The sequence below is a fragment of the Cupressus sempervirens genome, chromosome 6 (assembly GCF_028749045.1).
Source record: "Cupressus sempervirens isolate cs-2001-9-10 chromosome 6, ASM2874904v1, whole genome shotgun sequence".
NCBI classification, from domain to species: Eukaryota; Viridiplantae; Streptophyta; class Pinopsida; order Cupressales; family Cupressaceae; genus Cupressus; species Cupressus sempervirens.
The window spans coordinates 444,841,000-444,913,088 of NC_143123.1; the positions used below are offsets into that span (position 1 = coordinate 444,841,000).

General features: G+C 34.8%; 1 protein-coding gene and 1 pseudogene across 1 annotated transcript; one reads left to right on the plus strand and one right to left on the minus strand.

The window, feature by feature from the left end:
• Window positions 1-18,254: 18,254 nt before the first annotated feature.
• On the plus strand, window positions 18,255-18,989 carry LOC149552988 (ethylene-responsive transcription factor 11-like). The gene has a single exon (XM_089788511.1). The coding sequence runs from the start codon at window positions 18,348-18,350 to the stop codon at window positions 18,873-18,875; it is 528 nt and encodes a 175-aa protein (XP_089644637.1). The 5' UTR covers window positions 18,255-18,347; the 3' UTR covers window positions 18,876-18,989.
• Window positions 18,990-19,374: 385 nt separating this feature from the next.
• Window positions 19,375-51,450, minus strand: LOC149552989 (hypothetical protein At1g04090-like; annotated as a pseudogene).
• Window positions 51,451-72,089: the final 20,639 nt, after the last annotated feature.

The window sequence follows — 72,089 nt, forward strand, 5'->3', positions numbered from 1 at the left end:
CAATGTAAACAAATTTCCTATAGTCTTCAGGTTCCCTTTTGCTTTCTTCTTCAGTTCTTTCTGCAAACTCATCAACTTTCACAAGTGCACTTTCTATGACTTTGTGAGTAGACAAATTCAAACATCTATATGCTTTACTTTTGCAAGAATAACCCAAAAATATTCCTTCATCACCCTTTACATCAAAATTACCTTTTCTAGATTCTTTCAAAATGTAACATTTGCTTCCAAATACTTTTAGGTAACTTACATTGGGTTCGTAGCCATACCATAACTCATAGCGGGTCTTGAATGAGTCCTTTTTCAGCTATACTTAGTTCAAGTTATGAATTGTAGTGCTGATAACTTCCTTCTAGTATTTGATAGCAATGTTTTTCTCAATCATTAAGGTTCTTGCATAGTCCATGATAGATCTGTTCCTTCTTTCAGCTATTCCATTTTGTTCAGGAGTTCCTGGTGCTGAAACCTGTCTTTTGATTCCCCTTTCAATGCAAAAGTTATTCAATTCATGTGAGATAAATTCACCACCTCTGTCAGACCTTAAATATTTCAGTCTTTTGTCTATTTCCTTTTCCACTCTGGCCAAATACCATATGAACTTTTCAAATGCTTCTGATTTCTCTCTTAGGTACATGACAGTCATCATTCTTGAATAATCATCAACAAAAAGAATGAAGAATTTTTCACTAGTATAACTTTCGATGCTAAGAGATCCACATAAATTAGTATGCACAATTTCTAAAATTTCTTTAGTCTGATAGTTCTTGCTTTTAAAACTAGTTTTTCCCATCTGGCCAATTTGACAATTCTTGCATAGACCAACCTCAAATTTCTTTATGTTGGGAATGCCTCTTACTTTCTTGAATTTACTTATTTTTACCAAGTTGTCAAAGTTTACATGACACAACCTCCTATGCCATAACCATCTTTCTTCAACTTGAGCAATAAAACATGAACATTCACCAAGTTCAAGATAAAACAAGTTACCTTTAGTTTGAGCGGTTGATCCAATTAGATTTCCTTTTCCATCCAACAGTCTTGCCTTTCCATGCATAAATTCCACTTTGAATCCATTATTGAGTAGTTGTGCCACACTCAACAGATTATGCTTTAGTCCTTCTACCCAATATGGATTATCAGATACAACTTCCTTGGTCAGTGATATTCTTCCTTTTCCTCTTATACAACAAGGTTCATTGTTACCAAATCTTACATTGCCACCATCATAGTCTTCAAAGTGTTCAAACTTAGTTTTATCACCAGTCATGTGATGAGACCAACCACTATCTAAAATGCATGTATCATTTTTGCTCAAGTGAGAAATGAGTGCCATTTCTGCATCATTATCAAATTCATCCTTTATAGCTATGTAAAAAATTTCATCTTTTTCATCATCATTAGAATCATTAGAATCTTGAGCCATGAAACATGTTTTCTTACCTTTATCCTTGAATGATTTGAAGTCTTTCTTGCCATTGCACTTGTGACCTTTCTTATCATCCTTGCTTTACTTATTTGGGCACCTAGCAACAATATGTCCAATTTCTTCACAAGAAAAATAGATTAGGGGAACCATACCTTTGTATTTTCCTTTGCCTCTTGATTATTTCCTTGCTAGCAGAGTTTCAACCACTTCAAGATCACTATCTGGTTGAGGATCCTTTAACTTTTTGCCTTTTTCTTTGAGTGAAAGCTTGGCTTCAAATGCTCATTCAATGTTCTTGGTAGCTGGAACATAATTATCATAGTTGTCTAGCTCAAATGTAGTCAATCTTCCAACTATGGCCTCTAGATTTATCTTATGATTTGCTTCACATCTTCTTTCTTGAATTGCAGAGACTTTGATTGAATAAATGGGAAGTAGAGTTCTAAGAACTTTACTTATAATTGTCTCCTCCTTGATATCTCCTCCATGATATCTCCTCCAGATGCTTTGATTGCACTAACACATGCTTTAACTCTTTCAACATATTTTGCAATATTTTCATCCTCTCTCATCCTCATTTGATCAAATTGTCCTCTCAAACTTTTTGCTTTGGCTCTTCTCACATTATCATCTCCTCCATAGATCTCTTTCAGCTTGTTCCAAATTTCAAAGGTAGTTTTGCAATCCTTGATGTTATCAAATTCTTCATAACTCAGAGCAGATGTTATATCTATCATCATGTTGTTGTGAGTCTTCTTTTTAGCAATATCATTGACAGATAATGTACCAAAAGGTTTTGCATATTTTTCATCAAGGTAATTCAACCTTGTATCACCAATGGAAGCCAGATGAAGTCTCATCAACCTTTGCCATGTTGAGAAGTTGTCCCTGTTAAGTCTTGGAATTTCTCTCTTATAAGACATCCTGACCTTTAGCTTAGATCCTTGAAATATTTTCCTACAAGCACCAAAAGCTTTGATACCAATTGTTGGAATTATAGATTGAGTAACTGCGAGGGGGGGGGGGGGGGGTGGGTGTGAATAAATTACCACAAAAAAAAATCCACAGATCCCTTAGATGTCTTAAATATCTATTTATTGCTGATACTCAGTAAACACTATTAGAATGTTGTAACTCGATAAATTAACTAGTTACTGATCATCTAGCATTCATTATTATTAATATGCATACAAGAGTTAAATAAAATGAACACAAGAGACACCAGATTTAACATGGAAACCCAATATGGAAAAAACCACCAAGTAACTAGCTACCAATTTTTCACTCTTCTGAAGTGAGCCATGTTAGGAGCCAACCCTATTAAAGGTTACAATACACACTGTTAGGTGTGACCCTATTAGAGAATTTAATCACCCTGTTAGGAGTGGCCTTGCTAGAGGTCTTTAGAACAATTTAATTGAACTGTCACCTTGTTAGAGGATTTACAAAATGGCTGTTAAACCAACTCTATTAAGAGCTTTGAAATCACTGCTACAATGGTTAGAAAGTAACAATGAATTAACCTGAATAAGATGCAACTAAATTTTCTGATAACAAATCTCCATTCTACACTATTAGACCCTTCATTCTACACTATTAGACCCTTCACGATCAAATATAGCTTTGCTACTCCTTAATTAACTCTAATCATCCTTCAAAATTTTCTCTTAGTCCTTCTTTCTCATTCACATCCATCACACTTAGAATTTTCAACTTAACCTCTTGTATATACCATTCAAATTATCAAGTCGGCTCATTCACAAGTTACATTTACCAATAAACCATATATCAATTGGCTACAAATATTACATTAAACAAATGGACTTTATTTCACAAAATACTAGAATCCTTCTTTGGCTGACCCTGCTCGGTAAATACTGCTTCTAGAAATAATTTCCTAAGTTAACCGTCTTAACTCGATTAACACTGCAAAAGTCGCAGAATCCTTTGGTTGCCGAGTTAACTCGATAAGAACTATATTTCCTTCACTGTCCATGAAAGCTCGGTTAGAACTGTTTCCTACACTATTTTCTCTTGATGATCGAGTGAGCTCGGTAACACCTGTTTCCTACATTATTTTATCTTGATGACCAAGTGAGCTCGGTAACAACTAAATTTCCTTTTCTAAACCTTGAAAGCTCGGTAGCAACTACCTCTGCAAGGTAAAGCCTGAGAATGCTTTGTAGACAATGTAAACCTTCTTTGCTAACCTTCTGAACTCGGTAACCTTTGTCTTTTTCCTTGCTGACCATCTGAGCTCGGTAGACTCTGACTAATAACTCATATGACGTTTTTGTAACATCAAAGACAACACACAATTGAACAATTGTATCCAACATACCCTTCATAGGATTACTAATTTGGGCTTCATCTATATTTTTATTCTAAGATCTAAAATTCTTTTTTATGGCTCTAATGAAACTTTGACCCACAACCCACTCCAAAGTTTCTTTATTTCTAAATTTTTTATATTTTCTTTCTTTCCAGATACCCCAACAAAGATGGGGAAGAGATACTTTCCAAAGAAAACCAATTTTATCTCCCTTAATCAGACTTATCCATTTATTTAAACAATTGCCAATATTAGCAGGCTGAACCAACAAAGTATTCCAATATTTAAGGAGGTATCCCCAAATGTTCTAATTGTATCTACAGTTCAAGAAAAGGTGTTTCCTCTCCTCCAATTCCATCTTGCAAAGACAACACTTATTCACCAAATTGATACCTACTTTTTCCAAATTATCTAGGGTTAAAATTTTATTTTGAAACAGAGTCCAAAAGAAAATGTTAATTTTAGGAGTAAGGCCCTTGATCCAAGCTTTAGCCAATATAGAGGCGATAACCTTATCCTCTATTTTAAAAACTAATGAGATCTTAAAGAAACTGCTAGGTTAAATCCCCCACATAGTTAAGTCTTCTTGATTAGGATAAATGCTACAAGTATTTAGAGAAATTTAGATACTAGAAAGACTTTGATGAATCTCCACAAAATTCATCCAATCATTATTGGACCAATAATTCTCCACAAATTCTCCATAAACTTTTTTACATCTATCTATAGGACTCAAATCCACAAAATCATCTACCAAAGGGTGATCCAAAAGCCATGCATCTTACCAAAACCTGATTTTACTACCATTACCAACTGTCCACTTACAACCTTTATTAAAAGTATGTATAGCACCTTGGATAGCACCCTGGATTGTAGAGGAACTTTGGATAAAAGGGTAGGACAGAAAGTCAGAAATAGAGGGGGCATTATAAAGATACTTTTGATTCCAAATAGAACTCCATTCCTTATCATCACGATACACTTTCATTCCTTGTTTGGCTAATAAATCTTTATTCATACTCTATCATAAGCTTTTAGCAATATCCACTTTCATAATAAAACCTTATTTATTGGATAAAGATAAAGAATAAATATTTTCATGAACTGAAATAATAGAATTCAAGATTCGCCTTCTAGGAATAAAACCATTCTATTGTTCAGAGATAAGGTTAGGAAGGATGCTCAATAACCTCAAAGTTAGAACTTTATAAATGATTTTATAATAGAATTACAAAGGCTAGTAGGCCTAAACTAATTACGGGAATCAACTCCATGCTTCTTAGGAATAAGACAAAGAAAAGTAGAATTAATCTCCTTCAGCATTCTTTTAGATTTAAAGAATTCTTTAACAACATCACAAACATCTTTACTAACCAACTTTCCACTCTTTTTGAAAGAAGAACATAGGAAACCCATGCGGGCCTAGGGATTTGTCTCCTTCAAAAGAAAAAACAACTTTATAAAATTTCTCTCCATTAGGAATTGCTATCAACATTTTGTTCTCCTCACTTAACACAACATGAGGAATATCTTCAAGAAGCTCGCACTGCCTAGTTCCATCCATATTACAATCATAAGAGAAAAGAGAAGAGAAACAAGATAACATTTCATTAGAAATATCAATATCATTAGTTATTTTCTCTCTTCCATTAATGAGGCTAGAAATTCAATTCTTTGCTCTATGTTTCATAGTTGTTAAATGAAAAAAATTAGTATTTTTATCACCTTTTTCCAACCGAATGGATCTAGACCTCTGCCTCCAAAAAGTTTCCTCTTTGGAAATGATATCATGGTATTCAACCAACTTTTCATTCTCTTCTTTAATTAGATCCTCCAAATAACCTACCTATTGAATTATATCTTGGATAAAATATCATCCTTTAGATTCAACATATTCTCAAAGGTATTCCCAAAAGATTTCTTATTCCATTCTCTTACTCTTCTTTTAACATACTATAGTTTGGATGCAACTCGAAATCGAGTTATTCCTTCAACATTAATATTCCACCAATTTGCCAACAAAACCTAAAAATTAGGATGTTGCATCCACATTTTCTCAAATCTAAAAGGGACTTCTTTTTTGAATAGCTTCAACCTTAACAAAAAGTGAAAAATGATCAGAAGAAATCTTCTATAATGCATTAAGAGTACATACAAAATCTTTAGTCCACTCTAGAGAAATAAGAATTCTATCTAAACGAGCTTGAATACAATCATTACCAATTCTTTTATTACTCCAAGTAAAATCAATCCCTTGGAGCTCCAATTCCATCGAACCTTCTTTGCTTGTAAAATCCATAAGATCCAGTCTACCTTCCAATTGACTAGAATTTCCCCCTTTTTCTTCATGTTCATAGAGAGAAACATTGAAATGCCCCAAGAATAACTATTTTCCATAATAAGCTATACTTTTCAACTTAGAAAGAGATTCCCTATTTTTTTTCTAGAGTTTTTATTATTAGGAGCATACACATTAACAACATACCAAATTTTATCCTGGGATAAATTCTTGATCTTCGCTGCAATGAAAACATCTTTGTGCCAAAAAACATGGAGTTCTTCCACATTATTAGAGTACCTCCTAAAGCTCCTTTAGAATGACTAGCCATAATCCTATAATTCTTGAAAGACTTCAAATTCTCAACTTTACCTTTTTCCATTTTAGTTTCCTGAATCACCATTAAATCAGGTTTATGCTCTCTGACAAAATTTTGAACATTATCCAATTTGTGAATACTATTCATCCCTCTAATATTCCATGTAATGAATTTCATTATAATCTTTTAGAGGTAAAATTCAAAATATTTTCTTGCTTCCCATCAACAATATTCTGCATACTTTCAACTTCTCTCCTTTTTTTGGTAGTTTTTGTTCAAGATTAATCTGGAGTTCCAACATCCAGTTTCATTTTTATAAAATTTTCTACCTTACATCTTCGAGTTGCAACTCCTATTGGCAAAGGATTAGATTTTTTATCTATTTTTTTCCTTTGAGCTTTTTTTTGTTTCGGTTCTTCCTTCTCATATAAGAGATCCAAATGCTTAGAATCTAAATCACTTTCAATCTGAGGAATTTCTTGACATAGAGGTTTAAGAAGCATTGGAATTTCTTCATACTATAATTCCTCCAAGATATTATTCTCATCTAGCTATCCACTCCTCTCCTCAAGGATTTCTCCTTCCTCAATTTCCTCTAACTCCTCAACATCTTCCACTTCCTCTTCCTTTTCCTAATATATAACTATCTAGTTTTTAGAATTTATAGAGACCTTAAATGCTAGTTGGTTGACCTCATTTTTCCTGGTCTTCTTATCTTCATCCTTTGATATTTCCTTACTTTGATCCACCTTAGATTTTAGATTTACTTCCCCTTTTGTGCCTTGAGATTTAGGACTAATTTTAGGTTTCCACACCCTTTCCAGAACCTTCTTTTCCACATTCATCATTTTTTATTTGTTTTTAAGTTTGAATGGACAATATTTAGCCCAGTGTCTCATCTTTTTAGAAATAAAGAAGGCATTAGGAAGATCTTCAAAGGAAACCTCTTGATTCTATTTTCCTAATTTTGAGTTTATTTCCACCTTTTGAGGGAGGTCCTTCAAATGTGCCATTTTCACATATATTCTCACACAATGAAGTTTAGATCTAGAGGTAGTCATATTATCAATAGCCATAAGTTCTCCAAATGATCCAACTATCCCCATAAAGATATCTTCATGCTAGAACTCAAGAGGGAACTCTAGTAGTCTTACCCACACCAAAATAGTTAGGAAAAAAAAATGGTGGATCCATATTTGGTTCCTATTTTTTAATTGTTAAAGTACTATTCCCAAAAGGCCATGGTCCACCACATAAGACCATATCTAGAGCTTCCTTACAAGTAAATAAAAAGGAAAAGAATCATTTCATCATAAGAGCAATATCCACTTGACCATGGAGAGCCCATTTCCTTTTAATCATTTTTCTCAGGGTTTCAATATCTGGTTGAGCCCCCAAAAACTTCCCAACTAGGGTTAAATCAATAGTAGAGATAAAATAATCTACTATCAAATCCAAGATAAAAATTTAAAACTCACCTTTTACCCAGGAGGACTTAGAAGTAATAGGAGGAAAAGATGATTTGCCTCCTGGCCTTTTACCAAATAATGAAGACCAATTTCTTTGACCTACTTCATTGTCCTCCTTTTTTTGCTCCTCAACATGTACTTCTTTAGAGTTCTTACATACCCCCAAAGAAGATTCCCCTTTCAAAATATTCTTAAGTGGGTCCCCTTTAAGAGATGGGATCTCGAGAAAAGGATCAGACTGAATACATTCAAAAACCCCATATCTTCTAGCACCAAAACCCAACAAAATTTTTTCTTCTTCCTACTCTTGAAACCCATCTAATTCAATGCCAGAATCCACTTTCTCACTCCCTGCAACATCCTCTAAACACCCTGAATCTAGATTCCTTGGATACCCAGATGCAATCTCCACAGCTAAATTCCCTTGTACCAAATTCCTGCCTACCAAGTTCCCACCTACCATCCCAGAGAATGTTATTCTTCATAAATATGATTTCATAATTGCAATGTTGGTGTGATTATTGAAAAAAATAATATCATTCCCCATTTGTTATGATCAATTGTGGAGCTACGCATGAAAGAGGTGGAGAGCTCTAAAGAAGGGTGGAGAGCTTTGAATGTTGTCATGCCCTTATGATCGGTGTTTTCTATTGTCATTATTGACATTGATAATAGCTAAAAATTCATTGTTGATAATAGCAATTTATATATTATAGCTTGTTTGGTTTTTGGAGAAAAGGGAGAACAAGGGTTTGACAGATAAGATTTGATATTTTTTGGGTATTTTTTGTGAAAACAAAGGGGTGCATGTTTTTTTTCAATTCCTAGCTAGATCTATAGCTGTAGAAAATTGTACCTCAAGAAGTGTGTCAATTCATTGCTGAAATTATCTCAATTTGCATGCCAAAAAAATTTAGATTGTCATGTAAAATTACAAAATCACCACCATGAAAAATTGTAAAATCTCAATTTTTGAAAAATCATGATTTGTGTATCGAAATTTAGAAAATCTCTACATCAAGAATCATGCCAAAAATCTTGATTTTTGAAACAAAATCTCAATTTGAGTGCCAAATATCTGAAAATCATTGCCTCGGGAAACATGCCCAATCTAGGAGCAAAATTTGTTTGCCTCAAATTCCAACTGTGTCCAAATTTGACCAATTTTATATGAAAATAGGGGTTTTTGGGCACTCTAAGCTCAATGATGATGTCTGTTTGGGCTCAAAGTGCACCAAAAATTAGTGACCCCTAGATTCAATACATAATAACTCTAAAAAATGAAACCCTCTGAAAGAAAAAACATAGATTTGAAAGCAAGGCCAGACCTCTCATAAATAGAACAAGGGCATGAAGTTTGGTGTTTTGCATTGTGGGGGGTGTTTTGTCATATTGTTTCTGTTATTTACTTATGTAAACCAAAACTGCATTCAAAAATAACTCAACACCTTCTAAAACAATAGTCGAGACCTCTTCTTTTTGAGAACTTTTGACCCCTCATATTTATCACTCATGGAAGACCTTGATGAAATGGCTTCTCCAATCAAAAGTGTTGTGGTCTTCTTTAGATGCAGTATAGCCAAATTTACAGAAGCCTTTTGAGGTCATGCAATATAGGAACAAGATGATGAGGCAATAGGATTTATAGCTTTGCAGGTCTTTGATAGTCTACAGTTTCATCTTGATGGGTGCAATACCCCTCTTGCTATGTGAACCCAGCTTGAAGGCTTGTTTGGTACAGTGGATGAGTTCAGAGCACTTCAGATTGAGGCAGAGCTTACCTCTCTTATACCAGATTATTTTCCCTCCATTGAGGACTTATTGATGAAATTCAAACAACTAAGATCTTTATTGTAGGGTTATGGGAAAACCAAGACTGACATTGAGTGTATCTATCTAATTCTTTCTAAGCTTCATAGAAACTTTTAGATTGTTTCTTCTACCTTTTATTCCACCAAAGATGCTAGGCAACATATTTACCATTCCATCCTTTAAGGTTTTTTGTGATAGTTTATATCGAGAGTAGGCTAAGCTCTCTTATTTGGATTCTCTCACAAGCTCATAGAATTATGTATTGGTTTCTCAACCATCTTCAGGGATGAAGGAGAAGACATAGAAATCTCATTCTATAAAGTATCAGATTGATTCCAGTGCTCATAGTTCATTAGGGCCACCTCCTCCTAATGGGGGTAAATCAAAGGCATAAAGACCAAAGTGTGCTTATTGTAATAAGCCTAATCATGATGAGTCACATTGCTATGAGAAGAAGTTAGATGGCTATGCCAAACAAGTTTCAGATCTAATAGCTCTCCTTTAGAAGAACAACATTGATATTCCTTCTACTTCTCACAGAGCTTCATCATTTTAGTTTGATGGTAAAGATATCAAAAAGGGTCATGCAATATGTGTAACTACTATTCCTCATTCTTCTAGATGGTTACTGGTTTTAGGTGCTTCACACCATATGTCATCTTCTCAGGATTTGTTATCTTCTTTCGAGACTTCTCCTACTCCACACATTTTGATGGAGAACAACACTATTATGACTGTATATGGGAAAGGCTCTATTGACATTGATGATGGCACATTTCATGATGTACTTTGTGTTCCATCTTTGTCCTCTAACCCTCTCTCTATTTATCAGATTACACACAGTGGGGCAGGGAAGATAGTTGAGTTTGCACAAGATTAAGTGCACATCAGAGATAGTGAGACATGTAATATTATTACTACATGGACTATTGATCATGCTTCCTACCCATATTCCTTCTCACATTTTGGTCCACCATCTCCACTATTAGAGACTCGCTCTCTTACTGAGGTAAAGTTAGGTCGCTTAAACTTATGTGTTGTTCTTAAGACTAGTGTTGTGACTTCTACACCTCCACCTCCTATTCAAATTCCATCTCTTGCACTAGATTACTATTAAAAATTTCCTACTATTTCAACTCTAGTCATCAATCCACCTACTGCAATTGTTGAGGATATATCAAAGGACACACATCTCCTCTCAGATGATAGATTCAACACACCTATTAATCCATCTCCATTGCAGATTCCATTTCAAGATTCTCACATTTTCTCCTTTGAACATCATCTAGGACTTCTACCTACACCTTACATACATGGGTTTTATCATCCTTGTCCATTTCCTTTGTTTCCTTTAGATTGGAGCCACACTGGTATGTTCATCGACACAAGAGTTCTGCCATCCTAGGGGGGGGGGGGGGGGGGCTATGGAGTCTCAAGCTTCTATCATGGAAGGTTTCATTATACTTATGGTCTTGAGAGATTCTCTTGAGATGTTTCATTTATGCATCCTTTTCTATCTCTTTTTATTTTTGGAAAAAAACACATCATAATGTGTGCAGAGGTCATACAACCCTACTAGGTAAAACAAATTTGCCTCTCGAATCAACATTGTCCAAAATCAACAAACTTTATATGAAAATGAGAGTTTTGACACCTTCTGAATCCATCTATGAGGTCTGTTTGGCCTCAAAGTGCTCCAAAAATTTGAGACCCCCTTGTTTTCAAAAAATGTACCTAAAAAAAAAAACTAGATTTGATCTATCAAACCCTCATTCTCCTTTTTCTCCAAATACTAAATAAGTTACAACAGATTTGGCTCTAATACCATGTTGAAGTTGATGAAAGATCAACCCCATAGCTCCTAGGAATCAGTTGCATGCAAACACCTATTACATAATAGAGAAGCAAAAAGCTATAGAGGTGGGAACTGCCAGATCCATAGATGAGACATTCTTGATGAGAAAAAAGATGGATTGCTATTATCAACAATGAAGAATCTCAATTACAAAGAGAGATTATCCTTATAAAGGAGATCAAAATTCTGATAGGGTAAAACCTAGGTTTCATGATAATAATTAATAAAAGAATTAATTATTCTATGCCTAAAGTTTAGCTTAAGTAAACTAGAGATAATAAGTGACTTAATAATTAAATCGAAATTATTTAATTAATAAGAAAATATCTTATTACTCCAATATTCATGCCCTTGTGATCTCATTATTGTGCCCTTATGATCTTCATGCCCTTGCAACTCTGACAATTTTCTTCAAGGGGAGAAGAGGCATGTAAATTTTTCTTTTCTTTTGCTTCTAAAAGAGTTAATCTTTGGTCCATTAAAAGCAACACCTAGTGGTGTATTTGCTTCCAGTTTTGGAATCTCTAGAATGGTGTCAACGTTTGATATGTTGCTTGGCATTTCCTATAAAATTGAGCAAAGTTGAAACCGTCCACTTGTTTGTTTGTGCTTCTATGCAAACTGGAAGAAGAATAAAATGATGCCCTACAAATTTAGAATTAAAAAATACTTCTTGAAGTATAAGATGGCACTCCCTTCAAAAATCAATCCCCTCCATCTCCATTTGACTAGTCCAACAATAAGATTCACTCGTATTTTCTTTGATATGCAAGTCTCTGTGAATGTCACTTCTTAAGGCATTGATTTCCATACAAATAATTTATAGGTCACACTAGAATCATTCTAAAATAATTTCAAGTAATGACCAACTCGACATTTCATATCAATGTGAAAGATCTACCACAATATGTAATCACTCTTTGCAATAAGAGATATCAACCATGTCAAGAAATATAGGCCCAATTTGATCAGACTATGATAACCCTATTCATTTAGCATACATATTCTAGAATCCAAATAATAAAACAATAAAACTCACTGAACCTATGCTAAGTGACTTACCTCAAGATCCTGCACAAAATAAATGCAGACAAGGAAAAATGAGTAGAGTTCGCAATAAATTTTACAAAAACATATCATAGCAGATATTTTTAGAAAGAAACAAGTCATAACCTAGGTAAATTATTCTAGTTTCTAATTAGCTGGGTTGACTAAAAATTCCTATAGAACTATCATCAAATTAGGTACAATAAAATGAACAATCAACTATTCCCAGCTAGTAGGACCAAATACAATTTTCCAAGGTGATAAAATTGCATACACAATGCATCACTTGCATGTTAGGCATGGATCACGTTCCCCAATTTATAACAAATGGTTCTAGATATAAAGGATCCATACACTAGCCCAACAATGAAAGCCAAGGATGTAACCATGCATGTATTGCAACAATCTCCTTGGGAAGATCCCAGGTATCTATTGTTGTTGTTAATTTGGGCATCACTATATGATCCAGAATGTTATGAAGTACTAAAGCATGTAGTAACATCTCCCATGTCTCTAGAAAATGTAGCATAGGTTTAGGGTCCCTTGGCTCTTAGGAATTTGTAGCATCTATTCTCATTGCTGAAAGAATAACGTTAGTGAAGAGTTGAGTGTAAGGAGTTGAAGAAGAAAGTTTTGCTTCTGTGTAAATGCCATAATCACGAGACTCATTCCCTTGTAGAAGCCTCTACCACAATGGCATTACCTCCATGTTAGATTGTGGTGACTGATCAGGAAAGTACTGTACATACTTCATAAATAGTGGGGTTCGGGGCATCGCCCCGAAAAAAAATTTTTTTGGAAGTAGCCGACATCGACATGGTAGCCGACATATTATGGCCGACATATGGCCGACATGTTATAACCCTAAAGCGGTTTAATACTTGTATAAAAAGGGCTTAGGGTTGGGTATTTTTGATGTGTGGTGATACGAAATTGGTTCTTGCGGCGGTATTGAGCTGTAAGGGATTACGGATTGTAATCAGGTTGTAATCACTGGATTGTAATAAGATCGGACTTGCTGTTTGGTGGACGTAGCCCAGGGATTGGGTGAACCACGTTAAATCTTGGTGCCTTGTGTTCATTTCTGTGTGTTCTATTATTTTCTGTTATTGGTTATATTTGCATGTAATTTTTATTTCTGTCCGTGGTTTATCCTAACACTCCAAACCATGCAAAGGATGTTGAAGTGGTTCCCAACCTTGAAATACTCTTATGAGAAATGGCAAAGCTGAACATTATGCATAATAGAGAACATCTTATCTAGTGTAGTACAAGATTGAGTAATTGTACTTATAAAATTTTATCTTCTATAAGTTACATCATTGACCAATTGGGCATATAAGGCAATATATGCATTGGAATACATGTGAGTGCCCATTGCAATTGATTTTCTATGATGGAAGATCTAACATATGGCAAAGCTCTCTCTTTATATGCTTCAATCTTTGCTCAATTAATGTTTCATTCATCTAGTCCTATAATTTATGTTGACCCGAGTGAGTGAGCTTTTCTGCTTCATATTGTTTAATATTTTCTTTATAAATATTTCATATGCCTTAATCTTCACTTCATGAATATTTTGTTGGACACATTATCTAGGGTCCTCTTTGATTTGGGAGCAAGCTAGAATGTTATTTGGGGTCCCAAATCCCTTCTTAACAAGGGTCTGGATAAAGATTGATTGATATCTCATTTTTTCACCATCCAAAATTTATTAATCTTTAGAGTCTAGTAGTGTTTTGAATATTTATTTTTTTCGAATGGAATACTTCTCATACCTAGGAGTTATGTCCATGAATAATAAATGGAGGCTTTAGCATGACTATTGAATCAATTTTTATTAAGTGCACTGTGTTGTTAACTGCAAATATATGGGAAGAGTTCCAATAAAATCTGAAGTTAATAAAGGTTTTAGAGGATCTAATTCATTTTGTAGTGCATGACAAAGATTTTATTTTGCTTTAAACATCTGATTTTGAGAATATTGTCTAATTGTCGTTAAATAGTGACTGCTACAACTAAAAAGTTTTCATTTTTTATTGAAGTTATCTCTCAAATTATAATCATTCTTAAAGACATGCAATTTATGTCTCAAATTTTCATTTCTACCCTTTAAAAAATATGGATTCTTTACACATGTTAATAATCATCAATAAAATAGATCTTGTAAAACTATTTTTTCACAGTAAATCATAAAAGTCCAATTTTTCTTTAATAACAACTTGTTCAAAACTTATTCTTTTCAATGTTTTGGGTCCAATACTTGTAAGGGATTTTGTAACTATTGTCTGTAATATGTTGGGAGTTCTATTGTAATTGATGTTGTAGATGACCAAAGAAAAGTGAACCTATAAAGCATTTGCAAGTCTGATCATTACAATGACTTAAGATCTGATTTGGTATGGTATTGTTACCAAACAAAAGTCTAATAAAGAATATGCAATTAAACTGATTCACAGGATTGGATGTCTTTTTACTTGTTATGAGTTCCCATGATAAAGTTGGTGAACCAAGCCAAGGCACATAAGGCTTGTTATGCCCATGTGTTAGCAGTGTCATATGTATGTATTAGATTGCTGATATGAAAAATAGTTGGAATATTCCCTACTGATATAAAGTAGATTGACCTTTTGAGGCCATCACTTCTTTGGTCAAGCCTTGTGAACAATAATGCAAACATGAAGTTGGCCAGTGTGATGTATTAAGCCTTGATAAAACATTGTGCCTATAAGATCAATTGAGTGGGTTGTTTATTTGATCCTCAAGGCTCTACATCATAGCTAAACCTTGAGAATCCTATTACATACACCCTATTTTGCAAAGTGCTAGGATCCACATAAGTGTAGCATTAAAAATATTTATCAAATTTTAGGGTGGAAGTCAGGGAATCTTGTGGGAGCATGTTTGTCCAAATCTCATCAAAATTTGTAATGTCATATTTTCACTCACATTAGGCCTGAAGGTGGGTTGTATTTAGCATAGGTGGAACACCAAGATAATCTAGATTCAAATAACTAGAAACTAGTTGCATCATAATTGTCTCAACAAGATGCCATAAAAGTATTCCTCTTCAGCGTTCTTCTCCTCATTAATTGCCACACATATGAGTCCATAATTTATTATGGGATGGAACATATTGTTGTTTCTAGGATAATATTTTGATATGCCCAAACATAATGAATCAATGATAATAGCTCTTTGTGTTTAGAGAGGGAATTAGAAGTTAAATTTATCTGTCTTGCCTTTAAGTAGTTTGAAATTGATTTTATTTGTTTCTATTCATTTTGCAACACATCTGAATTGTGATTAACTTTTTCAAAGGTGAGTCTTACCCTTTGGCAACACATATAAATACTTTGCAATGCTCTAAAAAAAAATGGAAAACTATTGATGACTAGCCTACTCAATAAATTTTATATATTAGTTTGTTAACAACAGGGAATTATTTTCTTTACTGTTTCAGCATAAGAAGTCATTTTAGAGATCACATATTGTCGAATTGCTTGCTTTATTATTTATAACATGTTGAACTGCTACAAAAAAGAACTGATAGTCTTCTCAAATCTACCTTTCCTGTGCCTTCATCTTTTTGCAACATGGGCTCTACTTTGCCATTTATTGTGCTGCTAACATTCTCAAATATTCCCATGGGCCACGCATCCTAACCCTATACTCATTGTTTACCTTTTCTAAGAAATCCTCTCTTCCACTATCCATCTCAAATCAAGGTTGCTATTAGTCTAAGATCGTTAATGATAATGTGCAAATCTTAAGTCTTTATACATGAGACTTATGGCATACAATCCTCTATCCCCAACCAACCCATTACCACACCACGTTGACTAGAAAAGTATGGGCTGCTAAAAAAGACAATTTATGGTTTGATAACATCAATGGACTCCACACAAGCAAAGAAAAAACTTCTACAAAAAATGAGTCAATCTCTTGGTGTTTTAGATTCAACAACTGTAAAAGGACCAACATATCCTTTAGAGCTGACAGAGTAACCAAAACTAGTAAAAGGACCTCATTAGACAGGCAACATTTTTTTTTTTCATAATTTAGCTACCTATTGCAATTGTGACAGCCTGTTTCGACAGATAGTTGTTGCTCCCACAACACAGCTGTTGCAACCATGTTGCAATTGAGACGACATGTTTCGACGGATAGTCGTCGCTCCCATAGCACTGTTGTCACAAAATTGTCGCAATTGTGATGACAGACTGAAAGATTAAGACATCATAATTGTGATTATCAACTATCGCAATTGAGATGACATCAAGATGAACTCTTGCCCCTTCCTTCTTCCAAGTTACAATGGAACCCCTTGCCATCGCAATTTGTGATAGCAAAAGTCTGAAAGGAGCCAATTCGTGGTTCTATCGATTGAATGACAAGTGGCCATCACAATTCGGGACCAAATGTAGTAGTGGCCGAGAGAGAAAATCTGAAAACTTTTACTTATTAGTTTTTGTACATAATGAAAAAGGAAAGAAAAATATATTGGAAAATCATAATATCTAATAAAAAAATAAATTCCGCACAATAAACAATATAAAAATAAAATACATTCAAATTACAACAGCCTCTAAGAAGACTGATTTGTCGCAAAACCAGAAAAAAAAACAGGCTATCTAAACGGACGACAAATTCAATCAGTATATATTATATAAATTAAAGGCATTGCAACAGTTATTTCTTATTTTCACTCTATTTAATAAATGTTTTAAAAGTTGAATATGTCTTCTGATAACCTATTCCGAATTTCCAACACAAGAGGTTAAAACGAATGGAACCATTAGAGGCGGTTTTCCAGCATAATAATTCAAATTTTAAATACCATTAGTTTAGGAAATCAAAACACTGAAAGTGATCTGCACATTACTCCCTACGCTTTTACCCCACTATTTACTACAAAATAACTATAGTCGGTAGTGTCTGACTGTGACTGCCAGCCGACATGTCACACTTTACCCCTTGTCTTCATTGTTTGTCCTCTACCGCAGCTGCCATGCCCAAGTCAGGAATGTTTTCTACTCCACCAATACGTGAACGCCACGTCGAAAGAAGCAGCTCGATTGCGGATGACGTGGCAAGAAAGATGAGGTCAAGAAAGATACCGGTTTTCCCCGCCAGCGCGGCGTCCTTTCCCGGCAGGTGTTCGTCATCGCCGGGAGTGGCACGTGAGGTGAGAGAATCAGATTTAGAGAGAGAGGAGATTGAGACGTATAAGACTTTGAATGAATCCTTACTCCGTTGTTAACGGTCTGGGACTTAGCGGAGGCGGGACCCACGCGGAGCGGTTGCTTTTCCCGCCAGAGGGTTACTGCTCCTGCCGGGAATGCCGCCACCGCCACTGGCTCAGCCCGTAGAAAATGTGTCGTGTCTAACGGCGGTTGACCGGCTACCGCTCTATTAATGATTGATATCTACGCTTCGGCCTACCGGTCACTGTCGGGGAACCGGCCTTCACGTCGTATAAATCTGACGATGGGCAGTGGCGACTGACACTCCGTTAGGGCCCGATCTGACGGTCATTAATTGTTGCAATCTCGCACATAATAACGAAACCTCAAGTTCCTACAGTTTCGCACTTAACTCGGATGGATGATCATTCGACCGTGAAATTTAACCCTACGACGCGGCAACGATAACATTCATGGACTCATCCATAGGCATGGATGCATGCATCCATCCGCGGATATAAAAACTTATTAAACGCGAGAGGAAATGCAGAAATGTCCGCCGTCTTCGTTTGGAGAGGAAAGGAAGAGCGAAAGAGAGGAGAGAATATTTTTCTGGAGCGGAAATGTCTGTAGAAACAATGGCTTTAACGAGGGGCGGGCTTGTGAAGGAGGCGCATTTCAGAGGCGTGAGGAAGCGGCCATGGGGGAGATTTGCGGCAGAAATCAGGGATCCATGGAAGAAGAGCAGAGTTTGGCTCGGCACTTTCGACACTGCCGAAGAGGCCGCCAGGGCTTATGATTCTGCCGCTCGAACCCTTCGCGGCCCTAAAGCCAAGACTAATTTCTCTCTGGATGATAATATCATCCCTGCTGCTCACTGTTACGCCTGGAACGCTGCCGGATCGACAAGGCAACAGCACTGGTCTCAACAGTCTTTGCCCCTGCTGCATCTCGACTCCCGCCACGGTCCGAAATTGGAGGTGGAATCCAACAAGAGACGACGAATGTCGTCTGAAAGCTATGGCCGCTTTGTCCGTTTCGATTCGGCTTCCGACGAGCAAAAGCCGTTTCCCCTTCCGCTTGCCCCGAAAAGAGCCCCTCTTCTGCCGGATCTAAATCTGTCCCCCGCAGAAAACGAGGCTGCGGCTTAGGTTTTGCAAATTTTCGTCTTTAAACACTACTTTCCTTCGCTGGCCTTTGTACGCCTCGGGAATTTTAACATGTACAGATTAATGAAATTAAGTAGCGTCTGCTGATTTGTTAAATACTTACGCCTTTCAATTGTGACGTTATTAAATCACTGGATATGTGTTGCATTTTAGATTCAACGCAGAATCCTAGAGGATTATTATTATAAGAGCTTTGGCAGTCCGTCGTTGATGATTTACATGAAGTTTAGGCAAATTGTCCCTTTCTTTGAAATATGAAAGATTCTGTAAATTGCAGGTGATCTTTAGCCTAATCTGGTGAAACGGCAAACCTTTTAACTTCAGATTACTCTCTATTTGCCTGCTGTCCCTTTCCTTATCAAATATGAGTCTGTAATTTGCAGGTGGTCTTTTACATCGTGCGGTGAGAGGGCAAATATTTTAACTCCGATAACTATATTTGCCTGCTGTAAAGATTTAAAAAATGAAAGAGAAATAAAGATTAAAGCAAAATTCGTATAGTTGTACTCGCTCGGGATCCTTCTTCAGTTGGCAGCCGTAACAGTTCCGCCATGATTACGAGCTGCGACATCTTAAACGTTGGATTGAAACGGCTTACGGATGTCTGTTTTTTTGAGTCGTATTTTAATATTTTATTTACGTTTAGTTGTACACAAAGTGTTCATTCTTTCGCGTGCCTCGGACCCTTTGCTTTTCTAAACAGGAGATACACAGTCCAGACACTCCATTAATGGCAGGTCTTCAAAGACCAATCTCGCACTTGAGAAAGCTTTGTCCCAAATTGCAAACCTAGATAAAGATTGTTTAATTATCTGTTTTATTATAGGTTAATTTTTATTTATGTATTATCATATTTAAAAAAACAATAAAATTTCCAGTGTATGATAATAGAGATTTGACAGCAAATTTTTTGTATCAGATTTTCCGATCGGACACCATCGCTTCCCTTTTCACGCTGTCTATTTTTTCATCCTAATATGAAAATCATCTTTATTTTCATCCTAATATTAAAATCATGAAAGTGTCGGCTAAAATGTAAAAACATTCCAAATTACAATTGTCGTGCTATCTTACGAAGTTCGGATCATCACCTGTTCGAATACGTGACATTGTTCTGAACTCACAATTTGCGTGATCTATTCATGAAGAAAAGGTTTCCCAACAGAGTGCTTAGGATTTGTGTGTCAAAGGTTTAGTCGATTTTAGTGGGAGTCATATTTTCCGATCGCAATTGTTAGGAAACATTATCATTCAAAGATAGTGATGGCAGTGGTACGGAGTACGTTTCGTCCGATTGTTATTTTGCTACTGGAGAAGACAAAAAGGGTTAGTAGAGGTCAAGTACTATGCATACGGTAGCTAAGTTGATGGTTTTTATTAGGTCGGTATGAGCAAAAGTAAAGAATTTCTGGAGCCCAAAATTCAAATCGTAGGACTAGAAAAATGGGTAAAAATGCATAACATACTATGAGCAATTCACAAAACTCAATAATTATACGTTAGCACCCACTAGTCTACCATGAAAGTCAAACTAATTAAGAAAGCAATAGAAACTCCTTTTTTCGTTTGTAGCTCCCATGTTCTTCTTTCTTCTCCAAATGATTGTAGCTCTAATTTTTCTATAGTGCACACAAGATTGAAGCAAAAGCCTATGATAGTGATAATGTCATGAGAATACTTGAAGTGTGATTTTATGAGAGAGAGAAAATGCAACATGCAAAGAAGTAGAGACTCCAATATTCAAAGATTTGGATTTTCAAAACTTAAGCATTCTAGATCTCAAGAGCCCCAAAATGAGAGAAAGAGTGTTCATTTTATAATCAACACTCAAAGTGAGGGCATTGGATTTGTCACCCATAGATGTGCGATGTGGCAAGAGATTCATATGACGCATATGACAGAATATGTCAATTGTGAGATTCTATGACACATGCAAGTCAAACTTGGCTAAATGTGGAAGAGAATCTATGACGCGTCATAAGATTCCTCAACCCACTTAAAGCCAAGAATCTATGATGAATAAGCCAAATAGGGACATGCGTAAGAGGTAATAATAATTTCTATGACGCATATGACAGAATATGCCAAAAGTAAGATTCTATGACACATGAGAGTCAAATTTGGCTAAATGTGGAAGAGAATCTATGACGTGTCATAAGATTCCTCAACCCACTTAAAGCCAAAAATCTATGATGAATAAGTCAAATAGGGACGTGTAAGAGATAAGAATATTTGATTATGACAAATCTCAACCAAGTGTCAAAGGAGGATCCACGAGGTGTCATATCCAAGTGTCATGATGACACAATATTTTATGGAATATTTGAATTAAAAATTCTCTTATTCCACAAAATGAGAATTAGTAGAAAATGGATTTAATGATGGAAAATGGAACTTAGGAAATTAAGAATTTTCATGGTTTGCAGATAATGAATCAATTAATTAATAAAATTAATTAATTGAGGATGATAATCAGGAAGAATAATTAGTGAGAATAATAGAATTAAATTATGGGTTATTTAGTCCTATAGAGAAAATTAGTAGATGATTGGCCAAATTGATTAAATGAATGCGACCGTATCCTTTGATGAAAATGTGACGATGATGGATATCGAATAAGATGATGAAAAGGTAGACCAAAGCCATGGTCAAATTAATTGATAGATCAAAATTAATAACATGCCAAGGACACATGACATGAATTAATTGATATGTAACATTTAATCGACGTTGTAAATGCTACAGGATTGAAATTGATTGATAAGGTTTGATCATAATAACACTGACGGACACTGTCAATATTATTAAAATGGTTGATGATGCCATGATCTGACATTGAAAGTCTCAACAATGTCAAAGATTGAATGACATGAATGATATTTTGACCTAGTAGTGAGAGCCATGACAGTACTAAGGTTAGATTGATAAGATTGATAAGTTGATAGGTTTCCAAGGCACTGAAAACCACAACAATGCCTAGGAGTGGATAAATGATGATTGATTTGGGATGTTTGATATGTTTTGGGTTGATTAGGATCAATTTCGAGTGATTCTGAGTTGATTTGGGGTGATTCTGAGTTGATTTGATATGATTCTGAGTTGATTTGATATGATTCTGAGTTGATATGAAATTGATGTGAAAGGGGATACAAATGACAAAATATGGTCAATCTGGCCAAAAGATCAAAGTTAGTAGAATGAGAAAATGGGACAAATTAGTATGAAGAAGTGATGAGGTTGTAGATGCGAACCATTTTTGAGCGTCTACATTTTGCCCCTCTTTGATACAATGTGATTTAGAGCGTTGTATCAAAGAATAACTGATGAGAAAGCCACAACATGCCTCAGTAGGTATGATATATATGGGTGCCCCCTCAAGAAATTGACTAAGATAAGCATATGATAAGTCAATTTATCGACAACAAGAAGACAAAACCATAGCAACTGACGAAATGACCCGAAACTGTGCATGCATGCCCAAAATGATGGAAAGATGTCATAACATGAGGGAAATCATAAAAAATGGTCGTATTTGGTTGAAGATGATGAGACAAATGTTAGACTGAGATTGAACTAGGTGGAAAGCCATAGAAAGGTGATTGACAGCGTAGGATGATGCAAGAATGCATGAATGCAAGATGAAGATGATTTGGTGAATTAGAAGACATGATCATGGTGATGGAGAATGAGATGAAGAAGAAAGATGAGATGAGGAGATGTTAGTATGATGGAAAGACTTTTGCTTCTAAAAAGTGCACTATATGTCAAATGGAGCTTTATTTTGATATGGCAAATGGAATGCAACGCATCATGGCATAAAGGGCCAAAGCGCAAATGCAAGCCTTTTGCGTAAACAAGCACGATGCAAATAGAGAATGACCTTGTCCTTCCTGAGGCATATGTACATGCCCTAGACTCTCAAAAGGTATATTGTAATAGACAGAAATGGAAAAAGATGACCATGAACCATCCTGGCCACTCTCATAGATCAATTTATATCATCGAGTAGCATAGGGACATGATCAAAGAAAAAACAAAGCAAAAATAAATTACTCACTAAACAGCGTGAGCCAATAGCTATTCTTGTCCATTATTATGTTCTTGTTAATGTTTTAGGTGTGTAGATAGTGTTCGACATGTTGATAATGTGATAGTTCTGGTTGTGGATTCAGTTGATAAGTTCATAGTGACATGTTGGATTGATTGTTGATTCACGTTGTTCAGATATTGTGATTGGCATTGAAGTGTAGTGCTTTTGATTTTTAGTCTGCAAAGTGCAAAGGTTTGCTCAAAAGGGGTGGTTATCCATAGTGAGTATGTACAAGGTTTATTGCAAATTTTTGATGGGTTTTGTGATTTTTAGGATTTTTGAGGATATTTGATTTTTTTGTGTAACTGATTTCTTCAAGTCATTTTACAATTTTTAGGGTTTATTTCAGGACATTTTATGATTTTTAGGGATTTTTTTAAGACATTATGTGATTTTTAGTGATTTTTTTTCAGGATCATTTTATGATTTTTAGGGATTTTTTCAAGAAATTTTATGATTTTTAGTGATTTTTTCAGGACATGTTATGATTTTTAGGGATTTTTTCAGAATTGTATAAGCATATACAAGTGTTAGCTCCAATCCGTTATGCGATAGATCCAATTGATAAAAAGCACTTAGGGGTATGCCCCTAGTTCAAATTCAAACTCATGCACCATATAAGTAATATGCCCCCAGACAAGACACAAACTATGTACAAAAGCTAATGATAGAGTGTGTGTGTAGACAGGTGATACTTAAGCAAGGTAACGAAGGACATTAACCAGTTTGTGAGCCATGATAAGGAACCAAGGATGTTTTGCAATATTAAGGGTATGATCAAGGAATGATAGAGGGAAAAAGACTAGATGGAATCCTGATAGATGGAGGAGCAATAACTGATTACACATGGCACCTGTTTGCTAGGTTTTCACCATGGTACTTGCCCAAAGCGCCTGTTTGCCAAGTTTTCACTTTTGGATGGAATTTTTCTCTTGACTCAAATTTTCGTGCCAAGACGCCTGTTTGCTAGGTTTTCATCAAGGCATCCATTTTTTCTGACTTTTTTGACTTTTTTTTCTTTGCTTTTTTCATGACTTTTTACTATTTTTTTGATATATTTTCAGGACTTTTTGCAATTTTTTTGATATTTTTTTATGACTTTTAGATGGAATCAAGAATGTCACTAACAAATGCTGAGAAGATATCTGTTGTTGGTGCTGCTAGTTGATGAGCTCTGGATCCATGACTGACCATAACTACATAGGAGTCATTTTGAGTCTGTAGCTAAAATCAAACAACTAGAAAGGCCTCGAGAGATACCATCATGTACCGTATGTAAGACAATGTCTATCTCTTGCGAATCAAGGCATTTGAGGATAACTGGGTCAATAGATGTATCATGTGGGATGTCATTGATGATGACATATGCAAAGGCTTGTTGGATAAAGGATTGATTTTGGTTATTGGACAAAGTAGGTAGTTGGATTTGGGGATAAACAAATGGATATAAGGGAGGGTTGGTAGGGTTGAGACCAATGACCTTCCGCATGAATGCTGATTGAGAGAGCTCCAAAAGACTTTGTGGTATGTTGAACACTAGAACACTGATATTCATGGCATCATATTTTTCATTTTGTATCCTTGGGAGCTTCTTAGCTTTTGATTTTTTATAGTCTAATGGTGTCTTTCGATTTTCACCAAGAGACCTATGCTTGCTATCTTTTTCTCTTTTTTCTTTGTAGCTAGAAGGTGGAGTAGGCTCCCCAAAGTATGCCAATGTGTTCTCTTTAGGAGAAACTGCTTCTTTATGATCTTCAGTCATAATGCCTTCAAAGTCTATTATGAGAGTGTCATCATCGTCAAATTAATCAAAAATTGGTGGTCCACGTTGGTCCCAATCCAAAGGTTTAGGATAACTTGAGGAGATGTCATCATCAGTGTTGAATGGGCTTTGGTTTAAGGTAGATATATGGGTAACTGATTCAACTGGGTCATTGGGATTATGCTCAGAGGCTAGGGGATTGTTGGTTTCAAGTGGGATATCCTCAGATGCCTTTTCATCGTTCAAAACATCCATAGTCTTACACATAGGTACCATAGTACTAGGAGGACCTATTCGTAATGGTTTAAATCCAAGCCCCAAACTAGGAGGTTGTCCTTCTGTAGTGATAGGTTCAATGATTCCTTGTTTCTGAGATCCAAGACCACTATAGCCATCATAGCCTTGTTTCTGCATGATGGTAAACCCAAGTCCATACTTGCTAGGAGATATCAAAGTGGGTTCTCGTTCTGCTTTTGCTTTCTCAATACATATAGATGTATTCTCATTGATAGAAGTATAATTCTTTATACTGGTGGGAGAAAATGGTGATTCCCTAATGTGAGAGACTTGAGACATAAAGTACTCTCCACACCCATTGTCTTCAATCTTCATCTTTTCCTTGGCTTTACTGAGCAGTATATCGGCATCCACATACTTAGAGGAATTTGTGGGTTGTGTTTCATTATTTGTTGGGATTTGGTAGGCAGTAGCATCTCTTAGATTAGCACAGAACTGAAAAGGATCTGGATCGCCAAGGATGGTAACCTCTATGTTGTGATAGGAAAACCTCAGACATTGATGATATGTAGAAGGGACTGCTTTCATAACATGAAGCCAAGGGCATCCTAGTATCATGTTGCAATTCATTTCGATGTCTAGGACATGGAATAATGTATCTTCAGTAGCTGGACCAACTCTGACAGGTAGTGTGATGATGCCCTTGGAGAAGCGTTCACCATCATCATAAGCTTTTATTGTGATTCTTTAAGAGGGATCTACATCATCTTTAGAATAACCCAAATTGTTGACAACCTTAAGAGTACAGATGTTTAGTCCTGCTCCTCCATCTATTAAGACACGTTTAACTTTGGCATTATGGATGAAGACTTCAAGATAAAGGGGATCATTATGGTTAGGTTTGTCCTTAGGAATATCTCTAAGTGAAAATGTGATATGTTGTGACGCGGATAGGTTCCCAACCATGGCTTGGAACTGGGAAACATCCATGTTATCTGGGACTATTGACTCTTTAAGGGCTTGCTCCAAGATCTTTTGGTGTTGGGGGGATGCACGCAGTAGGTCCAAAATGGATATTTGTGCAGGGATTTTGCCAAGTTGTTCAACAAGGCTATAATCAGCTGAAGTAGGAGCAGTAGGTCTAGATGGGGGTACAGGTCTAGTAGAAGCAATAGGTCTAGATGGGGCTCCAGGTAGGGTGATCTTGCTATGGCATGTAGTGACAGCACAACGAGGCTCTTCAGCCTTTAATGTGAATGTGGATATGTGAAAGTCAGACTCATTAAAGTAATTGATGGTGTAGTCATAGCCAGTGCGTGTGTAATTCACATTACCTTGCGAGTTTGAGTTTGAACTAGAGGGTTTCTCTTTGTCATGATTACCCAAAGGATCTTTGAAAATAGTGTGATTAGAGTTGGATGCTAACAGTGATGGAAAAACTGTGATGAAACCATCATCAATAAGGTCTTGTATTGCATGTTTCAGTTGGAAGCATAATGAAGTCTTGTGTCCTTTGGTGCGATGGTAATCACAATACTTTTTATCGTCCCACCAATCGGCTTTAGTCAGTGGTTCATCTTTGATTGGGGGTAATTGTAGGAAGTTATTACTCAGTAACTGTTGTAATGCAGTCTCAAGTGGTATCCCCAATGTTGTGAATTTCCTGTCTTTGGTTCTAGGATGTCTTTGAGGTTTATCTTGTGTGGGAGTCTCAATTTTCTGTTGTGGAGCTAATGTTTGATTAGAGGTTTGTGAATTTGTAGGGTTTACACCTTTCCAAAGTCAATTGAGGTTGTGTTGTGCTAATTGTGTGAGCATCCACAATACCATCATTAGTCACATTCTTGTTTTTGGAGAAAAATTTTGCCTTGTCATTAGACGAGTTGGTGTTTGTGTTTTCTTTGTTTATCTTGAGGATTCCCTTATGAATAAGAGCATCTTCAATACTAGCCCCTTTTTTCATTAGTTTAGAAATGGTGCTTGGACTCTTGATTTTGAGTTCATACATTAAGTCTGGGACTAAGTTTTCAATGCACAGGTTTACTTGTTGTTCTTCAGGAATGTCTAGTGAGCATTGACTAACTAGGCTTCTCCAACGTAGTAAGAATGTGATGAATGATTCTCTTGCCTTTTGTTTAGTTGAGCACAAATCAGAAAGTGTCACCTCATTTGTAATGTTAAAGGCAAAGTGGGAGATAAACTTTTCTGCTAGTTCTGACCAAGATTTGATATTACCACGAAGTTTGGAGTACCATTCAAGTGCAGGCCCACCTAGAGAATGAGGGAACAATCTCATAAGGTACGTGGGCTCATCACTGAGTTCGGTGCATGAAGCACAAAATTCTCGGATGTGATCAATAGGGTTGCCTTTTCCTCGGTATTTTTCAAACCTTGGAGCCTCAAAGTGTTTTGGGAATGGAGGCATATACAGACTTTTATCGAATGGATTAGGATGTAGGTCCCTTTCTGTATATAGAGCCTGTTTCTTTTGGACTCCCAATGCCTCGACTTGTTTGGAAAGTTGTTTGAATTGTTGTAATAGTTCTTCATTGGGGTTTTTCATGATAAGTCTTTTGTGTCTATGAGTAGACCGTTTGCTGTGGCGAGAACTATGTCTACTTGGTTCTGATATTTCTGTGTTTGATGAGTCTAATGAAGTGTAGCTAGGTGGTGGAGGTATGTTGGCACCTCGAAGACAGAAAGGTCCTTGTTGTTGGGGAACTCATTGTGGTATTTGATGTGGCACTTGTTGTGTGATTGACTGCGATTGTTGTACCATGTGTTGTTGTTGTGCCATGTGTTGTGGTTTTTGTTGGGATAGCTCTATTGGTTGTATGTGAGACCATGTGCGTGCTTGTTGTTGTAGAGGTATTTGTTGAAGTTGTGGTACATGTTGTTGTTGTAACAAATGTTGTTGGTATGCAATTTGTTGCTCAAGGCATCTTTGGTATTCCATTTGTTGCTTGAGTTGCTCTTGTTGTTTAGCAAACACCATTTGTTGTTGTTGGAATTGTTTTTGATAAATTGTGTGTAAGTCAAGTGGGTCCACATGGGATTTCATGTTAGGAATGTTGGATGTTTGCCTCACTTGTGGTTGTTGTTGTTGTGTTTGATGTTGTTGTTGATATGTGGGATGTGTGTCAAGCAGATGTAGACTTGGTTGTGCCTTGGAAGTGTTGAGTCCTTGTACCATTGTAGGTTGTTGTTGTCGTTGGGGTTGACTAAGTCCTTGAGAATTGAATGTCATATTTGTATTGTTGTTTTGGTACCTTTGTGTTTTAGATGTTCCTGCTTGCGACATCATATTGACTTGACTATGAGATACATTTCTATTGGGAATGGGTGTAATGTCAATAAGACTTTTCCTTTGTGTGTCCATAGGGATGGTTGCGCTTGATGTTTCACATTTTGTATTTATGAGAGGCTCCATAGTGTTTGATGTCGTAGCACTGGGTAAAGTTAGGAGCAAAGGTGTACTTTGTTGATTTGCCTCCAAAGAAGGTATGTCTGGCATCCCTAGAGCACGGGTCCCTTTAGGTGCATCTTGTTGTTGCATCATGTGACTAAAATCAAGTCTTAATGTCCTTTTGGGGTGTTTAGGGATTGGTAGTATTTCATCAAACAAGGGGTTGACATTGATGTGTTCAAATGTACTTTGGAGGATTTCAATTGTTGGTTCTTGATGGGATCTTATAGGTGCCATTATTGCATTTGAAAACTCCAAAGGTTGATTTCCCTTATCTAAGTCCAAATTTATCATGGGTTGGATGTTTTCAATTGTTGTGTTGGTTTGATTTTTGGACTTAGGACCTTCCAAGTTTGGGTTAAATTTGACAATTTCTTGAACTGCCAAACGTTTGAAGTTCTTGCAAAAACTTTTGTCTTGACATGCCCTAGCCATTTCTTCATTAGTGATGCCATAATCAGTGTCAGAGTCATCACTTAGGTGTACAATACCTTGTTGTATGTTTGATGTGTTAGGTTGGCTGAATTCAAATGAATGTGATTATTCATCTTCAGGTGAGGTTGGTACACTTCCTTCTCCTGGTGGCATTGGCATGAATATAGGTTCAAAGTCAGGACTCCATTGAACCATCCCATGTGTGGGGGAAGTATTTGGAGGAAATCTCATGATAGGTGCATTGTTCAAGGTTTGTTGTGCCATAGCTTGAGGATCTTGTGGATACATGTTCAAGGGGTCTGTTAGTAATGTTGTGATGCCTTGATTTGGTCTTCGTCAAAGGTTTGTTGGATTTTCTTGCTCTTTCTTTGTCTTGGATGAGGTTTTGGTTGTGCTTGTGCCTCATAAAACAAAGGTTGATAGAGTTCCTCGGGTCTCTGAGCTGCTTGTCTCCTAGTAAGTGCTGGCATGATACCTAAGAGTGCAAAGAGTGGTGGATATGCAAGATATGAGTGTTTTTGGGATTTTTAAGTATTTAGGAATGTTATGCAATGTGAGGAAATGTTGGATGAATTATGGTTTTGATGTGCAAAGTGAAAATTTCCTAGGGATGTTATGCAAATGCAAATGCAAGGTGATGTTTTGAGGTTTGACTAGAGGGAATGAAAATGACTCTAAAGTATGCAAAATGACAATTAGGGTTATGTTTTGGAGTTCCTAAGAATGCTGAAGGTTGATGTATGCAAGGTATATCATGTAAAGGATGATGTTCTAGGGTTTGCAATGACGTTTGGGACATGCAAAATGAGGATAAATGCTCAAGAAGGTAATTTGGTTGATGGACAATTTGATAGGGTTTGATAGTGAAAATGATGCTAAGGATTTTGATCAATGCAATATGAAGGGGATATACCACTAGGGTAAGTCAAAATGATGTTTGGGGATGCTATGACAAGGGTATATGGAAAGTTTTGAACTTAGATAAAACCTTTTGAATGTATTTTGTCTAAGAGTTTAACCTTGTGATAAAGGACTTTGGATCTTGACGAAAAATTGATAAAAGATGAAAAGATCAAATTGATAAAAGATGAAAAGGTCAAATATATCAAGACATAGATAAATTTTGACCAAAGAAAATGATAAGCAAAGATAAAAGGACTAGTCAAGATCCATTATCCGTCAACACTAGGAGATACTCTAAGACTTATACTTTTTCTAGATTTTTGACTAAATTCAAAGGTTTTGGGGGTTCAAAATGACGTTTTGATGACTCAAAATGATGGTGATGCTAAGCGGGATGTCACAGAGAGGTAAATGGTAGACGATAGGGTTAGGGCCAGTTTGGATGCTCAAAATGATGATTAGGACACCCAGAATGATGGATAAAGTGGTCAAGATGATGAATAGGTATGTAAAGATGCAAGGTGGTAAATGCAAAGTGTTGATTCTGAGATGGGAATGCAAAAACTAAGGAAAGTAAAACTGAACCTAAATGGATGCAATATGAAAAGTAATGAGGACTAAAAGGTGCAATATGAAGTCTATATGATGTAAGAATGAAGCTTGGACTAGGGTGAATGCAAGTGAAATCTATGCAAGTGTGAGATCTACATTTTACCAAGCACATTTAAGAGCACAAGTCGCCATGTTTTCCAAGGTTCGAGTGTGTTGAATCAATGTTTGCAAAGTTTGATAAAGGTTGAAATGTTTTGGCAATGTGTGAGGTTTTGACAAGTTCAAATGATATCCAAGGTGTAAATTTAAAAGTTTGGCTTTTATCTTGATTATGTTTTACACACACGCAAGACACATTAATACAAGAATAGCTGTTGTAAAAGTTAACAAACACACCACAACCTAGGCTTTTAGGACTGTATCCACTGAATTCCTACTTGAACCGAAGTTCAGCCGCGCTTATCCAGAGCAGACAACCTAGGATCTTGATGGGGGACACAACCCAACAACCAGAATAGACACAATAGAAAGGGGAAATTATATTAACTGAGAAAATAAGCTGGTATAAACAGTGCAGAGAAAATAAACTCAAAACATGCCCTGCGGGCTTACAATAGCATAAATCTGGAGAATATTTCTCCTTTTAGCACCTCCTCTCAAGCTCCAATCCGAACTGCCTTTTACAATGCCAGAAATCTCCTTAAATAGACCCCGGAGGGTTAAGGACTAGGAGTACATTCTAGAAAGTGCTAGTAGGCATCCACCGACAAAATAGAAGGTTCCGGAAGCTGCGTTAGAAGTCGGTACAATTCTAGAAGCATCCAGAAATGGTAGCCGAACTTTCGGGAGGCATAACTTTTGAACCGTAACTCCGATTGACGAACCGTTTACATTTTCGGAAAGCTCTCGAAGCGCTCTATAGCCCTATGGACCAGCTTTGCTCGTCCCCCATTTTTCGACCCTTTTCGAGGTCATTTAATGCCCCAAACCTGACTTTGAAGCATTCTTAGGGGGTCTCCAAAACCCGAAAAACTGCAATAACTTTCAAACCGTGGGGCCTTTTGACCTGATTCTTTTTCTGGAATGCTCTAAATCTCGATTACATTCATCTGGCCAAGTCACACCTTCTAGGTCACCAAAATGATGGTCAAATTGCATGCTCCTATTTTTTCGGGATTTTCAAATGCACTGATAGTTGAACTATGAGAGTTGGAACCTTTATTTGAGCCAAATGGGTATCCAAAAATGTAAAGACATAAAATAGAAACTAAGTCTAAGTACATCTTTTTTGGGTGACACAGGATTGCCCTTATACCTCTGGATGCTCCTGCATCAGATCTTGGCACCACAGGCTCCCCCTTACATCACACTCACTTCTCGGGGCTACCAAGATCCACTTCCCAAGGGGCATGACTTCCCAAGGGACTGTTGCCTCTACTAAGGACCACGAGAATGTAGGATGTCTTCACGGGCATGGGTGACCCCTTGAGCCAGTGGATAGAAAGGATTTTGGCCACTAAAACATGGTTTTTAGTAAGGGCATTCCGTTCAGCAAGTGAATGATAAACTTCCACAGAAGGTCTCCCAACCTCGAGAATCGGGGTTTGACGCACCACAAGGGTACTGGAGGAGAGCTATCATGTAGCAATACCGCCGACACAGCTTTCACTGTAATCAAATTTTATATAGCGGTTGGAATGTTGACCTGGCTTTGGCCCGTTACCGCTCTGAGGTCGTCCCCTGGCATACCCAATATCAAGTATCTTGGTCCAAGGCAGGCCTCCTATAGAAGTTACATGGATTTCTCTTACACCCAAGATCCACGAATGGCGAGGGGAGAGGATACGTCCAATGCAACTCTTAGGGATCTAACACCATAGACACACCAGGTAGAAAAGAAAAAGGTTCTTTTTAAGCACCAAATGAAATGTTATCTAATCTAGGAAATCCACACACATAGTTTTGAAAGACACACAAAGTCTTCGACAACGTCCTGCAAATAAAGCATTAGTAGTTTATGATCATGTCTTCATCCCACAATTGCCACATGCTGCAAATAGACCATTAGTAAGACAAAAATCACCTAATCTATGTCCTAGAGAGTGATAGGAACTTGAAATGCAGATTTTGATTGGTGCATGTGCTTACTATGAACCTAGGTGTGCTCTGATAGTACAGATCTAGATGTGAAAAAGAAGAGTAGATAGTCATTATACCCTTCCAAGTGAGCTCCTTCCTTGCACCTACAAGCACAAAACAAGAAAACCCAAGTTAGATATGCATGTTCACGTCGGGTTCTCTCTCTCTCTCTCTCTCTCTCTCTCTCTCTCTCTCTCTCTCTCTCTCTCTCTCTCTCTCTCTCTCTCTCTCTCTCTCTCTACATCATTTCCTACAAACATTAAAACAAAATGTTCTAGCTTTAGTGGTTCTAGACTCTAGTGTTTTTGTTATTGGTTCCTCTATTCTGCTATGGGTAAAATATATCATATCTATACTGATGCTTTTGAGGGTGACTGACTGCCAATATTGACTATTCTTTGCTCCAAGCACATTATATGTGGGTAAGCCTTATTTTGGTTTCTTCAAAATTTTAATATGCTTCATGAAAAGTAGGTTTTTTAGTTTATTTATATTTTTTACCACCTTGATAAGATTTATTGTTTATGGTAGGTTCATAATTATTGGATGGTTTCTTGTGATGGGAACATTTATTCTCAACGGTGTGTTTATTGCACTTAACAAGTAAGTTCCCATTTATTGAATGTGAGTTTATTATAAATGTTGTGATTATTAATCTATATCTACTCTGCCTCTGAGTTTGTTTGGTTGAAACTAGGATTCTAAAATTTGTTGGTGAAAAGAGATTTAGATTTAAAAGGGGTTAGTGTTATTTCTATAAAGATTAGGATCTTAAAATCCTTTTACTAGAGATAAAATTTGAGGCTTGATTATAGGGCTACTCAATTATCTATGGAAGTAACAAATAGCCTAATTAGCTAGAGTTACTTTTGTACCTATGAGGCTTTAAAATGACTAGTGCATGGATTTTTGGACCTTTCTCGAGGGGATCTATAGCCATTGGATTATACTTGTTTATATTGATTTTCTTCCTTCGTAGCTATCTTCATATGAAGATTATTATAGACAGAATAGTATAGTATTCTTTCTCTAGGTCTTCACTTCAAGTGTTATACTTTATTGGGTAGTCTTATACCTCAACCTTGGTCTTATACCTCAATCTTGGTGTTTGTTGTAAATCTAAAAGGATGAAGCTCGAAAACTTGATTTTAGGCCCTAGGGTATAACAAACGTTTCCAAATTTGTAATAGATTTTTTCTAAGATATCTCAATATTTGAAAGTTGAAACATCTCCTTTCATATTCCCCAAATATTTTTTCTTGTTTAATTCTCCTAATCTAACATTCTCTTCATTTCAGGATTCATATTGATCTTGATTTGATTCAACCATACAAGAAACAATAAAATAATGATGGAACTAAGCCTTTTTAGAGATTGGATTTCTGCATTCATTCATACCTTTTTCTTTTTTAATAAACCTTGCTCCACTCACTTTTATCAAGTAATGAAATGGTTATCAGATTTTGGCAAATACTTTTGCTCTTATGCTTTAGTAGCTAAATTATTTTTGGATACAGAGGGAGTGTTATGCTTCACTAGGTGATCACCAGTAAGGGGGTCAGACTTGAGTGAGAGATGAGACTTAAATAGGAATTGTATAAACAAATAACTAAAAAATTTCTATAAAGGGAACCCTTCTTTGGGTTTAGCTTTAACCAAAGATAGAGATAAAGAAGGAAAAATCCAATAGGGAGAAAGAACATAACATCCTATTGATGATGATGATGAGAATTTTGAAGACATGTGATATTGAGGCGTTTTGGGTGCTTATTGACATTATTATTTTTAAATTTTAATAATGAAGTTAGAACATTTGCCTCTGACTATTGGAGAGTCTTCAAATTGACATTGCAGAGCTCATTGGGAAATTTTTCATGACATTTAATTGATTTGCATTACAATATTTTAAATATTTATGGTAGTTTAGTTAATTTTAAGATGATGTGTGGTATTTTGAGTTTAATTAGTACTTATGTGATATTATAAACTTAATATCTGATGCAAATTTGAATAAATTTGTGATTTTAAATGTTTGTGTGTGGATGAACCCAACCCCAAAAGCTTTTGGCAGAGTTATTGAACCTAAATCATAACCATTAATTTTGATGTCATTCATGAGCATAGAAGAGAGGCCTATTTATTAATTTTTCTATAGGATTGCTACCTAGATTGAAATTTTGATGCTAGCCTTTGTTCTTTTTTGGAGTATGCCAAGAAAATTTGTTTGATTTGGCTTGTGTATTTTCAGTGAGGATCCTTGTATGGGATTGGTTTTTGAATTTGTATTTGAATACATGCCCTTTATTGGTTGTAAAACTTTTTGAATCCTCTACTATAAGCTCCCCTTCAAAAACCATGGTAAATTCATTATATTGCCACTTCTAAGGTCTTGAAGTGTTTCCCTGTTTGATTTTTAGAATAATCTTGCCTCGAGGAAAATATTGCTATATAATATGTTTCGATCTGTTAGTCATCTTCATTATTTGATGGATTAATCACATTAGTCATTGCTATCAGGATTAGTCAAGGCATGCTGGTGATAGCACCTAAGTAACTTTCACTTTGTGACATCTCTTTGAGACATTTTTCAAATAATTAAGATACGTTGTCTATAACTCCACATTTTGTAGACATCTAGGCCTTCTAAAAATTATAGGATCATTTTAGTTACCTTTGAAAACATTAATCAACAATTTCCGTATGTGCAGATATAAACATTAACTACAACATGTCCAATTTATTTGTAGATATATTTTCCTATGAAGAAAGACCACGCCTGACAATATGAACCCAGAACAAAATAATGAGACAATGGCTGTATTGTGGGCTCAGTTCTAAAGAAAACCTGATAAATTTTATTGTCCTTGCAAAAAGTGTAAGGGCTTAAAGAATCAAAGAATTCTAATCACAACCCAGAGTCATTGTAGGCAACATGGTCACATTGAAAGGGGCCACAATTTTTGTCCATTGCTGAATGTGGATTTCCTACTGGAGGAACATGGAGGTGTGAATATCCAAGCTAAGGATAACACTTCCATGGAAGAAGATGATAGTGTGCCAGAGGACATGATTGAAGAAGATTATATTGGGGTAGGTGATGAAGAGGCTCATAATGATGGTACTAGGGAATCTGATAATGATGATGAAGATGGTCTTGATATACCTTTACTTGAGAAGGCACATGAGCCTTTATATGAAGGCTCCAAAACAACTCTACTCTCAACTATAGTGTTGTTGGTGAACTTAAAAGTTATGAATGGTATATCGAATGTAGAAATGTCACGTATGCTAAGGTATGTCATTTTTGTCATCTTCAATGTTAGCATACAATTACTATTCATTATATTAATAATGCATATTCGTTATTGTAGGTTGATTAGTGAGTTTTTCTTACCACCATCAAACATTTTTCCTTGTTCATACCAAGAATTATCTAACATTATGAATTCGATTGGAATGAAGTATCAGACAATACATGCATATCTCAATGATCACATTCTATATCATAAACAGCATGAATTTGCAACAGAATGCCCTAATTGTCATATTAGTAGATATCAGTCAGATCAAATAACAAAAAAAGTGACTCACAAAGTTCTTCGGTACATTCCCATTATTCCATGTCTTCAACGATTATTTAGGTGTGCTAGCTTGGCACAATTTATGGATTACAATGCATGCAATAGAAGTTAGGATGACATTATGCAAATGCCTACTGATGGTTTTGCATTTAAAGAGATAAAAGAAACATGGTCACACTTTAAAGAAGAACCTCATACTCTGAAGCTTTCATTGGCAGTGGACGGTGTCAATCCATATGGAGATATGAGATATATTTACTTAGTGTGGCCTATTTTTGTTATTAACAATAACATTCCTCCTTGGATGTCCATAAAGAGGGAGCACATAATGTTGTCAATGATTGTGCTAGGTATTTTTCATTTTATAGTTATCTAAATTAATTTATAAATAGTGCATGAAAATGCTGATAATAATTATGTAATGTTTATGTTCATTCAATTACTAGATAAATACCAAGTTAAAGATATGAACGTGTATATGGAGCCTCTAATTAACGATTTGTTGAAGTTATGGAATGACATCACTATGTATGACATCTCTAGACCGATAGGACATCGACAATTTCAATTCCACATGATGCCCCTGGGCTAACTCATTTTTTCCATATGTTATATTGTTAAGATCACATATTTTTAGTTTGTTATAGTGCTTACACATTACCATCGAATGCTTAGGTTGCACATGATAATTGTACATGATCCAATGATACATGGTTTTTTAGGTCTTCAGACAAAGGGAAAATTCACATGTCCATTCTGTGGTTCGAAGATGAAATCTCATCATTCAAGAAGTTTAGAAAAGCAGGTGTTTGATGAGTTTAAACACTTTCTCCACAATAATCATAGGTATCAAATTACCAAAAACATCTTTTCAATGGGAAAGAAGAGACATGATCAAGGCCATGAAGAATGACACCTCATCTATGGAAGTTGGAATACAATCGACTAAATTGTCGAGGTAATGTCCAATTTGTCATCCGAAGTTTAAAATTTGTATTTTGATATTGTCTTATATTTACTAATGCTATAATTTATGCTCATGAAGGTCATCAAGGCATCAATGACCAACTTCCTAGAGGAATCAAAAGTTATCCTACTCAATTTAGTAGGTTACTGTACCACAAGGATCTCTCAATCATGCATTTGTTTGATGCTATGCATATTGGAAAGAATGTAACAAAGACATTATGGAAAATGTTGGATGGAAGGTGTGATAGAGAAAAAATTGCCAAAAATTTTACTGATATTCATGAATCCAATCATGCACTAAAAGCTTTCATTGAATCAAATAGCAATGGAGACCGCATAAATACAAGTGCCCTTCCTTGGTTATTAATAAAGAAACAAAGTGATGCATTAAAAGAAGTCATTAAAAAATAAAATTTTCAATAGGATTTGTTGCAAATATAAACACTCTTCTATCAAAGAAAGGTAATTTTGGGTCAGGGTTGAAAACACATGATTGGCATACCTTCGTCAAGGTAAGTCATGTTCTCTATTTATAGTATATTTGTAAAATTGAATGTACTACCTATTGCATTATTTAATAATTGAAATGATCATTTTTTAATGATTGCAGTTCCTCCTACCTCTATCCCTTCCACGAGAGTTTGAAAATAGTATTAAACAAGTTATATATAATGTTGGAAAATACATGAGGTTAGAAGTGTTTTTTCTTAGATTTGTAGCTTTTTATTTGAAATCTATTATATAATTTTATTTAAATCTCCTTTATGTGTTTTTGTGTGTTGAATCTCTTTTAGGTGGTTATCATCTAAAGAAATTGATAAAAAAGATATAAAATATTGGAAGAGAAAAATTCCATAGCTTATGTGTGAAATGCAAAAGTATTTACCTCTAACCTTTTTCAATGCTCAAGAACACTACCTCATACATCAAGTTGAGGAGATTGAATTGTGTGGACCTATGCAAGGTAGATCAATGTGGATGGTTGAGAGACACTTGAAATTTATGAAGGGTTTGGTTTGATAAAGAGCATGTCCTAAGGGTTCTATGATAGAGGGATATATGATATACCAGACCATGGTGTACAATAGTGAATATCTTCCAAATTTTATAGAAAATATCCATGAAGATGGTATTTGGGATCCCAACTCTAATGACAAATTTGAAGGGGAGTACCTGAGGGGAAAGGTAGATTGAGGAGGGTGAGAGGTAATTATAAGTTTTTTTTTTTTGTAGTTTAATAATTCTTATCCATTATCAATATATATATAAGTTGTTTCTAACTGGTGTAATTGTCTTCTTTATAGTTGGTCGTGAGTGGGATGCACTACATTTGTATATTGCAAACAATCTTGATTGAATGATGGTATGGATTGAATAGTCTCAAGAAAATGGTCACTCATTAACATGGGATGGTGTTGCATTGTTGGTTAAAGAAGATCATCATAATGGAGATTCCAATGTTATGCCAATGGTACTCAATCTAATATATGGCTTAAGAGATACAAAGTTACGCATAAGATTACTAATCATGAGACATAAGTTTAATATCAACTCATAGATTGATGCAAATAATCTTGACATGTTTGAATAATTGCAGGTCAAACACCACAAAGCTATGTACTACCATGGCTATAAATTCTACACAAAAAAGTTACACGAAACGAAGAAAACATGTGATTCTAGGATAAGTGCTATCTTTGTGGTCACCAATATTTTTTCTAGAATTGACATACATCCTCAAAAATCTGAAAATTGATACTATGACATTTTGGATGATATACTTGAGTGCAACTTTAACTCATTCAAAATAGTTCTATTTTTCATCAAATGGTTTAGGTTATGACTGAATCGAAATGATCTTAATAGGACTATTATTGAACATGATAGTGGATTTACTATAATTAATACAAGGTCATTTGAGCTATTGGAGATGAGCCCTATGTTCTTCCAAGCCAATGTGAGCAAGTGTTTTACTTTGGTGTTCCACACAAACTAGGTTGGTCATTTGTTGTTAGACATGACCCAAGAGGAAGGCCGATAAAGTATAATGTGATCAAAGAAGAAGATATTGAAGAATCATAGGAGGAAGTAAATGATTATTAGGAATGACAGTTACCCAGTGATGAAGAAGAAGAAGATGGTGATGATTTTGGTCATGCTGAGGATAATGGTGATAATGATGATGATGATGTTGATGACGATTATGATCATGGTGGTGAAGATGGTGATGATCATGGTGATGATGGTCATGATGATGATGGTGATGAAGATGATGATGATGGTGATGAAGATGGTGGTGGTGATGACGATGATCAAAGCGACAAGTACAATGATGGTGATGACGATGATGATGATGATGATGACATGGATGAAGATCATGATGATCAATGAAATGTCTAGGTAGGATCAATGTCAAATAATTTTTTAGATATACACATTAGTTACACTAAATTTTTAACTTAAGAAAAATGATTTACATATACAATCTACTTTATTATTAATATTTGTTTTGGTAAGTCTATTACTTTAATTTCGCTGCTAATTTCTAAGACTTACTAATTTTTTTCACAGGGTGATATGGATGCACCATCTCAGACACCTTCAACAGAGTTAAAAATTAATTATTGTAAATTTTAATGTTAATATAGAAATAAATTTCATATTATAATGTTCTTTTCTTTATGGATTTGGAGTTATTTTGATGAAATTTTACTAATATTTGATGTCACAAATGATAGGAAAAAGCTAGAATGACTACTAATCAAATGTGATCTAAAATAAGGGTGTCATATCTACATGACATCACTCTTAGTGCTAACCCTATGTTCATCACCTAAAAAATTAAGTAAAGATACATTGATGAACTTGTTAACATTATCATCGAGGGTGACAGAAGCGAGGAGAAAGAGGCACTGAGAATAGAATTAGACCGTAGAATCCAATCTTTGAAGGTAAGCAATAATTCAACTAAAGCAATAATAGAAGTTCAATAGAAATTAATATTTTATAGTATCTTATGGATCATGATCTCTAATTTTATGTGTTCTTGTATAGACATATATGCCAGTTGTGACATTACATGGTGAACATGGTGAGGGTTGTCACACACAACCTTCATGTAAGTAACACTTTGTTTGTTTTCATCAACATTATAACACTTACCTTTTTTTTTGTGGATGTTTCTAGCTAGTATCCCATTTGATCTTTATCCATTGCAAATGTATTCGCTAACAATATTGTATTCTTCAGCTCATGATGAAGTGCAAACTCCTCCTTCGGTTGGTGGTCCAATATTGCTTGGTGCATTGTCAACAACAAGGACCATGCAAACATCCTTGTATATGCCCACTAGAACTGGTAAAACCTTGTTATGCTATATTTTGTAATGAGCACTAAATCAAGGACTAATTCAACATATATGTCTCCCATTTAAAAACTATTTTATGAAAAAAGATACTTTACTAGGAGATATATACGATGGTAAAATTTTGTTGTATATTAGTAAGATGTTGTACTTGTGATATTTTAAAATATAGATATAGCTAAGTTTCTTTCCTTAGTTTAATTAAATGATAACCTGTGACATATTTGAGTAATAAAATGAACCAAACTAGGAAAAAGGGTAAGATAGATTCAATCTTTTAGTTATCTATAAACAATAAATAGAATGTTTGATGGATCTCATTGATCAAACTAACTTTGATCTTGGCAAGAACGAAATTAATGAAAGTGCAAAATTAGTGTTCTCTCAAAAGAGGATATAATCCAAGAAGGCAGGTGTTAAAAACACAAAGAAGTGAAGAAGTCATAGTAGCAATAAAAATTATCCAAAGTAATAGCAAGACTTATGATTCCAAACTTTGTATAAAATGATAGACCCCTAAAATCTATAAACTTTGTAAGTAGGTGTATGCCTCTATGAATTCAATATTGCAATTTACTTTGGTTATTTATTTATTTTGTAAAAAGGGGTCTTCCCTATGATTTGTAAATAGGTATATGCTCCTATAGCTAGTTATCTATAACATTTTGAGTGGACAAATGTCCCTTGGTAAGATAGGGGGTTTTCTTCACTCTATTCTTTCCTACTAAAGCCAAATTTTGAACAGAGAAAAATATAAATTTTTAAAATGATTATTAATAAAATAATAAGGCTAAGTTCTTTTACTGATTAAAAATATATTAATAAAATGATTTAGAATTAAAATTAATTTTAATATATTTTATTATTATTTATCATTTCATAAAAGTACTAACCTAATGAAATAAAAATATGACAATATTTACATTTGATGGGTTAAGATCAATGGTGTTCTAAAGAGGGTTTCATAAAAGATTAGATAAAAGATAAGTCTATAATAAAGGGTTGAGTAGGTGGGTCATTTTTAGCAAGCTAAAAGTTCAAAAAAGAATTTTAAAAATACACCAATGATCCTCTTAATAAAAAAAACTTAAGTCCATTTATTTTTACTTTTCTTAATGGCTCTAATGGCTCTAATTTTTTTCACTTAATTGTTTTCAAAATGTGGGGGATGGGTGATATATGTTCAAAGGAAAAGATCTAGATAACTAGTTTAATTCTATACTACTATTTTGAATTAAGTTGGCCAATAAATTTGAGGTACCAACCAATCTAAATATTACATCATGGTTATCTCTCAACCTAGTGAGGTCACTTCTCGTCTTCCTCCTAAAGAAGGAAATATCTCAATGTTGATTGATGTTGAACTTAAAAAAACTCCAACAAAACTAAGTTGAATCATTATGCTCATGATCACCACTATAAATTTCATTCTAGAATTATTGTGCTTCCTAAAACTTCTCTTCCCTTAAAACAAATCTCCAACCACTTATTTAAACCTGAAGCTACTACACAACATCTGTTAACATCAGTAATGACATATACAATTGATAAAATAATGATAGTTGTTGATGGAATTCTGTATAAGTTAATGTAGGTCATATGCCTTGAATTCTTTGGCCTATCAAATACTCTTGATTCAAATATACTCCAAACTTATGGGTCATCTGGATGCTTTTGTGATGCATTTACTTGTTAGAATTGCCTTGAACACCACAATCACTCATCTACATTTTATTGAAAGAAAGAAGCTCAAGCACCTAAGGCGTTCCGCTTCATACAACATCCTTACACATAGGAGCTTTAAGCTTTGAAGTATGTTTTCTATTGTGTTGTAGATGATTATGTGGTTAAAGCTTACAAGTAAAATACACACTCAATTCTATAAGATTATAGTTGCCAATTTGAACTACTTTACTAATGTTCTAGATTTTTGCAGCCCATTGGTTATGCTTCTCTTTCATGCTAGGCTAGAAGTTATCTCCATTCATGATAACGAATATTCATTTTAGCAACTTTTAGTTCCTTTGTATTGTGAAGCTCTTAAAACTTTGGAGACATTTTTTCTCATTTTAGATGTTATTATTGTGAATTCAATTTGAGTTATAATGAGGTTACTAAAGCTCTTGACTTTGAATGCCATCAATGGAAAGTAAGCTTCCTCATTAATCTCTTTCTATAGTTTCTACATGCTATACAATGTGGCAGTCTTGACATTGATTTTTTTGCCAGCTATTATATCTTTTAACGATTCTAGTTTGGTATGCCTATTTGTAAGTGCTGATCAAAGAGATGTTAATAGCAATTGATGAGTATGAAATATGGGTATTCTATCTTTCTAATAGCATCAATACAATTTGTGTAAGTTAGAACCATAATTCCTATAGTGATAGGGAAATTATTGTTTGCTAGGATTTTGGATGTGATTCAATATAATTGGTACCTTATTTAGCATCCACCTAGTCAGATGCAATTTTGACCATTTTTAATAGATTTTAGTATCTCTTAATTATGCCATTTTACCCAAAAAATCTCTTCATGTTTTTAGAACCTAGAGCACTCTAATAAAATCCTACATATTTTTTGACAAGAATACATGGCACTTAACTATTTTTACTTACTTTAGTGTCATAACATATGTTCTTCTTTTAAACTAACCCTTTTCTACTTTGTTACAGGGTTAACTATGATTATATCGTAACACTAACCCTTTGATTTGATTATTGTGGTAGCCATAGTTCTCTAGCATGCAAGTGTGGTATTTCATACTTGAACTAGTTGGTCTTGTTTTATCTATATTTTTGCACCTTGATCATCATTGAAGGCTAGTTAATTTGTTTGAGTTGCAACTAAATTTGCCTATTTTTGATAGTAGACACCGTTTTTATGTTAAGTGCATTTGTGGAGTGAATTGTAGAGTTAGCTAATTGTCAATATTCATTTTTTATGAATGGTCCATGAATGTTAGATGTGGGGTCACTTTCCCTAGGTGTTCAATCAAGTGCATTTATATGCACATGTGATTGGTTATGTTCAAATTGTTTCCTCAAATTAAACCTAGGGCATCATTGTTGTAGCAATCTATTATTACCACAGTGCCATGTATGTTGAATGCTAGTAAATCATTAGTGATCTTAACTTTGAAGCTTTATAATCTTTTTTGGTCAAGTGTATCTCTTTGTTTTTGCATGTACTATTTTATTTCTCTTTTTGGTCAAGTGTAGCTTTATATTCTTATGTGTGTAAAATTACTATATTACAATATCGTATATTGTACTATGGTTTGACATGCATGTATTATTATGCTACATAGCTTATTTTGTATTTGTGTACACATAAATAAGAGTTACCATATATTACATGGTCCTAGAGTTTGATATACATGTTACCATATGTGCATAAGAGTTACCAAAAAAGAGCAGTACTAGTGAAGCTGATCCATTTGTTGGAGTAGTCTGCGTGACTAGTACTAGTTCATATGAAGGGACATTGTTTCTGAATAAGAAAACTATGTTTCCATTAAAAGAACAAAAGCTTCCAAGTTCTTTAAAATTGTTATTATTTAAAGTGTAAATTTAGTTTACTTTTACATTACTCATTTTTGACTGATAAATCCTTTATTGTTTTGTAGGTAATAATGCTTTCTTTGAACATCTTACTCATATGACATTGAGACTATTTGGACCCACCATATGTAAAAGGTACATAGTTTCATATCATTGCTACATAATTTTTCTTTTCTTCTATTTATTGTAATATATTAAAATTATTGATTTAATAATCTATTTTTTTTTAAAAAGGTGGAATTTACAAGCTGTGGAATTAAAAAATCAGTTGATTGCATCTTTTGAGGAGAAATTTGGAAAAAACATTTTTGACACTGGCCTACTTCTCAAAAGAGCAAGAAAGCATATAAAGACTGTGAGAGATCAATTTAGAAGGGCTCTTAAGGATAACCCAAAGTACAACCATCCTCCTATGATTCCACCGATGGAGTGGAATGAAATAATAGAAGATGCAAAGGAGAAAAGGCTCTGTGAAGATAGAGAAAATGAAGCAACATAGGTCAAAAAAAGGTATGTCAAGACAGTATTAAGTAATTTTTAATCATGCACTAATTATTGATATTTGTAAATATATAATCTAAGGTGTTTTAAATTGTTCATAGATTGCAAGACAGATTCGTGGCTACAAAAGAAAGACTAGAAAAGATTGGCCAACACAAACTTGGCTCTCGTGGCTATATGAATCTCCAGTCTCGACTTGTAAGTAGGAGCAATGAAATTTCATATATTTTTTTTAATATAATGTTAAATTTTTTTTTTTTTAATGAAACCATACATGGAAAACTGACAATATTAAGCAAAAAATACAGGGCACAGAATTCTATGTGGAGGTCATAGATGAAGATAAAAAAATTGCCTTGAAGGAAGGCTATAAAGTTGTGGCTGCATGCTTATGCAAAGAATCTATAAGCCTTGCCCAAAAATCTAGTGCACCAAATGATATCTCACAGGTAAATTGGTCAAATGAAAAGTAAATGAAATTGAATAGTTGAGAAGATTCTTTTTTGGTATTAGTTTTAAACGTAAATTGACTGCATAATAATGTGCATAACATTTTACTGCAGCCTTCATATCCTACCACAAAACTTGCTCATGACGAAGGCCATGATGTGCATTATAGTGGTGGAGGTATTAATTTTCTATTGGAAATTAATTATATAATTATGAATACAATTTAACATCTTCAATTGCAATTTGACGTGTATCCTTTTTTTGAATATTTTAGAGCATGTCGAACATCATGCTGAAGGAGTGAAGCATGTTCCAAGTGTTTAACATGTTGGCGTGGTGGTGGATCAAAATGTTAATGTACATGATGTGGCATTGTCAGGTAAGAAAAATGCATGTTATGTTATACTAGTACTTAATTACAGACTTGTAACAGTTGAAAAAAGAAAAAGAGTATGCCAATTTATCCCATTTACTTGTTCTTGCAACAGAGCCCCCTTTAGTGTAGCAGCCTCCTACTCCTCCAAAGAGAAGGAGCCATCATACTTTGACATTACAAGTACCAGAAGAGGAGGAGAATGATGCAAATATGGATGCTCCTATGAGCACTTTTCTTAAGAGAGATCAGAAAAACAAAAAGAAGAAATGATGTTTTAAAAATCTTATTTGATAAACCTTGTTGGATAATGAAAGAACTTTGTTTTAAGTAATTATGTATGAATGATGCATATTAATACTGATTTTTATTTTATGTTGACGAATATTGTTATGTGTTAATGAAGTCTTGATTAGTATTGTGTATTAATGAATTTTATATCATATTAATGAATGTTATGTGATTGTATTGATTGAATGTTGTAGTTCATAAATGGATGAATGAATGAATGAAGTATGTAATTAGATGATAATGGGTAGTTTAGATTGATGTTAGGGGGAGAGGGGTGAGGCCAAATGAGCTTCCACCTTCATATGGTTGGCCTTGCTAAGTAGATGATGCAGGAGCATCCAGAGGTATAAGGGCAATCTTGTGTCACCAAAAAATGTACTTAGACTTAGTTTCTGTTTCATGTCTTTACATTTTTGGATACCCATTTGGATCAAATAAAGGTTCCAACTCTCATAGTTCAACTATCAGTGCATTTGAAAATCCCAAAAAAATAGGAGCATGCAATTTGGCCATCATTTTGGTGACCTAGAAGGTGTGACTTGGCTAGATGAAGGTAATTGAGATTTAGAGCATTCTAGAAAAAGAATCAGGTCAAAAGGCCCCACGGTTTGAAAGTTATTGTAGTTTTTCGGGTTTTGGAGACCTCCTAAGAACGCTTCAAAGTCAGGTTTGGGGCATTAAATGACCTCGGAAAGGGTCAAAAAATGGGGGACGAGCAAAGCTGGTCCATAGGGCTATAGAGTGCTTTGAGAGCTTTCTGAAAATGTAAACGGTTCGTCAATTGGAGCTACGGTTCAAAAGTTATGCCTCCCGAAAGTTCGGCTACCGTTTCTGGGTTCTTCTAGATTTGCACCGACTTCTAACGCGGCTTCTGGAACCTTCTATTTTGTCAGTGGATGCCTACTAGCACTTTCTAGAATGTACTCCTAGTCCTTAACCCTCCAAGGTCTATTTAAGGAGATTTTTGGCATTGTAAAAGGCAGTTCGGATTGGAGCTTGAGAGGAGGTGCTAAAAGGAGAAATATTCTCCAGATTTATGCTATTGTAAGCCCGTAGGGCATGTTTAGAAGTTTATTTTATCTGCACTGTTTATACTAGCATATTTTCTCAGTTAATATACTTCCCCCTTTCTATTGTGTCTATTTTGTTGTTGGGTTGTGTCTCCATCAGTAGAGAATATTATAGTATTCTTGAAGCCAAGTGAAGCTCAAACTAACATAAAATGGACACCTTGCATATGGTAGGTCTAAAATGATCCATGACTACTTCTGCCCATAACATGAATTTGTGAAATACATTTTGATATCACCAATTTCAACACTCTATTTGAAGCATAGGAGTGGCCTATAGTCTTAGCATGAATTTTGAGTAATGCCTCAGTCCGAATCCTTATTGAGAATCTTGTCTTCTAGCATATCTTTGACAAAACCTAGTGCAACTTTTGACTCACAAGAAAAGTTGACCTTTAGTCTCATGTTGGAGACATGACCACACACTTTTAACTCCTTTCCCTTTCTTGAACTATACACTTGCTCACCATCCCTCAGAAATGGGTTTAGCATCAATGTTCCTACCAATCCTTCTTAATTGATGTTTCAAACATGCCTCATGCGAAGTGTAAAATTTTCAGACATGCCTCATGGCAATAATTTCAGGTTCTTAAAAAATAGAATGACTTAACACATGCTTGTCAACATGATCAGATCTAACAAATTCATGGTGCTTGAAAACATAGGTGTCTTTAAAGATCAATACGAGAGCTTTGAACTAACTAGTGCCCTTAAAGATCAATACAATAAATTTTAACTGACTATAGATGGTGTGCCTTTAAAGATCCATGCAAGTAGCAAGACCTTTGAACTGACTATAGAGGGCCATTATAGGTTCTTGAACAATTCCTTCATTAGCAAGATAATGTGCTACATGATCACAGATCACTTGTAATGTGAAAAGCTGATACAATCAAATTTCTCCCTAACCCAGATGCTCATTCTACATATTTACTAAGCATTCAATTCAGACTATTCCTTTTATTAATTGCATTATCAACACCTTAGTCACCTTCAACTATTGGAATTCTCTGGTTTTGAGATTATGCCAAATCCCGCTAGCAATGCTTCCTATTTTAGTTCATTGTTTGTACTTATACCAAAGAATAGAAACCTTCCATAAATATCCTTCAGTTAGAGTACTTTTCTGAAGTCAACAAAATGTTCAATTTTTGGTGTTTTCGTTATGGGGAGGGGTGAAGTGAGTTTAACATAAAATGCAAACTTGATATGGGATTTATGTGTGGCTACCTACAATGTTTGATATTTGATCATTTTGTTCCCTTTATATATTTACATTCTCAAGGTAGATTTGGCAAAGTTATTGTGGTCTAGCAATTTGGACTTTTGAGTCCTAGTAAACTTGTTATTGTTGAATATGACTAATAGGTGATAGCTACCTTGAGAGAATTTGGGCTCGATTTGTCAAACTTGATTCTTGGAATCAACTTCACCAAGAGTAATGAGTGGATTGGTATCAAAATCTTTATACTAATAACTCACTTTTATGTTGTGCAGTTTTTATGAAGCAATGGAGCTCTCTAGACCTTGCTTGAAATCATCACTCTTGGAGATTTCAACTTCCTCTAGAAGAAATGTATATTTTTTTCTACACATTTAATTTAGAATGTTCTGACAATATTAAGTTATCTGTGTTCTTTTTTCTTTTACCTAAAACAATGTAGAATATGGAGAAGTTCATAGTCATAGTGATAATTTGTTTGCTCGGCAAACAATAGACTATAAAAGGTATACTAATGAAGATTTAACAAAAAGAATGCTCAAATAGATTGTAAAAGTACTAGATTAGTTTCTTCCACTCGTAGGTCAAGTTGTGTTGCTGGGAAACAAAATTTTCATTATCTACATAACTGAGGGTGTTGTAGTTGCCAACACAAGAACAAGTCCCCAAAATATAGCAAAAGATTTCGTGAACTTTGGATTTCTATCCATAAACCCTCTCACTCTCACCACAGCTTGGTGTTTGTACCACCTATTGATATCAGACTTCAATTGGGAAAACTTATCTTCATCAGCAAAAGTAAAATTAGATTACTTGGGGATATATTTGTGTTGTGTTTAGCTTCAGGGCAGTGACATTTTGGGGGCATTACTCGAGCATATATATGTCTTCTTCTGCTTCATATTCCTGACAGTTTGTGTGTGGAGGCCTTTATGTGTCCAAAGTTTCAACTACATTTCTACTTGATCTATGCTAGTTTGTGCAATTATAATGTTGCTAAGGTTATATTCTCATCATTTTAGTTTAGCCATATTTCTATTTTGACTTTGTCATTTCGAATCCATATAGTTCTCACAAATTCATGTTAACATATTGCATATGACTTTTTTGAACTTTTGGGTGACATCCTTTTGTGTCAAAACTTACCTTCTTGGATAATCCATCTAAATGGATTCAAGGATTTTTTAAATGTGAGCATGGGTGGGGATTTGTCAAATTTTGTTTATCTATGAAAAGAACATGTGACAACTTGAATACATATAATGATTTGGAGTTCACCGATTGAATCATGATAGGACATATTGGTGTAAATGCTCCAAGTCCAACTTTCAGCAAGCTTTAAGTTTTAGGTTTGGAATTGATAAACATTCAAATCAGAGATGAACTAGTTATAAAGAATTGATAATTCAATGGTAGACTATTTAACAAACAATTCAATTCTTTACTCATCCATAAAAGCTGAAAAACTTTTTGTAATACACGTTTATTGTTTATAAAAGTAATTATGTAATATTAACCCTTTGCTCATCATAACAATATAAATATCCAATGTAAATGGTCATCAACCTTTTATAGTTTCCACAAATTGATGAAAATTCTTTGAAACTTTTTTTTCTTCTCCCTTAAGATAATTAAAGGTCATTTTTTAGTAGTTTTCCCACTCACTGATACATAAGGTCAATGACAATGCTCCAACAATGCCAAAATTTGATAAAAAGTATGGACTAAAGAATTGATAGATTAAATCACAAGCTATTTGAGCACAATATTATACTTCTATACTTCATACTAAAGAATTGATAGATTAAATTAGTATAAACTTTTCCCATATCTTACTTTGGTATTTTTCGCTTGTATCTAGAGAAAATCTGCTTCTGGCTACATCATTCCTTATACCTATTCCCAATCTTTTGTCACCTTGAAGAAAGTTCCTTGCATGAGGATGCATGCATGCCCACTTTTGGAAGAATAGACTACTACCTTGTTACCTACAATTTATTCCAAATCTGAGACATTGACCCAATCACCACCACTATGTTGTGAGAAATATATTCTATATAATTCTCCAGAGAAGTTGCTTATTTGAAGAGTGAAATGCTCCCAATCACAAAAATGCTCTCCAATTTGACCAAGAGGTAGATTCAACATCCCAACCTTTGCAGTGGTCGGTCCATTGAATGAACAAAACACCCACATTGCTATATTAGTGAACGTCTCCCCAAGTGTAGGTTTAACATGCACATAGACCTCTGTAGTTTCCAATTTTTCCAATTTGACTTCCTTTGACTGACCACCCTTTGGAAAATCTAACCAATATTTACCATCATTTGAACCCCTTGGAGGTAGGTTTGAACCATCAACCATGATGAATTTAGGAATTTGTACGCCTCTTTTGCATAGTAGAGCCCCATTTTCAAAGAACCATGAAACTGATGAAGGTAAATAAATCTCAATGGGTGACACACCCTACTTTCGAGCCAAGCAAGTTTAGGTATGTTTTGTTTTGTTTTGTTTTCTATACCCTTCTCATCAAAATTTTGTTCAGGTAATTTAGATTGAAATATCAATGGTTCAGGTAGTAGTTGAGGTTTGGAGTAGTTTGGGTTGAGTTTAGATTATGGTTCAGTTTGGCTACCAAAGTCAAGAATAATATTTCTTTATTAGAGGATGTCTAGAGATCTAATTTAATTAGAGAGTGTGTGATGTTTAAGCTATCTATGACATATCAATTATTATTAGTAAGATCACTGGTCACATATTACCAACTAGTTCTTGCGATCTATTAAAAATTTGAAATATCTTTGTTTGATTATATGATGTCACCATGTTGCTTACCAGATACCAAAACATTCTCTTTAGTACACATATTGATTAGTATCATCTTAGTTGAATGCATTACTAAAAACATGATAATGTTATAAGAATTACTTAAGTAAATAGTAGTATATGATGATGCCTAGATCTGCTCAAATATGATCATACATCATATTAGATGTGATCATTAGAATTAAATCAAGCTAGAGTAATAAAGAGCTTTTTATTGTGACAAAAAAGCATGCAATCTAAATTACACATGATCCTTCAATTGTACACAACAGAGACAAATTTTCTTTTAGAATAAGGTTGCTAGGTTGAAAGCACACCCATTAAAAGCTATTGCACTTGGAAAAAATCACAGGAAATATATAAGAAAATCAATACACAAAACTAAAATGGTAATCACCTCAAATAAAGCACAGAGCTCAGAATCCTCCACATTACTGTTGATGTTTCACACAAATAGAGTTCTGGAGGGATGTTCACCATATGGATGTTCTCCTATAACAGGTCCAAGCACATTTGAAATGCCATGGTGATTTGCACCACCCCCAGCAATATAATTTGAAGTTACCATGTTGCCATATTTATAATTAATACACTCTTGTGAATCAAAATACAACTCCATACCACCTCCACTGCTAAATAAATCATCATATTCTTCTAATTCTTCAACCTGACTTGGTAAACTAGCCAAATCAAAATCGTCCATTATGCCAGCCAGAAGTTCTTCTTCGTCAGGAAGAAAAAATCCTTGACCTTGGATTGCCATGTCTTGAAGGGTGGCAAAGGGATCTTCACCTAGAGGTTTTTCATTTATATGAAAAGATGCAATTATGTTGGAATCTTTAGTGCACTCCTTATCTGACAGATTTATTGTAGTAAATGTAAACAAGTGGTTAGAAATTATAAGCTACTACAACTCTCCTTTCATATTTATGGAAAATCAATATGAACATGGTAAAATTTCTCTACAACTTACATTTTTAATGGAAAAGAATAGGCAATGAACTTGAAAACAAACTGGTATCACTTGATACATTGAAGTCATTCAAGTTGGTTGGAATAAATGCAGTATTTTTCTTTGCTTGAAAAATATCAATGGTCAGGCTCCATCTTGCTAAACCTACACTCAAAGCTTATAGGATTTTGAAGCTTCCTTGCATTTTAAATATTTTGGGACATTTGGAATGAAAAAAAAATGCTCACTGGAGACTTAATTTCAAATTAGGCCTAGTAGAACAGCAAGAGGGAGATGAGGAGAGAGAGTCAAGACAAGACATGGAGCGGGGGAGAAGGGAGGTATGGTGAGAGAGGGAGGGAGGGTGTGAGAGGGGAAGGAAGTGGGGAGGGTGAGAGATGAGAGGGGGAGAGGAAGAGTAGGGAAGTGGGGATGAGGGAGTGATGATGAGATATGGAGAGGGGAGAAGGGTAAGTTACCATGATCTTTACTTTCCATTGCCTCAAGCATGGCTTGTTATATGCTCTAATAATTTTATACATTGTTAACTTTCTGCTAAAAATTTTTACTGAAGGAATTAAGAGAGATTTTCAATGTGGTAACATAATAATTAGGATTTCAATGTGTAATATGGTAGGTATTGGTGAGAATTGTCAATCAGTTATGATTTACACATTTGGTGGTTCTAGCTTTTTGTTAAAAACTAGAGTAGCTAAATTTTGTAGAAAAATCTTGTGCATTCAAATGCAGATTTGGGAGCTCACAAAGATCAAACATGCAAATTATTACCTAGAAATAAATTAATGAAAAAAATTCAACTTGCATTAAGGTTATAAACTATGAAATAGAGATATTAAATGCACAATCTTCAACTTGCATAGATATCAACCATGAAATGAAGATATTTGCTGCATTAAATTTATTGTAGAAGATTTTTCAAATTATAGTTTTAATTCAAATTTCATATTTGAAGAACTTGTTTGATCTTGAATATTCAGTTGAATTTATCTTGCCTCTAAATATATATGTATAAACTATCAATGTTGGAGCTCTATTTCTCATGATAGATCTTGAGTTTTTGATCTCTTCATGTATAAATCTTTCAGGCTCTGAAGAAATTTCTAGATGGAGATGCCATATTAATGTTAGATCCAAAAATAAACATAAACCCTACTGCAAACTTGGTGATAGAGAAAGTGCTATTAAGGAGTCGTTAAAAGGCTTGGCAGTGATTTGGTTTTGATCAATTAGGTACGCTTCATGTGTCCAGACTTTTTCTACTCATAATTTATCTCTTGTTTATGGCCTATTATTACTATGAGCTTTATAAGTTTATATAGTTCATTTCTCTATTAAAAATTTCTATTACATTTTGGTTTTCTTTGTGTTGTACATAATCCAAATTAAACCCATTTATTTCTTATTACAGGGCTGCATCAGCTTTATGCTCAAAAAATGAAGAGGAAGCCTCATGTTATAACATTAGTACCACAAGAGCCATAGGAGAATGTCGAAGATAGTCACAATGTGCCTAGTAGCATCATGACTATCTTTGGCATTCTCTTGTGGCTCTTGTGGAATATTCAAGGATTGCTAGTTTTTCTTCAATCAGGAATTCTCTTTCAGTTGAGCTTGCAAGGGAGATCAGCTAGCAAAGATGCTCTGTTAGATTTTAATATGCTTCATAGATGAGATTGCATTATATGAGATTCATTACTACACTCGAGAATGGGCTCATCTTCAATCTTTAGAAGATTGAAGATGAGCCCATTCCCAATTGTAGTAATGAACCTCAAAGCTCCTTCAACCTGAGCATATCATGTCCTTTAGATGATCTTTATGAAGCTACATCAACATTATATCCTTCAGGTGTTTGATTCTTCATCTTTCTTCTTTATTATTCTAAAGAACAATTCTTATGGTTTAAGTTTTTCAGCATCAATTTGTAATATATCTATTTTTGTTGCATATCATCTTTGTATAATGAAAGTTGTAGACGATTGGCTAAGCTCCACCTCCCAATAGTTGCACAGGTATTAAGATTCATATTTCATTATAGTTGTGTGGATTGTTATTCTTAGAAATAAATTAATTTTTTTATGTCAAGATAGATTTTTTAGGGAGTATTTTAGATCATTGTGAATGTATCTATTATAGAAAAGAAGACAGAATAAGGAAATTAATTTTATATGATAGAAGACAGACAAACCTATTATGATCATAAAGTAAAATAACAGTCTCTATCTTGTTATAGAGGGCCAAAATAAGAGTTCTAACCAAACACAAGTTTTCTTTTATAGAGTGTATAATATGTGCTACAACTTATGTTCATTGCCTAGTTTGTGCATATCTAGCTACCATGGCTTTTGATGACCACATTACATTCAGGCATCTTGTCAAATAGTTCACGTGACCATGTTTCAAAGACCATGGTCCTCATGTCCCATCCAACCCCAATCCTCCATGTGATTCCCCACACTTTGACCTTCATGCCAAAAACCATCATCCTAATCCTTCAAAAGCATCATCCCCACCTCGTAAGGGGTATTTCTCATCACTCTTGGATAAGTGTAAAGAATAAGATAAAGTGCACCAATCACCCAAAGTCATATACCCAATTCCATCTCAAGATCTTCCTCTAAAGCATGACATTATAGATTCCTCTTCTCCTCTAGGTTCGAGAATTTCTCCATCCCATCATTCCCTTATCCCTCAGGATCCATTTACCCCTCTTAGTCCATCTCATGATCCACTTCCTAATCAAGATCAAGGCATTCCATGTACCACACACATTACTACTTCCACTCCATCTCACGAGTTAGCATCCTTCAATCCTCCACTTCATGAAGAGATTCCTTCCACTCCATCCACTAATACTCCTCCATGTCAAGATCAAATCACTCCATCTCATGATTCCATTCCCTCCACTCCATTATGTGCTCCTATTCCATCTCATGATCCACTTGTTCCACTACACAATCCTCTTGTAAGTCAAGATCAAAGCACCCCTTCATTTTCCTTTCATGATCCCCCGCCCATCCCAAGAGCCTATTATCCCTCATAATCCCCCTTGCAATCCTAATCCTCCACATGATCCTATCACACCTATCCAATCCACTCATGAATCCCATCTACCTAGACTCGCATCTTGTGTTGAAAATGATAAATATCCCATTAACAAAATAATGTCTCAAGATGTTGGTATGCCTTCCACTTCTTCCAACTCCAAAGTTCCTCCTGTTAGGATAAACCACAGACAGAAATAAAAAACTACATGCAAATATAACCAATAACAAAAAATAATAGAACACACAGAAATGAACACAAGACACCAAGATTTAACGTGGTTCACGTAATTCCTGGGCTATGTCCACCAAACAACAAGTCTGATCTTATTACAATCCAGTGATTACAACCTGATTACAATCTGTAATCCCTTACAACTCAATACCACCACAAGAACCAATTTCATATCACAACATATGAAAAATACCCAACCCTAAGCTCTTTTATACAAGTATTAAACTGCTTTAGGGTTATAACATGTCGGCCATATGTTGGCCATAATATGTCGGCTACCATGTCGGCCACTGCCCAAATTTTTTTTTTCTATTTATGAAGTATGTACAATACTTTCCTGATCAGTCACCACAATCTAACAATCTCCCACTTGGGGACTGATCAGGCTCCACACTAAACAACAATCTCCCACTTGGAGACTGATCCTATAGCAATACCACTACCACATGGGGCTCCCACTGGATCAAACCATCCTGGACTCTACTGTTCTTTTATTCATGTTCAGTCTAAAAGACCAACTGAAGTTGAAGAGGAGTTCAGCTTCTCCCTTGTTACAACCTGTGTCAACATATCTGCTGGATTGTCATTGGTATGTATCTTCTCCAGCTTTAACTGTCCATCCTCCAAAACTGACCGAATGAAATGGTACCGCAACTGTATGTGTTTGGTCTTAGAATGCAAAGCTGAATTCTTAGCAAGATGAATGGCACTCTAACTATCTGTAAACAAATAATTATCCTTCTGAGGATGTCCCAATTCTTCCAAGAAGAACTGAAGCCATATCATCTCCTTGGCTACCTCTGTAGCAGCAACATACTCTGCCTTTGTAGTGGATTAAGCATTAATCTTCTGTAACCTAGAAACCCAGCTCATGGCTGCCCAACCAACAGTAAAGACATAACCTGTAGTACTCCGCCTGGTATCAATATCCCCTACCAAATCTGAGTCAACATAGCCCTATAAATCAGTAGTAGAGCCCCCAAAGTGTAAAAACTTATTGGATGTCCCTCTCAAATATCTGAGAATCCACTTGACAGCATTCCAATGCTCAAATCTGGGATGACTCATATGCCTGCTAACGACTCCCACTGCATGTGCAATATCTGGCCTAGTGCATACCATAGCATACATCAAACTTCCTACAGCTGAAGCATAGGGTACCTTGGACATCTTATCCTCTTTTTCCTGTGTCTTGGGACACATCTCCTTAGTCAATTTCAAATGACCAGGTAAAGGTGTGCCGACAGATTTAGCATTCTCCATACAGAAATGTTGCAACACCTTCTCAACATAATCAGCCTGAGATAGCGTCAAGGTTCTATTCTTCCTATCTCTGCAAATCTTCATACCAAGGATTTGTTTTGCTGCCCCCAAATCCTTCATAGCAAATGCATGTGCTAACTGACATTTTAGCCCCTTAATATGATGCATGTTAGACCCAGCTATAAGCATATCATCAACATATAGACATAAAATAATGTAGCTATCATCATCCAACCTCTTAAAATAAACACAGTAATCTGAATGACACCTGTTATATCCATGCTCATGCATAAAACTGTCAAATTTTAGATACCATTGCCGAGGTGCTTGCTTCAAGCCATATAAACTTTTCTTCAATTTGCACACTAAGTTCTCCTTACCTTTGACCTCAAAACCCTGTGGTTGAGCCATATATATTTCTTCATCCAAATCACCATGAAGAAAGGCTGTTTTAACATCCATCTGCTCTAAATGCAAATCTTCAATAGCCACAAGACTTAAAACAGTACGAATAGAAGTCATTTTAACAACAAGAGAAAATATCTCATCAAAATCAATTCCCTTTTTCTGTGCAAATCCTTTTACAACTAACCTAGCCTTAAATCTTTTCTTACCTCCTTCCTCTTCTTTCAACATATAAACCCACTTATTCTGTAAAGCCTTTTTACCTGTAGGCAACTTTCACAAATCCCATGTCTTATTTTTCAGCAAAGAGTCCATTTCATCTTTCATTGCAGACTCCCACTGAATCTTGGTATCCACCTGCACAGCTTCATCATAACTTTCAGGTTCACTAGCATCAGTAAGTAAAATGGAATACAAAGAGGGAGAAAACCTTTATGGAGGTCTAATTTTCCTTGTTGATCATCTAACATTCACTGGTGTGTGTGGTATTTGTTGTTGCGGTTGTTGCACATCATGAGGAATGGCTGGAACATTAGCTTTTGGAGTATCATCCAGCACTACATAATCATCTTCTTTCTTCTCATGTTGCTGCAACAGATCTTTGTACAACACTTTTTCATTGAATATGACATCTCGACTTCTTATAATTTTATGATTTTCAAAATCCCAAAGCCTATAACCAAATTCATTAATGCCATATCCAACAAAGACACATTTCTTTGATTTAGCTTCGAGCTTGGTTCTATTTTCAGAGTCTATATGAGCAAAAGCTTCACAACCAAAGGTCTTGAGAAAAGAATAACTCACCTTCTTCCCAGTCCATGCTTCCTCTGGAATACCATAGCCTAAAGGAGTAGAGGGACCTCTATTAATCAAATATACTGTAGTATTAACAGCCTCCACCCACATGTGTAAGGGCAACCCAGCATGCAACCTAATGCTCCTTGCACAATCCATTATAGTCCTGTTCATGCGTTCAGCCACTCCATTTTCCTGTGGAGTCCTTGGAATAGTTTTTTGTCTACGAATACTATTAGTGGAGCAATAATCTTCAAATTCATGACTGCAATACTCACCACCATTATCAGATCTGAGACATTTTAATTTCTTACCAGTCTCATTTTCAACCAAGCATTTCCATTTCTTAAAAGTTTGAAATACATCAGATTTCTGTCTAAGGAAATAAACCCATACTTTTCTAGTTGTGTCATCAATAAATGTTACATAATAATGAGAGCCACCAAGGGAAGATACCTGGGCTGGTCCCCATACATCTGTATGCACAAGCTCTAATTTCTCCTTTTTGTTTTCCTTCCCTGTCTTTACAAAACTCACTCTCTTTTGTTTTCCATACACACAACTTTCACAGAAATCCATATTCACACATTTCAGACCTGGTAAAACTTTCCTTGAATGAAGTACTTTCATACCTTTCTCACTCATGTGCCCAAGTCTATTGTGCCACAACACTGTATCAAAATCTACAACAGCTATTTGTTCTCCCTGCTCAACTGCAGTAATTGTTCCTGAATATTCATTTTTCTCTGAAACAATCAAAGTAGAAGGAACAATATGACCTGTACAAAGATATAAGGTGCCTACTTTCACACCTTTTGCTACTACAAGGGAACCTTTTGAAACCGTCCAATTTTTATCATTAAAATTAACTACACAACCCTCATCACCGAGTTGCCCTGCTGAAATTAAATTTCTACTTAGTTTTGGAACATGTCTTACCTCATGTAGTAGCCAATGATTCCCATTTTGCAACTTAATCTTAATTTTTCCCTTTCCAACAATCTGACAAGGTTCATTATCCCCCAAATAAACAAGCCCAAAATCCCTTTGGACATAATCAATGAAATAACCTCTATGAGGTGTAGCATGAAATGAAGCACCAGAATCTAAAACCCATGAATCATCAACACTCTCTAAAGAAAGAAGAAAAGCATCCTCTTCGAATTTGTTACTTACCACAATTTGCCTCCTTGTTTCCATCTGATTTATCTCCTTCATTTTTCTTTCGATTCCAGCAATCTTTCTTTTTGTGCCCTGGTTTCCCACAGTACCAGCAATCATTTGGTCCTCTCGATTGAGACCTCCTCCCCTTTGACTTTCCTCTTGATTTCCCACGATTTCCAGAGTTACTTCCTCTTTCAGTCGTTCTGCCCCTGCTTTGTGCATTTAAAGCACTTCTTGATGTAGATCCACCTGAGGATTTTCTACGAGTTTCCTCACTTAAAATAACACCGATCACATCATCATATTTGAGGGTACTAGATCTAGCAACAGAATTACTTACCGCCATTACCAAGCCATTCCAGCTTTGAGGCAAAGAACACAAAATCAAGAGAGCCCTAATTTCTTCATCAAAATTGATACCCATAGAAGATAATTGACTAGTAATAGTATTAAACTCATTTAAATGATCTGCAACAGATCCACCTTCTGTCATTTTCATATTAAATAAACGCTTCATGAGAAATACCTTGTTTGAAGTGGAGGGCTTTTCATATAGTGTCGCTAGGGTTTTCATCAAATCTTATGTCGTCTTTGCTTTTGTAATATTAAATGCCACTAATGGTGCCAAGCATAATCGAATGCTTCCGAGTGCCTTTCTGTCCAAAAGATCCCATTCAGCCTCTGACATAGTTCCCTGATTCTTGCGTTTGCCTTCCAACGGCTTCCATAAATCCTTCTGATATAGATAGTCTTCCATTTACATCTTCCATAATTGGAAGTTCTGCCCATTAAACCTATCAACCCTCAGCATACCCTCATCTGCCATTGCTCCCACTCAACTGTGAGACTCCCACTTAACCGTGAGACTTTCCTACAGAGGATAACTGAAAGACAACCTTGCTCTGATACCACTTGTTAGGATAAACCACGGACAAAAATAAAAAACTACATGCAAATATAACCAATAACAGAAAATAATAGAACACACAGAAATGAACACAAGACATCGATATTTAACGTGGTTCACTCAATTCCTGGGCTACGTCCACCATATAGCAAGTCTGATCTTATTACAATCCAGTGATTACAACCTAATTACAATCTGTAATCCCTTACAGCTCAATACCGCTGCAAGAACCAATTTCGTATCACAACATATGAAAAATACCCAACCCTAAGCCCTTTTATACAAGTATTAAACCACTTTAGGGTTATAACATGTCGGCCATATGTCAGCCATAATATGTCGGCTACCATGTCGGCCACTGCCCAAAAAAAAATTTTCAGGGCGATGCCCGGAACCCCACTATTTATGAAGTATGTATATTACTTTCCTGATCAGTCACCACAATCTAACACCTTCATCCACACCCAAATGTTCCCGTCCTCCATATTCCAAATCCATTTTAGGACCTTATATCCATATTCCCATTCATTCATCACTTCCATCCATTCTAGGTCCTTATGTTCCACCGCCAAACCCTTCATCCCTTCCATCCATTTTAGATCCTTATATACATCCATCTACCATATTGAATTTTTCCACGTCATCCCCTCATAGTCCTAGTAGAGATCAACAAAGGCACACATCCTTGAATTCCTTCCAACGTTCACCATCCACATGCTCTCCTTCATGCACCCATAGCACAGCCAATGGAAGCAAATTGGATGCCCAAGAAAAAGGGCATAAAGCCAAAAATTCACAAAAATCCCAGGATCAACATGTCCCCTCTAAAAGACATGTCCAAGAAAAGAAAAATTTGATCCAAAATAGAACTCAAAGGCCACAAAGGCTTAAAATCAAAAATGCAAAAATTTTGTGGATCCCAAAGCTACTTAATGTAGCAATGAATCTCAAAGAAAGATTCAAAATGACAACCAATTTTGCTAATCCAAAGGCTTCCCTCATTCATAAATCATCCCAACTTCCATATTCCATCTCCATTTTGGGTCCTTATATACCCAAATCCACCATCCTAAATCCATCATCTCCTTCATCCATTTTGGGTTCCTACTTCCCAAAATCCAAACTTTCTCCTACCTATCCTCCATAATTTACTCCTTTCCATCACCCTTCAAGGTGTGTGCCAATGATGATCTTTCCACCTCCTTCATCCACCCATTCACAAGCCTTCCAAACTAGTATCCACCAACCATGTCTTCCTCCCACCCACACCACCCCCTTAATCCAAACCTTTTCATAAGTCCTTGTCCTCCATTCCCCAATCCCCTTCATCCTTCTTTTCACTATCCTACCAACATCTATGAGAAAATAGTAAAAATTCCTTGAAAATAACAAAGAAAAAAGGAAAAATATATCAAGGGATACCATCCATGTATATAGATTCTTGAGTCCTCCCTTCATTTTTCCTATCATGTAGCCATTGTCTTCCACTTCCACTTATCCATCCATTCACTTTCCCTCTTCCTCTTCCACTTCCACTTTGCACTAGGGGCAAGCTCCATCCATACCACTCTTCCTTATATACCTTCCATGCTTCCATCTACCATTCATTATCCTCTTCCATCTTTGATATTGACTTTCACTTTCCTTTCATCCATCTACATGCACTTTCCATGTCCATCCATTATCCTACATACTTCCATCATCCTTTCATGTATTTGATCTTGACATGCTATCCATATGTTTCATCCCATAGTCCTTGTCATGTTCATTCATCCATTTTCCATCCATACTCCTATATATTTCCTATGTCCTTGATCTTGGTCCATTTCATCCACTTCATATCCCACATTTCATCCATATCCTTCATATCATTATCCATTTTTCATACCCTCCCTCCCATATCCCTTATTCATTTTGCTTTCATACCCATGCTTGTGATCACCATTAGAGGCAAAACAACAAAAATGTCCACACATGCTTTGGAAGAGCACATGTGTTATTTTCCTCCATACACTAGCCTTTGTTCCATCTTTCCATTTTCATGCATCCTTTCCCACCACATTTTCTTCCATTTTCATATCCTTGGTATGGGGCATTTGGACTCCTTCAAAACATGGTCCTTGGCTCCACATTTTCCAACACCATATCATTTGGCCCCTCATATCCTTTCACCATCCCTTTTGTCCATTGAATCCCATTGCTTTTCCTCCATTTACCATGCCTTGGTTCTCCCTTGTCATTGGTCCCAATCCATTCTATCCATTCTATCCCACATTCATTCAATCAATTCATTTCTATCCATTCTATCCATTCTATCCCACCTTCATTCAATCTAATTCTTCCACTCACTTCAATCACATTCATTTATCCTCTAATTCAATCAACTTTCCCTTCTTCTAATTCTTCCATAGCAAATCCATTCTACTCTAATCATTCTTCATCCTATCAATGTCATTCTTCCAATCTCATCCACATTCTTTCTTCCACTTGCATTTCAATTTTGTCTATTTATCCAATCCTCCATAAAATCAAAAAAATAAATTAAAAAAAGCTCAATCATTATGCAGTCAATACTAATCCAATCATTCTAATCTTGTAATCTTGTACATCAATCCTTAATCAATTCATCAATTTGACCCAATCAGCTGATAATCCATTAACCATATTCAAACATTATCATGGGATTAATCCTTCCCAATCCTTGGATGTGCATTATGCTTATTGTTAGCTTTTCCATCCTTAATCAATCATCATTAATCAATCCATTAACTAGTTTTCAACTTGACTAGGGGAAAAATGTTAGTTATCTTTTGGTTTTTTGTGCATGATTGCTTGTTACTTGTATGCATTAGTATTTTTTGCATTAATCATGGTCTTTGCATCCTATTGTCACAAGGAATCATGGTCTTCCATATCATGGTTTCATACGGCATATGGTTGTATTAGACCTATTTTTATCACATACTTGACACATTGTCATCTTGGTTCCTCATACCTTGGTGCATAGTGTTGAATACAATATCAAACTTAGGTTGTTCACACCATTGCAACATAACTTTATCACTCTTATCATTTTTCCACTCCCGTTTGTCCTTCCATCCATTTCGAGAGAACATTTGTGTTCTCCTAACCCGCATGTCCTCTCGAGGGGGCATACCTTTCCACCCTTGTCATCCTTCCATGACTAGGGCATCATGCTATTAGTCTTATCCACCCAAACACTATATTTTATTCTTCTTTGATATAACATTACTAATGCTATATCAAAGAGGGGCAAAATGTAGACACCTAAAATTGTCCAAAACCCATTTCTTGACCAATTAAATAAATATTTATTATTTATTTTATTCCCCTACCTTTAATTAAATAAATTTTAGATTTATTTAATTATGTTCACCTTTTTTTGATTTAAATAAACTAAGGTTTATTTAAATCCTAGCCTTTCCACTTGCATCCTAACCCATTCACTTTAATTAAGTACTTTGTTTACTTAATTAATCCTTTTCCTAATCCCACTTGGAATTAAATATTACATTTAATCCTATTTGAGCTCATGGATCCTACCTTTGACCCTCACCTAACTTCACTTTCCTAACCTAACCATCATTCTAAACCTACCCACTTCCTTAATCACACTTACTTTTCCTAATCACCTAGCTAATTCACCTTTTAATCTTAAGTGTGTGCTCACACATGTGTGAGGAATCCTCACACATGTGTGAGGGATGTTCACACTTTCCTCACCCCTCATGCCTTCCATGCCTCTTGCACACTTTTCCTCTTGCATGAGAGTCAAGGTGTCTCACACATGTGTAAGAGACTATGCTTCTCACACCTCTTGCACACTTGTCCTCATGCATGAGAATCAAGTTGTCTCACACATGTGTGAGAAGCCATGCTTCTCACACCTCTTACACTTGCAATTGACATGTCACCATCAAAGGTTTCTCACACATGTGTGAGCATATTTCCTCCTTTGAATGGTCAAAACCCTAATCCACGTGGAGTCCACTTGGCCTCCACCTCATGGACACCTCATTGATCTTAAGAAATACTAGCCCTTTAATCTTTCATTGAATCTCAACCGTCCATTGCATCTCTTTTCCTATAAAAGGAGAGCCCTCTCCTCATTTCCACATCTACCATCTACCTCAGTGTTATGGTATAGGAATAGTGAGCAACCACATCCCATAATGTGAAGTCATCTCCACTTGGTGATTTCATGAGGTTTTCATTAGTAGATTATGCTCTTTTTATTTCATGTCATTCTTAGTTACATGTTCTCTTCCATATTTTGAGGTTTGCATGATCATGTAGGAATAGATGTTAGTTGCTTAGTGTTTATTCCATTTATTACATTTTTATGCAACACAATATTTACTCGAGAAAACTATTTTTATTTAGTTTTATTCACCAAGTTTCCTTTTTAATTTGATTTTGAGCTGGTGATGCTTGAGACTCAAATGCCTATAAATGCTTCATGCAGTGTCTAGTCTCAAGCCCTGATCACTAGGCAAGCTCCTAGCTCTTATTATAGTTTGCTTACTACAATGTCACATCCAGTTTGCATGTGATTCTACTGACCTAAAGAATCCTTAACCACAAACAACAATAGTCTCCTCTACCCAAGATAATACAACTTTGTTTGGATTTAAATAAGAAAATTGTAGCAGCATTATTAGTGAGGATTTGTGTTTGCTTAGAAACTTCTTATCTAAGAAAGTCCTCCTAAGGGTTGTGAGCTTGTCTATTTCTCCTTGACGTCAAAGGTTCAATGCAAGCATGTTGCTAAGAGCCTACCCAAGGTTATACAAATGCAACGTGAACTAGCTTTTGATTGCCTCTTTTATTAGACTAGATTTACCTGTGGGGTGTAGAGCACATGGAGAGCTTGCCCGCTTATTTAGAGTTTTGTTTCTCATCCTTTTCTTGAACATCATATCATAGAAAATAAAAAGAGCTCATGTAGGTTTGTATGATTAGTTACTGTTGATGTTTTTTAGGAATTCTATAAAACAGTTCACATGCCTTGTGTATGATATGAAATTTTTCATGCATCCTACACTCTCTCATCCTGCTGATGATGGATTACAGAGAGTGATCTGAAATGATGATGCTAAAAAACACACAATCAAATCCAAAATGAACTTTCATTACAAATAGATTGTGGAAATCTGATATTGTTAATTTTGCATGCATGTCCACCAAGAAAATCACAACTTAAACATATATATTTATATTTTTAAGTTGTGATTTTCCTAGTGGACATGCATGCAAAATGTCATATCATATATGTTTAAGTTGTGATTTTCCTGGTGGACATGCATGCAAAATTAACAATATCAGATTTCCACAATCCATTTGTAATGCAAGTTCATTTTGGATTTGATTGTGTGTTTTTAGCATCATCATTTCAGATCACTCTTTGTAATCCATCATCAGTCGGATGAGAGAGTGGAGGATGCATGCAAAATGTCATATCATACACAAGGCATGTGAACTGTTTTATAGAATGCCTAAAAAAATTTATACCCAGCTGTTGGTCAAAATTTCTACCTTCATTAGTTGAAATTTCCACGAACGCCTGGTTGTTTTCTACCTTAATGGTTGAAATTTCTACCTTCATTGGTTAAATCTTTCCACTTTTATTGGTCCAAATTTCTACATTCTTTGGTAAAATTTTCCACCTTCATTGCTCGAAATTTTCTTGTAGCCTTGGTTGAAATTTCTACCTTTATTGGTCAAAATTTTCCACCTCAATTGGTTGAAATTTCTACCTTTATTGGTCAAAATTTTCCACATCAATTGGTCAAAATTTCTACCTTCATTGGTCAAAATTTTCTACCTTCATTGGTTGAAATTTCAACCACTTCCTGGTAGAACTTGACCCATGGCTTTGGAAGATTTTTGACCAATAGATTGGTCAAAATAGGTTGGTTGAAATTTCAACCAAAAATTTTTTTACCAATGGATTGGTCAAATTTGGTCGAAATTTTGTCAAAATTTTGACCAATAAAGTCAAAAAGTGGGCCAAAATGTACTAGTGATGACAACTTACATGATGCTAGTTAGTTAAGAAGAAATTTGCAGGAATTACCATAACATCACACTTGCCAGAATAATTAATAATCGGTGCTTAATTTTGACCCATACAAGTTGCCAGTTGATTACAACTTGGTGACATCCAATCACTCGACCAACACTGCCCCACTCGGTCATCACTACCTCTCTCTTTCATCACACTTCCACTTGATGCCCAACAAGAACATGGTCAACATACCACCACTTGGTGCCTGACAAACACTCGGTCATCACTATTATTATTATTAAAATGTGCACTTAAAAAAATTAGTATTATTTTATTTTATTAAATAGTTACATTATTATTATTCTTATTATATTAATATTAATTTAGTATTATAATTATTAGTTCCTTTGTTATTATTATATTTATTAAATTCTATGTTTTTTTTAATTTTATAATTTATGAATATATTAGAAAAAAACATTATTCAAATCAACAAGTCAAAAATTAACAAAAATAAACTATAAAAAACCTCCATTAGAATACTTGTGGATAAAGTATATTTTATTCACACATATTCTATTTGAGTAAAATATAATAATAATAAACATTAACAAAGACAAAAATAATTTTAAAAAGGTAAAAATTTAATATAGTTTTAAAGCAATATGAAGATTTCAAGTGTGTAATCAAGCTAGGAAAAATTCTGAAAACTTAAAGGACTTTGTATCCACAACTCCTTCATTGTTACCATGTTGAGCCATGGTGGAAAAATTTTGCACTTTCAACCCTTCCATTATTTTAGCCACTCTAGTATTTCCACTCTGCACAAAATTGTTTTGGTTATCCATATCTAGATTTTCTATGCTTTAAAACTTCTTCACTTTGAGCAAAACATGTATTCACAGACGCTACTTTTGAAGCTTGAGGTTCATCTTTGTGCCATGTTTTTATTTTTCCTATAATTCCTTGACTTGTTTGATCTTTTTTTTGGCTGAAATCTTAGTTGCCTACATTTTTTTTGAAGGTTATACAGTACAAAAATACCATCACTAACCATCTCAAAGGGTCACAAAGTTGGATTCTCAATAACACAGGTTCTATGCTTAACTCTATAACTAGAAATAGGTTTTTCCATTGCCTGTGATTGAATTTGAAGTTGTTTGGCTAGACGTCCAGTTTTTAGATTCCATTAAAAAAATTAGTTTCGTTGATATAGTTTTTTTTAATTGTGTAGTCTCATCTATAGTGGTATCACACTAATTCATTAAAGGCCTATAATGAAAATAGTTAAAATAACCACAATAGACACATAAAATACAACACAACTAGACTCACTCCACCTTAATTGTTCTCTTTTTCATTTTGGGATTGTTCCACAACCATTACAATGCATAAACATCAATATCCCACCTATATTATTGCAAAGGTAGAGGAAATTTTGGATGGTTTGAAGCCAACAGAGTCAAGGATGGGGCAAATTTGTAGCAGTTAGGACAAGGGACATCACTTTACAAAAAGGAGAGACCCCTGACTCATGACCACCTTAAAGGCTCTTTCAATTTCCATGAATGCAAAATAGTGATTGTGGAAGAATTCAAAACTCTTTCGTAGAACACTCAAATATTAAACAAAACCCTAGGAATGTAGTATTCTTTGCCTTGTCACTAGAGACAACTACCTTTTCTAATATCAAGCAATAGGCACCACACTTGTTAGGTCGAACCTGAAAACCTTGCCACAAATTTTTTTTAATTAGTAGACACGCTCAAAGATCTCATCCATCTTTCAAGCGTTGTGCTACAAATAAGAGCATAGATAAATTTTAAAAATAACAATTTGGCAGAGAAATCCAATTTGGTTGAAAATCCAAAAGAGTGAGTTTTGAACTACTCAAGTTGCCATCTAAAATCTTTTACCAAATGATTAAGACATACATGGACACTCTTTCCCTCAATAGAAATACAAGAAAGGAATAGTACTTCACAGTTTATACTCACACTCGTATAACCACACTTAGGAAATTTTTGCAAGAAAACCAAAAAAATTACTTCAATCGTCCCAAAATGACTGTCCTCATTTCATGTGCCTTTGAGGGCCATTATTAGGGCAGTATGGATTAAAATACAAGGTAGAGTAAGTCATAGGTCTAAGTCCCTTTATGTGATGTCTTCTATACTTTGGTGCTTGTGTGTATATGCATTAGTATGTAAAGGCATTTCAGTTAGACTAGCCATATGGAACCTCCATCCAAATACATTTTGACATCTATTGAATTTGTGTTCTACACATTTGGAGCTAGATGAAGGATTTGTAGTGCCTGCCCCTAGTTTACATTTTTGTTATTATTGTGAAACTCTTTTAGGCCAGTTTTATGCTTTATGATTAGTAGCATTAGTTTTGAGATTATCAGATATTGTTTCATATTTAGTTGATTTTATGATGAGATTACTTGGTACTCTATACTTCATGTATGCATGATGATTATTACAGTGATTTCATTTACTGATGATGATTATTTAAATAAATTATCATATGTGTTTTCTTATTGATACTTACCCCATATTGCATGTGAATGGTGTGCGTGTATATTTTCTTTATGTATGACATTTCTAATGTGGTTAAGGAAGGGAGTCATAGTCACTTGCTAGTCGAGATCTACATGATGCACTACTTCCTACCATTGCCTATTTAGCTTAGTATATATGTGTTTGTACATGCATGGATTTTATGTAGATTATAGGTATTGGGTATTGACTTCCTTGAATTGCCAAGATGAGCGCACCCTGTTGCATTATCTCAATGATAAGAGAGGGGAGATAAATTCTTAAGTCCAAATCTTAACTTTTAAACCCATTTGTCTTAGAAAATTAGGACAAGTATCTGAGTTGATTACCTTTTGAATGTGTCATATGACTTAAGTTTGTGATTATAACCCTTTAGTTTGATCTTGTATGTGTTTTTCTATTATGGGTTTTCGTATTTCGTCCTTTAAGTCTTTGGTGATTTTTCTATTAATTAAGTCAAATTAAATGATTAAATTAATGATTTAATTTAATGAAAAATTAATATGATATTTTTAATATTTAATTATATTTAATTAATTGGAAAAATAATTAAATAAAAAGAATTAAATTTAAAGATAAAATTATAAGTTTAATTTTAGAACGTGATAATATTTATTTAATTTAATAATAATATATTTAGGAGTCCATTTTTAAATAAATGCTAAATATTATTATTACTTAAGTTAATAAATATTTTATCAATTAACATTTCGAAAATAAATTAAAGCATGGAAAATATATTAATTTATTAAAGAATTTTAAGATTGCATAAAGTATGCATGAGAATAAAATTTAATAAATTAATTAAAAAGAGAAGTCAAGTGAATTTAATTAAGATATTTTATATTGCAATAAAGGTGCATGAAAACATTAAAAGAAAGATAATAAAGAGTTAATGATTGGTAAGCAAGGAGTACTCTCGTGTGATCGCACAATTAGTGCCCCGAATTCAGGAGAGAAATTCTTATCAACAATTGAGGGTTCATTTTTGAGGGACCACAAATTTTAGAGAAGGAATTTTTGAAGAGAGAAGGTTTTGAGAGGAGAAATTTCTTTCACAAATCTTTTTGGGTGTTTGTGATTTAGCGTTAGAATCTAGGTAGATTCTTTTGTTTTAATTTGCACAATAAATTACGTTCTTTATTATTCATGTCTTCTTCGTGACAATGAATTATTTATCTGAATTTCTTGTGATGAATATTCTAATATTGTAATTTGAATTTTCAGGTATGCATGTTAATTTCTTTTGTATATATAAAGATTAAAATTTCATAGAATCCTCATTCAATAATTTTACAAATTGGAATTTATCCCAAAAGGGTTTTGAATTTAGAATGGAAATTTTAGATTAGAAATTAGAATGGTTGATTGTATTTTTCCTATTAGGCTAAAATTACAAATGTCTATAAAAAATATATATTTTAAAATTTACATTGGGGAGGGCTTGGTTTGTTTTAATAACAATTTTTAAAATATATATATATAATAAATTTGGGATTGGGTGGGGAAATCCCCACACCCCCCCCCCTTCACCGTACCTTTCCATTAATCGGCGGCCGTAGGTCAGACTGCTGACCACAACAACAGTTAATACTACTGCCAGTGGCAGTAGTTAGACTTGTTGCCACAAGTCAAAGGTCGGCGGGCCTTTCTAAAATAAATGCTTGTTGTTTTTATAATTTGATTTGATTTGATTTATTTAAAAAAAGAATTTATTTTATTTAAAAATAAGAATATTATTAAATTTTAAATTATTATATATTATTAATTTTATTAATAAATTTTATTAATTTTTATTAATTTAATAAATAATTAAATAATACTAATAAAATTCTTTATATATATAATTATTAATTAATTTAGTTAGATTCAATTTAATTATGTTTAATTAATAATGGAAATTATTAGGGAAGTTTTAAATTTATTTAAATATTATTATTAGTAATATTGGTTTTAATAAAGTTGTAATTATTTTATTTAAAATTAATTATTTATTATTTTAATAATTTAAATAAATATTTACTCCTAAATTATTTGGAATATTTGACTTGTAATTGAATAGAGGTATTTGTGCAATTATTTAAACATAAGAATGGGTTAATTGTAAGGGTGAACTATGAATTTTATTTGCTTGAAACATACGTTAAACTAGAAACTGAAACCTTACTATTAACTCAACAATGTTTAAAAAAAAAATCAAGCCAAACTATGAAACTACTAGGTTATTTGTATGTTGTCTATGTTTTGGGTTTGGGTTGACTAGAGTGTTGACCAGTTTTAGGATGTCTACCACAAGCTTGGGAGTTTTGTGATTGTGGTATTATGCTAAATTGATCTTTGATCTTTTAAACTCAACCATGGTAATGTGTTGGTATGTTCTTTGATGATTTTTTTTATATTATTGTTTATTGTTTTCAATGTTATTATGGGATAATAAGATGAAAGTTATGACCTACTTGACTTAACCATTTTGAGTCTTCGATCAATATTCTTAGGATACTTTTCAGTTGCTTGTAGAGAACTGATGGGTTAATATGATTTATCTTTTGATGCTCTCTAGTCACTTGTATAAGACTAAGGTGAAATATTATGATTATTTGATTTGTGCTTTTATGAGCCTAGGGTAGGTTATCTATATGTAATGTCGGGTACTGGCTTGCAGTGGAGGCCGGGGCCCTAAGTGGCTGCCAAGGTAACCCATTGTAAATTGTTTAATAAGTGAAAACACTACACTAAATGAGAGAAAAATGAACCTAATAAGAGTCTTTGTATGTTCTTTCCCATGCCTTGAGTGCTAGTACAAACTAGGATGGGAGTAGAAAGAATGCTTGGTTGTAACCATGCATCGTTAGTATGCCTTGTCAATACAAGAGGATACTAGTGCCGCATAGGGTCACTAGGGGGTTGGGGTCCTGAGAAACTACCAAGGTAACTCTAGCATTGATTTGTGCGATGACACTTGCCCACTTACATAGTAGGTTCCCTACATTTCTTTATGTGCCTTTGGGTCTAGAGGTTGATTTATCTTGGAACCTTTGAGTTAGATTACTTTTAGGGTTTCCTAGACTTAAAGAGTACTTTTGATATTTGGATCGATATCTTGTTTGGGACTTGAGACTATCTCCTTAGCACAATAGGAGTGGGCCTTTTTGGGTTACCATGCAGTTAGGTGGTAGTGCTTTTTACTCTTACCATTGAGATTCATCCATTGATACTGTGGCTGGAGTTTCCTTGCCTGCATTTCCTTTCATTCTATTCTTGTGTATTATGATGGATAGTTATATCTTTATGATGGATGGTTTTACTTATTGTATTTTATTTTGTTTCATGTATCTGAAAAGGATGATGTAATGTATTTTTATAAATGTATATTCTTTTAGCCTTTCATACCCTATGACATGTACAATGGATGATTGAGCATTCCCAACTTTATTGCCAAGTGGCATTTAGAAAAAATGTATATTATTTAAATGGACTTTGGACTTTTAACTATTCTTTCATATAGATGTGGTATTTATTAGACTTAGTATTAATTAAATTTGAATGTGATTCAACATCTTGGGATCCTTAAGGAATGTAATCTGTTGTGTTTTCTTATGGATGATTTAATGTTATTGCTTTTGCTACTTTATGTTTGATGTGTATGTTATTCTTTCTTTAAAAAAATATATTTGGTAAACTTAATAAAACTTTAGGTTAATTCTTTGGGATCCCTTAGCGGGGTGTTACATCTGGTATCAGAGCTCGAGTTTCTACATTGGGAGCTTTGGGCATATTGGAATGCCACTAGTTGTTAACTAGTTGAAACTAAAATAAAATTTAAACTATTATGCATATCTATATCAAACTAAAACTTGAACTAGTTGAACTAAAACATAACTTAAACTTTTAGTTGTATATTTTCAAACTTAAACATTTATACTTCAAAACTGAAATATAATTAAACCTAAAATTAGGCAAAACTGAAAATTGAACTTATACTATTTTCAAAACATGTGTCTTTTATATATGCTTTATAGTA

Coding starts and splice junctions, on each gene's coding strand:
- LOC149552988 (XM_089788511.1), top strand. CDS start 18,348: ATGTCTGTAGAAACAATGGCTTTAACGAGGGGCGGGCTTGTGAAGGAG.